General features: G+C 38.9%; 3 protein-coding genes across 5 annotated transcripts; 2 read left to right on the top strand and 1 right to left on the bottom strand.

Moving 5' to 3' along the window:
* Window positions 1-7,001: 7,001 nt before the first annotated feature.
* On the top strand, window positions 7,002-21,094 carry entpd6 (ectonucleoside triphosphate diphosphohydrolase 6). 2 transcript variants are annotated; one of them, XM_083897584.1, is made up of 14 exons: window positions 7,002-7,124; window positions 7,969-8,228; window positions 9,218-9,294; window positions 9,443-9,586; window positions 11,505-11,580; window positions 14,166-14,201; window positions 15,775-15,863; window positions 16,296-16,375; window positions 16,939-17,003; window positions 18,408-18,506; window positions 18,609-18,749; window positions 19,668-19,724; window positions 19,806-19,918; window positions 20,761-21,094. In XM_083897584.1, exons 2-14 carry the CDS (start codon window positions 8,006-8,008, stop codon window positions 20,842-20,844), a joined length of 1,284 nt encoding a protein of 427 aa, XP_083753710.1. In that variant the 5' UTR covers window positions 7,002-7,124; window positions 7,969-8,005; the 3' UTR covers window positions 20,845-21,094. The 2 variants fall into 2 exon arrangements, with proteins under 2 accessions (XP_083753710.1, XP_083753711.1); XM_083897585.1 differs by having other exon boundaries at window positions 7,068-7,150.
* Window positions 21,095-21,463: 369 nt separating this feature from the next.
* Window positions 21,464-24,603, bottom strand: LOC310933993 (barrier-to-autointegration factor-like). 2 transcript variants are annotated; one of them, XM_083897592.1, is made up of 3 exons: window positions 24,499-24,603; window positions 22,544-22,674; window positions 21,464-21,639 (listed from the first exon to the last, which is right to left on the bottom strand). In XM_083897592.1, exons 2-3 carry the CDS (start codon window positions 22,667-22,669, stop codon window positions 21,493-21,495), a joined length of 273 nt encoding a protein of 90 aa, XP_083753718.1. In that variant the 5' UTR covers window positions 22,670-22,674; window positions 24,499-24,603; the 3' UTR covers window positions 21,464-21,492. The 2 variants fall into 2 exon arrangements, with proteins under 2 accessions (XP_083753718.1, XP_083753717.1); XM_083897591.1 differs by lacking the exon at window positions 24,499-24,603 and adding an exon at window positions 23,253-23,319.
* pygb (phosphorylase, glycogen; brain) lies at window positions 24,529-37,063 on the top strand. The gene is made up of 20 exons (XM_083897580.1): window positions 24,529-24,842; window positions 26,278-26,379; window positions 26,463-26,541; window positions 26,643-26,746; window positions 27,470-27,601; window positions 27,684-27,795; window positions 27,918-28,000; window positions 29,633-29,776; window positions 29,869-29,961; window positions 30,677-30,823; window positions 31,759-31,922; window positions 32,023-32,137; window positions 32,231-32,332; window positions 32,428-32,575; window positions 32,659-32,717; window positions 33,172-33,313; window positions 34,418-34,625; window positions 35,892-36,026; window positions 36,112-36,178; window positions 36,258-37,063. Exons 1-20 carry the CDS (start codon window positions 24,597-24,599, stop codon window positions 36,420-36,422), a joined length of 2,547 nt encoding a protein of 848 aa, XP_083753706.1. The 5' UTR covers window positions 24,529-24,596; the 3' UTR covers window positions 36,423-37,063.
* The last annotated feature ends 20,437 nt before the right edge of the window (window positions 37,064-57,500 follow it).

Below are 57,500 nucleotides of genomic sequence, written 5' to 3'. Positions count from 1 at the left end.
GTGGAGTTGCTGCAAATAGAACAAGCTAACAGGCTGATGCTAATGCGAATATCAACCAATTTATAACAGTTTTGCCTTGATCACGACACGTTTGCAAACTTAAAAACTTGTGCGATGATTTTTGTTTGTTCTAAGTGGGCGGAGCCTAACTGCGATTCATTGTCTGTGACATTTGCCCTCAAAGAGAGAGTGTATGTGTGTGTATGTGTGTGTGTGTGTGTGTCAGCGGTGCGTTCAGGGACCGTCACGCGTTCACTCACAGTCAAATTAAGCAAATTGCGACAGAACGAGAAAACGTCCGTCCTCCTTCATCATTGTCATCATCATCATCATCATCATCGTATTCTGCTGCTGATCTCATTGTAGCCTCCAATCCAAGTTAGCAGGGATTATGTGCATGAAAGGCATTAAGAGGCGGATAACCCCGTTAATCTCGCCGCATGTTAATGAGTCTTGTCGTGGATTTTTGCTTAAATTAAAAGCAAATATCAACAGTCATTTGGCTGAAGGAGCGTGTGTGTGTGTGTGTGTGTGTGTGTGTGTGTGTGGCCTCAATCATGTGCATTAAGTGATTTGAGTGTAATCATGTGATTATGGAAAAAAGAAAAACAATAAACTGATCAGGAAATTAAGTTTCAACTTAACCTTTGACTCATTTGTGTCTTTGTTGGACAGTATTTTGTCTTTTAATTATATTGTATTATATGTTATATATATATATATATATATGTTCTTTTTTTCTTCTTTTGATGTTTGTCTCTTTTTTGTCTTAAAATTGTCTTTTTCTGTGTTCATTTTTACATTTGGTCTCTATTTCCTTCTCTTTATCGCTCATATTTGATACTTACGTAATTCTTGTCTTTTGTCCTCTTATTTAAAACGTTGTTTTGTCTCTTTTTGTCTCGTCCCTCGTGTGTCCTCTGCTGTCTCTCCTGACCTTTGACCTCTGTGTGTGGACGTTCAGCTTTGATTTGATTAAGTTTGTGTGAATCAGCTTTGTGCAGCAGATTGAAGCTTTAAGTTTTTCACTGCTCTGACTTTAGAGCTCACGGAGCTGAAATATGACAATAATCTGACAATATGTCGTCTGTAAATATGTCATGTAACCATGTGTAATCTAACAACACACACACACACACACACACACACACACACACACACACACACACACACACACACACACACACACACACACACACACACACATTCATTTGTTCATTTCAGTGAAACTCATTTTTGATCATTTAAATTCTTCAACTTAATGAAACAACTGTGTGTGTGTGTGTGTGTGTGTGCGTGCACGTGTGTGTGTGTGTGAACAAACATCTGGACTGAAGCTAAAGTCACGCAACGTTAGTAGCATCAACGCAAACTCAACATTTCCAGTGGTTAGCCTCGCTAAGCACAAAGACAAGGAGAAGTTAGAAGTCAGTAGCCTAGCTTAGCACAAAGACAGGAAGAATTTAGAAACCATTAGCCTAGCTTAGCACAAAGACAGGAAGAAGTCAGAAACCATTAGCCTAGCTTAGCAGATAGTCAGGGAGAAGTTAGAAATCATTAGCCTAGCTTAGCACAAAGACAAGGAGAAGTTAGAAATCAGTAGCCTAGCTTAGCACAAAGACAGGGAGAAGTTAGAAACCATTAGCCTAGCTAAGCACCAAGACAGGAAGAAGTTAGAAACCATTAGCCTAGCTTAGCACAAAGACAAGAGTGTGCAATCTCTTTGTCTCTTTTGGAACTAAGACTAGCAGGTGCTTTTAGCGCAAGGAGTGGAAGCGGGCGACAAGCATTTAGCCTTTAGCTTAGCCTTAGCATAAGCTAAACCATTAATCTACGCAAAGACAGAGAACTGGTAGAAACTGGTCACCTATGTGAGCACAGATGCAATATGTTAGCCTAGCTTAGCACAAAGATAAAAATCAGGTAGAAACAGTCACGTTAGCTTAGCACAGACAACAGGTGGAAACTTTAACCACTGTCAGAGTTTGACTCATGAGCGCCTCCAAGTGGTGGATGTGAGGAAAATCAGTTTTTCATGTTATATATCATTTTATCAACGTGGAGCTGATTCTGGTCTTTGTTTTTTCAACCGTTTAAGACTTGATCCTCGACCCAGATGAGTCCAGATGAGTCCATGTGAGTCCAGATGAGTCCAGATGAGTCCAGATGAGTCCAGGTGAGGGAGTCCAGGTTCAGGTTCTGGGTGATTTTCATGTCTTTTGTCCTCAGGGAGGACAGTGTCTCTATCTCATTTCCTGCTGATGCATCATAACAATCCAATTTTCATTTAGTATCAGTGTGTGAACCAGGGCTGAGGGGGCGGAGCCACTAAAACCTGAGGGGGAGGAGCCACTAAAACCACTTAGTTTCATTATATAAATCTGAGTGAAGCAAATATAATAAATATAATAACTTTAATAACTTTAATGGGATCATTTATTTGATGTGTTTGGACTTTTGAGGCTAATCTGACGGAAAAGGGAACTCACAGGAGGACAAAGAGGACAGAGAGGACAAAGAGGACAAAGAGGACAAGAGGACAGGGAGGACAGAGAAGACAAACAGGACAAAGAGGACAGAGAAGACAAGAGGACAGAGAGGACAGAGAGGACAGAGAAGACAAAGAGGACAAAGAGGACAGAGAAGACAAGAGGACAGAGAGGACAAAGAGGACAAGAGGACAGGGAGGACAGAGAAGACAAACAGGACAAAGAGGACAGAGAAGACAAGAGGACAGAGAGGACAGAGAAGACAAAGAGGACAAAGAGGACAGAGAAGACAAGAGGACAAAGAGGACAGAGAGGACAAAGAGGACAGAGAGGACATGGAGGACAGAGAGGACAGAGAGGAAAAAGAGGACAGGGAGGACGTCCCTATAATGAGAGATAAACTAGGGCTAGCCACTGTGGCTAGGGAAGTTTTTTAGCTTAGCATAAAGTAGGGGATGAGTGTTTTTATCTTAGCTTAGCTTAGCATAAAGACTGAGAGGAGGCAGTGACTGTTAGATGTTGTGATCTGGTTAAATTATAGCAGGTTAGCGTGGTTAGTGGCTGGTTAACTTATAGCAGGTTAGCGTGGTTAGTGGCTGGTTAACTTATAGCAGGTTAGCGTGGTTAGTGGCTGGTTAACTTATAGCGGGTTAGCATGGTTAGTGGATGGTTAACTTATAGCAGGTTAGCGTGGTTAGTGGCTGGTTAACTTCGAGTGGATTAGCGTGGTTAGTGGCTGGTTAACTTATAGCAGGTTAGCGTGGTTAGTGGCTGGTTAACTTATAGCAGGTTAGCGTGGTTAGTGGCTGGTTAACTTATAGCAGGTTAGCGTGGTTAGTGGCTGGTTAACTTATAGCGGGTTAGCATGGTTAGTGGATGGTTAACTTATAGCAGGTTAGCGTGGTTAGTGGCTGGTTAACTTCGAGTGGATTAGCGTGGTTAGTGGCTGGTTAACTTATAGCGGGTTAGCATGGTTAGTGGCTGGTTAACTTAGAGCGGGTTAGCATGGTTAGTGGCTGGTTAACTTATAGCGGGTTAGCGTGGTTAGTGGCTGGTTAACTTAGAGCGGGTTAGCATGCTTAGTGGCTGGTTAACTTATAGCAGGTTAGCGTGGTTAGTGGCTGGTTAACTTAGAGCAGGTTAGCGTGGTTTGTGGCTGGTTAACTTATAGCGGGTTAGCGTGGTTAGTGGCTGGTTAACTTATAGCGGGTTAGCATGGTGGGTAGTGGCTGGTTAACCTAGAGCGGGTTAGCGTGGTTAGTGGCTGGTTAACTTATAGCGGGTTAGCGTGGTTAGTGGCTGGTTAACTTATAGCGGGTTAGCATGGTGGGTAGTGGCTGGTTAACCTAGAGCGGGTTAGCGTGGTTAGTGGCTGGTTAACTTATAGCGTGTTAGCGTGGTTTCATGGCTGGTTAACTTATAGCAGGTTAGCGTGGTTAGTAGCTGGTTAACCTAGAGCGGGTTAGCGTGGTAAGTGGCTGGTTAACTTATAGCGGGTTAGCATGGTTTCATGGCTGGTTAACTTATAGCAGGTTAGCGTGGTTAGTGGCTGGTTGTGTGGACTCACCATCAGAGTTAATCCTTGACAGAACAATAATGAAAATAATAGACCCAAACCCTTAATCTGGCTGTTAGCGTAGCCGCGCTGGTCTAATCCCGATCTTATTCGTCTGCTGTGTTTAATCGACTTTGGGAGAATTAGTCATTCCTTATTACCGAGGTGGTTTTTACAGGACTTTCCTGGAAAATCCCACTCAACACACATTTTAATTTCACTGCTGCAGCTCAATCATGTTGAGGGACATGTAAATAATCCAATAACATTAATCATCATTTCTTTTCCTTTATTCCCTCCAGAAATAGACCAGCGGCGGATTGGACGCCGCCTTCACTCTCCGTTATTGGTTTTTAGAGGCTGATGGTTTTATAAAATGTCATCATGATCCCAATTACTCAGCAGCAACAGCACGAAAAAAAAAACAATTTACTCAAGGTTTAAAATCGTAATTTAATTCCCTTTATTTGTTTGGACTTAATATGATGTGTTTGTTGGATTGGACTCATTTTATGAAAGAGAAGACGCATGAAAACAGGATTTTATCCACTTAATAAAAGACTGTGAATAAAATCTACGTCAGTTTAAGTCTACGACATCTTAAGAACATGTTCACGTCTTTATTTCAGACTTTAACAACAGGAAACTGAAGTTTGTAAACCACTCACTCTCCCACACCAAAGCCCATAGAGTAAACCAGTGATTTTAACATCACAGCACACAGGAGTTCACAGGAGTTGTTGATCCACTGCTGCCTCGTGTGGTCACTCTGTGTCACTGCTGCCTCCATCACTAACTTACAATGACTGATTTTAGTGAATTCGGCTTTTTGAATATTTACTTTAGACTTAACTCAGTGACACAAAGTGACCACACGAGGCAGCAGAGGACCAGCAGCTCCTGTGTCCCTGTGAGCTAAAATCACTGGTTTTCTCTATGGCCTTTGGTGTGGGAGAGTGAGTGGTTTACAAACTTCAGTTTCCTGTTGTTAAAGTCTGTCTAACACTGAAGATAAAGACGTGATCATGTGTCATAGATGTAGTAGACCTCAACCGGCGAGTCTTTTGTTAAGTGAAATTCTCAGCAGCAGGGGGCGCTGACACTTCATCAAACCTCAACTTTCACGTTAAGATGAATCTCTGTTGATCTTTGAAAACAAACTCACAACATCAGTGATGTCCTGCTCCTCCAGCTGTGTGTGTGTGTGTGTGTGTGTGTGTGTGTGTGTGTGTGTGTGTGTGTGTGTGTGTGTGTGTGTGTGTGTGTGTGTGTGCAGCAGATTATTGCACAGATGATGAGACATAAATAAGACACAGTCTAATAAGGCAGCTCAGTCCAGATGTCTAATCCAGGCTGAAGATGAAAGTGGAATCTTCTATCAATTATGATCCTAACATGTTGAATTATATCCTCACAAATCCTGATGGATCACATGACCCAGATACAGCAGGAGCTCCGCCCCCTACAGGACAGGACAGGACAGGACAGGACAGGACAGGAGAGGACAGGAGAGGACAGGAGAGGACAGACCTGGAGACAGAAGACAAGTGTGGAGAGACATAAGACAACTGTAAAGGGACAAAAAACAACTGTAAAGAGACAAAATTAAACTGTAAAGAGACAAAAACAACTGTAAAGAGACAAAAGACAACTGTAAAGAGACAAAAACAACTGTAAAGAGACAAAAAACAACTGTAAAGAGACAAAAGACAACTGTAAAGAGACAAAAAACAACTGTAAAGAGACAAAAACAACTGTAAAGAGACAAAAAACAACTGTAAAGAGACAAAAACAACTGTAAAGAGACAAAATGTATGATTTAATGAAACTTGTGTCACACGTAAAGTTGTGGTGACAGAATGTAATTGACTGTGTGTGTGCGTGCGTGCGTGCGTGTGTGTGTGTGTGTGTGTGTGTAGATTAGGATTGACTCTGCTTTTGTTCTGATGAAAATAAAGAGCAGCACAAAGATTAACTGAACCATTAACTGATAAAAAGCTATTAGAGGCTTAAAGATTAAAGGACATATATGGAGCAGAGTGATGAAGAGGAGGAGGAGCAGAGTGATGAAGAGGAGGAGGAGGAGGAGGAGCAGAGTGATGAAGAGGAGGAGGAGGAGGAGGAGGAGGAGGAGGAGGAGGAGGAGTTGGAGGAGGAGGAGCAGATTGATGTAGAGGAGGAGGAGGAGGAGCAGAGTGATGAAGAGGAGGAGCAGATTGATGAAGAGGAGGAGGAGGAGAGTGATGAAGAGGAGGAGGAGCAGAGTGATGAAGAGGAGGAGGAGGAGGAGCAGAGTGATGAAGAGGAGGAGGAGCAGATTGATGAAGAGGAGGAGGAGGAGAATGATGAAGAAGAGGAGGAGGAGGAGGAGGAGGAGGAGGAGCAGAGTGATGTAGAGGAGGAGGAGGAGGAGCAGAGTGATGAAGAGGAGGAGGAGGAGGAGGAGCAGATTGATGAAGAGGAGGAGGAGGAGAGTGATGAAGAGGAGGAGGAGCAGAGTGATGAAGAGGAGGAGGAGGAGGAGAGTGATGAAGAGGAGGAGGAGGAGGAGCAGAGTGATGATGAGGTGGAGGAGGAGGTCACACTCCTACACCGAAACACTGAACTACTATTATTTACAATAACATATTTATTTATGTATTTACATAATATTTAATTATTATTTGACTATTAACGCAACAGTTTGTCATCTCGCGCACACGGTCACTCCTTCATGAATCACTGACGTCACCAGTCACAGGCGTTTGTGGGCGTGGAAACGAGAGCAGGAACTGTGGTTCTGCACATGCGCAGATGTTGATGAAACTCCGGCCACGTCGACCGGAACCCATGCCGGAACCTATGCCGGAACCTGAGAAACATTCAGAGGTGCGCGCCACCGCGCCGCCTTTTGGAGCTCACGCGCCCGGCGCGACACAGGATATGACGTCATTTCGGGAGCGCGCCCGGCACTCTGCGGCGAGTATAAACCGAGCGTCAACGTGCGGCGCGTGTTTACAGTGACGCTGTCGTCAGGACGCGGTTATTATTCAAGTGAATCGAGTTTTAAATGAACGACAGTTAACGGAGACGTTTACACGGTACGTCAACACACACACACACACAGGTGAGTTTAGCGTCTTCATGCTAACAGGCTAACCTCAGGGTTCTCCGGTGTTTCTCGCTTGTTATGCTAACTGTTATGCTAACTCCTAACAGGTCTTTTAAAGTTAGTTTCCGGTTATGTCTTCAGTGGCATTTGACACGAGTTTAAGTTGTCTTTTAAATTGTCCTCGTGCGTGTGTAACGTGTGTAACATGACTCCACACCTCATTTAAATATTCATCAATGTAACAACGAGGATAGTGTCCTGTGTCCTCAGACTCTTGTCTCCTGTGTCCTCAGACTCTTGTCTCCTGTGTCCTCAGACTCTTGTCTCCTTTGTCCTCAGACTCTTGTCTCCTGTGTCCTCAGACTCTTGTCTCCTTTGTCCTCAGACTGTTGTCTCCTTTGTCCTCAGACTCTTGTCTCATGTGTCCTCACTCTTGTCTCCTGTGTCCTCAGACTCTTGTCTCCTGTGTCCTCAGACTCTTGTCTCCTGTGTCCACAGACTTGTGTGTCCTCAGACTCTTGTGTCCTCAGACCCTTGTCTCCTGTGTCCTCAGACCCTTGTCTCCTGTGTCCTCAGACCCTTGTCTCCTGTGTCCTAAGACTCTTGTCTCCTGTGTCCTCAGACTCTTGTGTCATCAGACCCTTGTCTCCTGTGTCCTCAGACTCTTGTGTCATCAGACCCTTGTCTCCTGTGTCCTCAGACTCTTGTCTCGTGTGTCCTCAGACTTTTGACTCCTGTGTCCTCAGGCTCCTGTGTCCTCAGACTCCTGTGTCCTCAGACTCCTGTGTCCTCAGACTCCTGTGTCCTCAGACCCTTGTCTCCTGTGTCCTCAGACTTCTTCTCTTGTGGCTCCACACATAATGAGTGGTGATGAAGAAACCAAAGTTGGCCGTGGTCTTCCTCGTCGTGTGTTGTGTCCTCGTCTACCTCATGTACGTCAATCGTCACGACGCCCTGTCAAAGCTGCCCTTCATGCCCAGTCTGCGTCCTCACGTCTCTGATGCTGGGCGGGGCTTCCAGTATGGCGTCATGTTTGACGCCGGGAGCACCGGGACAAGAATCCACGTCTTCAAGTTCCAGGTCGATGACGGAGGTACAGAGGACATGGGGGACAGTTGAGACAGTAGGAGACAGTAGGGGACGGTAGGGGGGGAGGTAGGAGACTGTTGAAGACGATAGATGGTAGGAGACGGTTGAAGACGGTTGAAGACGGTAGGAGACGGTTGAAGACGATAGGAGATGGAAGGAGATGGTAGGAGAAGGTAGGAGAAGGTAGGAGAAGGTTGAAAATGGTAGGAGACGGTAGGAGACGGTTGAAGACGGTAGGACACGGTTGAAGACGGTAGGACACGGTTGAAGACGGTAGGAGACGGTTGAAGACGGTAGGAGACGGTTGAAAATGGTAGGAGACGGTTGAATATGGTAGGAGACGGTTGAAGACGGTTGAAGACGGTAGGAGACGGTTGAAGACGGTAGTAGATGGTAGGAGACGGTTGAAGACGGTAGGAGACGGTTGAAGACGGTAGGAGACGGTTGAAGACGGTTGAAAATGGTAGGAGACGGTTGAATATGGTAGGAGACGGTTGAAGACGGTAGGAGACGGTTGAAGACGGTAGTAGATGGTAGGAGACGGTTGAAGACGGTAGGAGACGGTTGAAGACGGTAGGAGACGGTTGAAGACGGTAGGAGACGGTTGAAGACGATAGGAGACGGTTGAAGACGAAAGATGGTAGGAGACAGTTGAAGACGGTAGGAGACGGTTGAAGATGGGACTCTCAGATTAAGGAGTCAGTTCCGTATATTTAAATTCTCCCTGTTCACCCAGATATTAATTATCAGCAGTGGGAGGAGCAGACAGGGTGGGGGCGGGGCCTCATTAGAGCGAATCAGAGGTGGCGCTCTGCCAAATCTCTTCATTATCGCATTTAGCTGCTAAGCTAAATCACAGGCTGAGTGCTGTTTTGGCTCCTTTGTTAGTGGCTGAGCTAACTGGGCTAATGTTAGCTCCTGATAGTTTAATGATGAGTTGTGTGTGTGTGTGTGTGTGTGTGTGTGTGTGTGTGTGTGTGTGTGTGTCAACAGAAACTCCAAAACTGTCTCATGAGACGTTCAAAGCCATCGAACCTGGACTGTCTGCATACGCTGATGATCCAGAGAAGGTTTGTCTCTCTGTCTCTTTGTCTCTTTGTCTCTCTGTCTCTTTGTCTCTTTGTCTCTCTCAGCCTCACTAACTGTGCCTCCTCTTCCTCCTCCTCCTCCTCGGTGTCCATCTCAATGCCCCGCCCCCCTCCCGTGTCACATGACCAGTGCACCTCAGGGATGGAGGAGCTGTTGGAAGTGGCCAAGTCCAGCGTCCCGTCCTCTGTTTGGAACGTGACCCCTGTGGTCCTGAAGGCCACGGCCGGGCTCCGCCTCCTTCCCGGAGACAAGGCCAAGGACCTGCTGGACAAGGTGAGACGCACCTGGACGGAGACACTGTGTGGGACATCTGGGACTTCTGTTTTGAAATAGATAAATAAATAAAATAAAAGGATAAAGGTCACATTGTTTGTTCAGCGATCAGCTGACACCTTTAGCTCCTCCTCCTCGTCCAAAGCTTTTAATCAGTAATAACAGGACTAGAGGTTTAATGTGAAGCTTTGCTCTGATCATCAGACTCTGGTTCTGATTCAAACACAGATTAGTTTTTATTCAAAACTAAATAAATCAAATAATCGGATTATATCAGAAAAATATCAAAAATAAACAACTCTAACACGACGTTAATGTCACAACTGTTTGTCTGTGAACCAGAATCCTTTTAGTTTGTGTACATGTGTTATTAACCAGGCTGTAAATCTCATTAAAAAGGGATAGTTCAGGTTTGTAGTTCATGTCTTTATCTCAGTGTTAAACTAAAGTTTATAAACCACTCACTCTCCCACACCAAAGTCCACAGAGAAAATTGAGAGTTGTTGAACTCTGAAGTATTTGTGTCGTCGTAGAGAATTAAGTTGTGCGACACCTGCAGAGCGGTTCATCAGGTCAGACTCGGGTGTGGTTACATGATATATTTATATATACAACCTGTGGCACATTCAGTGACTGTCTGTGCAACAAGAACAGGTTTGAGTCACTGAACAAAAGACTTCTGGATCAGTTTAAGTCTAAAATATCTTCAGAACACGTCTTTATTTCACTGTTCGACAGACCTTTGTAAACCACTCACTCTCCCACACCAAAGTCCATAAAAAAGATCAGTGATTTTAGCTGCAGGGACACATCCTCATAGTTGCCCTGAACAAGGATCCGTTGGAAATATTCGAAAATCTCTTAAGGAATAATTTTAATGAATTTTTTTTAAATCAGGAAATGATCCATGTGCCCTGATGCACTTTGACAGTGAGCTGAGTTTCTTCTCGAAAACAAAAAGTATCTCGGAATGACTTGAAATTTACCATCATAGTAGTCGGCATCACTCTGAACAAGGATCCGTTGAAAATATTTGCAAATGTCTTAAGGAATAGTTTTCATGAATTTTTGAAATTCAGGAAATGATCCATTTTCTCTGATGCACTTTGACAGTGAGCTGACTTTCTTCTCGAAAACGAAAAGTATCTCGGAACGACTTGAAATTTACCATCATAATAGTCGGCATCGCCCTGAACAAGGATCCGTTGGAAATATTTGCAAATCTCTTAAGGAATAATTTTAATGAATTTTTTTAAAATCAGGAAATGATCCATTTACCCTGATGCACTTTGACAGTGAGCTGACTTTCTTCTCAAAAACAAAAAGTATCTCGGAATGACTTGAAATTTACCATCATAATAGTCTGCATCGCCCTGAACATGGATGCGTTGAAAATATTCGCAAATCTCTTAAGGAATAATTTTAATGATTTTTTTGAAAATCATGAAATGATCCATTTGCCCTGATGCACTTTGACAGTGAGCTGAATTTCTTCTCGAAAACAAAAAGTATCTCGGAATGACTTGAAATTTACCATCATAATAGTCAGCATCACTCTGAACAAGGATCTGTTGAAAATATTTGCAAATGTCTTAAGGAATAATTTTCATGAATTTTTGAAAATCATGAAATTATCCATTAGCCCTGATGCACTTTGACAGTGATCTGACTTTCTTCTCAAAAACAAAAAGTATCTCGGAATGACTTGAAATTTACCATCATAATAGTCGGCCTCACCCTGAACAAGGATCTGTTGAAAATATTTGCAAACCTATTAAGAAATAATTTTAATGAATTTTTGAAATTCAGGAAATTATCCATTAGCCCTGATGCACTTTGACAGTGAGCTAGATTAGTTTTATTTATAGGCAGTTGTTTTTCTATTTGAAGTCATAACCACGTTCCTCTGCGTCTCCAGGTGAGGGCGATCTTTCACCAGTCTCCGTTTGTGTCCAGAGACGACGCCGTGTCCATCATGGACGGCACTGACGAAGGTAGGTGTTTTTGTTTTAATGGTTGTGACAGCGGCCCTGTGATGTCACCTGTGATGTCACCTGTGATGTCACCTGTGATGAGGCGTGATGAGGTTTCACCGACTCAAACCTCTGATTTCCCAAACGCCATAAAAGCCAATATGGCGGATTAGCGGTCAAATGAGACGGGAGGCGACCAGCGTCCCTCCTGTGATTTAGCCTCTGAGCTGCTGCTGTAGCTGCTCTGTGATTGGTCCATCTCCACACACACACGCAGATAATTAACTGGCCAAACCATGTCACGTCACCTTTGACCCCGGTGACTTTCTTGGTTCGTCAGAGACTGAACCTGAAAACATGAGACAGAAGATGTTTTTATGACTTTATATTTGAATTAAAATCTGTGTGTGTGTGCGTCTGCATCTGTGTGTCTCTGTGTGTGTGCGTGCGTGTCTCTCTCTCTGTGTGTGTCTCTGTCTGCGTGTGTGCGTCTTCAGTGTGTCTGTGTGTGTCTCTCTATCTCTGTGTGTGTGTGTGTGTGTGTCTGCGTGTGTGTGTCTTCGGTGTGTGTCTCTGTCTGCGTGTGTCTCTGTGTGTGTGCGTGTGTGTCTCTCTCTCTCTCTCTGTGTGTCTCTGTGTGTGTGCGTGCGTGTCTCTCTGTGTGTGTGTGTCTGCGTGTGTGTCTCTGTCTGCGTGTGTGTCTCTTCGGTGTGTGTCTGTGTGTGTGTGTGTGCGTGTGTGTCTCTATGTGTGTCTGCGTGTGTGTGTCTCTGTGTGTGTCTCTGTCTGCGTGTGTCTATGTGTGTGTGTCTCTCTCTGCGTGTGTGTGTGTGTGTCTCTATGTGTGTCTGCGTGTCTCCGGTGTGTGTCTCTGTCTGCGTGTGGGTGTCTTCGGTGTGTGTCTGTCTGCGTGTGTGTGTGTGACTTCGGTGTGTGTCTCCGTCTGCGTGTGTCTGTGTGTGTGTCGCTCTCTCTCTGCGTGTGTGTCGGCGTGTGTGTGTGTGTGTGTGTGTGTGCGTGTCTGCGTGTGTGTCTCTGCGTGTGTGTGTCTCTGTCTGTGTCTCTCTCTCTGTGTGTGTGTGTGTCTCCGTGTGTGCGTGTGTGTCTCTCTCTGCGTGTGTGTCTCTGCGTGTGTGTGTCTCTCTCTCTGTGTGTGTGTGTCTCTGTGTGTGTGTGTGTGTGTCTCTGTGTGTGTGTCTCTCTCTCTGTGTGTGTGTACACACGTGGCTCCTCCCCCTCCTGTGTTTGGACACGTGTCTCCTCCCACTGAACATAATCCAATCCTTTTTAAACTAGTTCATACAAGCAATTATGTCCATGTGGGATAATGTCCCACTTAATCTTAAAGAGGGAGGGACACGGGCCGATTAAACCCCGCCCCCTCCCCCCGCTGGTTGAGCCAGAAATGTCTTTTTAACCACGGCTGAATTAACTTCTTATCCTGCTCCACTTTTCCTCACTAATGGACTCGTGCGTCTTTCAGGAGGCTAACCGTTAGCTCCATCAGCCTCGTTAGCGCTCGCTCTCGTTCCCCGGGGTGCTTATCCGCCGCTGAGATTACGCCGCCAAGCGACTTATTGTAAATGCAGATTCTCTGAGTGGGCGCTAAGTGCCGGTGTTTAGCGCCGACCTTGTTTGTTTTTGTTTGAAAAAAGTGCGTCTTAGCGTTTTATGCTAAAGCTCCCGATGATACACTTTCTATCAAACCCTGTAATCATCTGCTGGTGCTCGCAGAGGTCAGAGGTCGCGGGTTAAAAGGCACTAATGCACGCCGCCACCGAGCTAACCTTCTGCCACGGACACTCGTGTGACTTTGATTTGACCCGAATGAGAAGGAACGTGTTGTTGTTTCAGCGAGTGATCGATAATCAATAATCACTGATGTTTTACCTTCACATTGAAACACGATCGGTTTAGCGCGGTAGCTAACGATCTGTGAGGTTTAGTGTGGCGGCTAACGATCTGTGAGGTTTAGCGCGGCAACTAGCGATCTGTGAGGTTTAGCGCGGCAACTAGCGATCTGTGAGGTTTAGCGCTGCAGCTAGCGATTGGTGAGGTTTAGCGCGGCAGCTAGAGATCAGTGAGGTTTAGCGCGACAGCTAGCGATCGGTGAGGTTTAGCGCGGCAACTAGCGATAGGTGAGATTTAGCATGGCAGCTAGTGATCGGTGTTGGTCAAACCTGGAAATGATTCGGTTTAAATGATTTCTTTGTTTTTATGGAGCAAAGAAACTGGAAAATATTCACATTTAAGAAGCTGAAAAATTACAGAAACTTGGTTTCATTATTAACACTATGTAGCGCCACCATCAGGTCAAATGTTAAATGTGTCGGTCACCATATAAAAACCCTGTTATTAAAGCAGTAGCTACTGTTGCTGTGACGTTAAAGTTAGCATTAGCAGCCGTTTACCCACCAATGACAAACTAACTACAACCCATTCTTTTCTTGCTTTAACAGAAGAAGCGAAAACTTTGTGTTTTTATTTGGCGCAGACTTTAAAGTCTTGTTTTTCAGAACGTTAGCATCTTGGCGCTAACGGCCACAGGTCGTCATGGTTACGCTGTGTGCTGTGGACTCATGTCTCCATGTCTTTTCTGTGTTCAGGGATCTCTGCGTGGATCACCATCAACTTCCTCACAGGTGAGAATCAAAAGGACGTCTCTCCTCACACCAAAGTCACTCACTCTCCTCACACCAAAGTCACTCACTCTCCCACACCAAAGTCCATAGAGTAAACCAATGATTTTAACATCACAGCACACAGTTCACAGGAATTGTTGATCCACTGCTGCCTCCATCACTAAGTTACAATGACTGATTTTAATGAATTTGGCTTTTAAAAGCGTAACTCAGTGACACAAAGTGACCACACGAGGCAGCAGAGGACCAGCAGCTGCTGTGTCCCTGTGAGCTAAAATCACTGGTTTTCTCTATGGGCTTTGGTGTGGGAGAGTGAGTGGTTTACGAACAGTGAAATAAAGACGTGTTCTGAAGATATTTTAGACCTAAACTGATGCAGAAGTCTTTTGTTCAGTGACTCAAACCTGTTCTTGTTGCACAGACAGTCGTTGTAAATATATCGTGTAACCACACCCGAGTCTGACCGGATGAACCGGTCTGCAGGTGTCGCACAACTTCATTTGTGCCTCACTACGACGACACAAATACTGTCTCGCAGTGAGATGAAGACGTAGATATCGTACGTTATCACAGGTTTAAACTGACGTGGGTTTTACGGCACGAGTTGTTTGTTAATGTGACTCAAACCTGACCGGATTAACCTGTGTGTGTTTGTGTGTGTGTGTGTGTGTGTGTGTGTGAAGGTGTGACGCAACAAAGTGTCCTCACTGTGTAACATCATGACCTGTGTGAGCGCACACACACACATTCTTGTACTTGCTGCATACTGAGGACCGGGTAAAAGTGCTGACAAAGTGAGGACCAGCATTTCCACTTTATAAAGCAACACAATTACAAATATCTGCTTCATGACTGAATGACATCTATTAAGAACTACTGGGTGCAGTACTATAAAAGGTCTGCAGGTGGAGCCCCAGAGCAAAAAGGGCTGGGAAACTTTTTCGTTTTTTTTTTTGGCCCAAAATTTGACCCAAAATGTTTGGCCCAAAATTTGACCCAAAATGTTTTGTCTAAAATTTGACCAAAATTTTTTTGTCTAAAATTTGACCAAAATTTTTTTGTCTAAAATTTGACCAAAATTTTTTGTCTAAAATTTGACCAAAATTTTTTGTCTAAAATTTGACCAAAATTTTTTTGTCTAAAATTTGACCAAAATGTTTGGTCTAAAATTTGACAAAGACCTCATACTATACTTCCAAATCCCAAATTTTTTTTTTTTTTTGACAAATTGAGTATAGCATGTTTTAGCAACCTAAGGAAGTGATTTCAATGAAAACAAAGTGAGGACCGGCCAAAATGTCCTCGCTCCGTAAAAATGACCTCACTTTGTTGGTTAAAAACCTTCACTGGTCCTCAGTATGCTGCAAGTACAAGAACACACACACACACAATAAACCAATTAGAATAATAATATTTCATATCTTTTATGCCTCTTTGTGTGTGTGAGTGTGTTTTGTTAAATCCAGATTAATGTGGATACAAGAAATAGTGATTACCTGTTATTGGATTATACTGCATCTCTCTCTCTTTCTGTTTTTATTAATCCCCCCCCCTCTCTCTCTCTCTCTCTCAGGTGGTCTTGACAGTGCTCGCTCGCCCACTGTGGGCATGTTGGATTTGGGCGGCGGCTCCACTCAGATCACCTTCAGCCCTCAGGACGAGGTGAGGCGAGCAGAGGGGGGCGGGGCTAACCCAGGTTCTCTCTCTCCAGAGTCAAACACACGAGTCTTAGAAACTCTAATCTGTGAATGTAACGATAATCCCACACAAACACCCTCAGAGATGTGAGAGTCCGGTTCTTATGTAGGTCAGGCTTTAAACGTGGTGACCACACATCACTGCACCACGTCTTCTGGACCTGTCATTGTGTGTGTGTGTGCGTGTGTGTGTCAGAGTGTGCGTGCGTGTGTGTGTGTCAGTGTGTGTGTGCGTGTGTCAGAGTATGTGCGTGCATGCTTGCTTGTGTGCGTGTGTCAGAGTGTGTGCGTGTGTGTTTGTCAGAGTGTGTGTGTGTGGGAGTGTGTGCATGTCAGAGTGTGTGTGTGAGTGTCAGTGTGTGTGTTGACAAACGCTGACTCGTGTTTCTTTGAGCAGGAAAGCATCCAGACCTCACCGATGGACTTGATCAGGTCCTTCCAGATGTTCAACAGAACACACACCGTCTACACTCACAGGTACACACACACACACACACACACACACACACACACACACCCCCACACAGTTTAACTCTTTGATATATCTATGTCACACGATCACGATAGAGTGAGTGACTTTGGTGTGGGAGAGTGAGTGACTTTGGTGTGGGAGAGTGAGTGACTTTGGTGTGAGAGAGAGAGTGAGTGACTTTGGTGTGGGAGAGTGAGCGACTTTGGAGTGAGAGAGTGAGTGGTTTACAAACCTCAGTTTAACTCTGAGATAAAGACTTTAACGTGTTCTTAAAACTATCGTAGACTAAAACTGACACCAAGTCTTTTGTTAAAGCTCTTTTATAATTGTTATTCTACTTATGGAGATTTTTATTATTGTTATTATTATTATCATTATTGTTATTATTATTATTATCATTATTATTATCATTATTATTATTATTATTGTCATTATTATTATTATTATTGTTCTAAATGACATTTGACAGGAACAGGAAGTGGATCTCTGCTTCAGATTTAAATGTTTAATTGATTCTGATCAGTTTTCATGTTTATTAACGTGTGTGTGTGTGTGTGTGTGTGCGCAGTTATCTGGGTCTGGGTCTAATGTCGGCTCGATTCGCCGTCTTAGGAGGCCTCACCAGTTCACTAGGTACGTACAAACCCCTCCCTGTTATTCTTGGTTTTTTATTTAATTTTCTTTATTTTTTCCTTTAAAAAAAAATTGCTTTCATCTCTGTTTTAACCCCTCCCCCTCCTCTCTCTCCCCCCCCCCCCGATAAATAAGCCATTATCTAATCTTTTAATAACAGCAGCAGTAAGATTAATTCCTTGTGCGGCAGCTGTTTGAGGAAGAAACATCAGCTACAACACACACACACACACACACATAAACGACAATGAAATAAAGAAAATAAACGGCTTCATTTATTTCCACAGGTTTTTTCTCCTTTATTTATTTATAAATCTATGACGTTATATAAAGTACATAATGTCATTTACTAACGGAGAAAATGTCTTTTTAAATAAATGTTATATTTGTGATAATGAAACGTGCAGAAAATGTAGGTCAAATACATTATTCACATTAAACTAATGATAGAATCAAATTACATTTCTGCGAATTAACAATGAATTTAATTTAAATCCAGTGTGTTTATAAAAGCAGGATATATTAATACTATTCTTGTGTATTTGTACATCACACATTATAAATTCTAATCCACACTAACGTAAACGACGTAAAAACTTTCTTTGATTTAAAATAAATGTTTTATTTCATTTTAATTTGTGTGATTTAATCTTTGAACAGTTACGTCTTAATCTTCACTGCGACAGAACTGCGTTTATTACACACGGTCGTTGCCAGAGTGTGAGCTACTGCCTCCCTGTGGGCCGTCACGGTACTGCAGGTGGCGCCATTAAAAACAGATTATTTTTAAATTAAGCTTCTAATAAAAACATCGTAGTCATGTGACATGTTTGTATTGTTTTATTAATGTTAATATCGTTATAATACTTTTCAGGATTTTCAGCTTTTTTTTTAACATATTCGGTTGAAAAAATTACCTTAAACAATGTTATATATCATATGTTTTAATGTTTTTAATTATTAAATTAATCTTCACTGCACAGTGTTAATAATACAGTCTATTTATTTACAACTATGAAATACAGTCCGTTGTTGTGAGCTACTGCCTCCCTGTGGGCCATCACTGTACTGCAGGTGCAGGTACCATAACTTGTTGATCATTTTGTATATTTTATATTATTCAAATACTGTTCTTTTTTTTTTTTTGATGAAATGAAAAAAACAGACAAAACTTGTTTATATTTAAAACACTGATCTGTAAATAAATATAGAATAAATAAAGTGTCACCGGGTTTCTTGTCCCTCACATGAGTTCCGTCTGTAGAAGATTGGGGAAGATTATTGACGTGACACCGACGTGAAAAAAAATTACAGCAAGACATTTTTAATCGTACATGAATAAATAATTCTTCTCTTGACCAATCAGAGAGCAGCTTCTAACTGTGACCTGTGTGTGTGCTGTAGGGGGCAGCACTGAGCTGGTCAGCCCCTGCCTGGCTCCAGAGTACTCGGGCAGTTGGAAACACGCCGACGTCGTCTACACTGTGAAAGGACAGAAGACGGGTGAGGTCCACGCCCACGCGGCGCTCTGATTGGCTACGCTTGAGTCACGTGTGTGCGTGTGTGTGACAGTAGGAACCTTGTGTGTGTGTGTGTGTGTTTCAGAGGAGTCTGTTTACAGCGCGTGCCTCGTCAAAGTGGGTGCGTTTGTTTACAAGAGGGTGATCAGAGTGTTAGAGGCTGCAGACGTGGACTTCTACGCCTTCTCCTACTACTACGACCGCGCTGTGGACCTACACATGATCGGTGAGGGTCAGGGGTCGGGGGGGGGGGGGTGTGTGTGAGTGAGTGAGTGAGAGGGAGAGAGAGTGTGTGTTTGTGTGTGTGAGAGGGAGAGAGAGAGTTTGTGTGTGTGTGTGTGAGGGAGAGAGAGAGAGTGTGTGTGTGAAAGAGTGTGTGTGAGTGAGGGAGAGAGAGAAAGTGTGCGTGTGTGGGGGGGAGAGAGTGAGTGAGAGAGTGAAAGAGTTTGTGTGTGTGTGAGGGAGAGAGTGTGTGTGAGTGAGAGTGTGTGAGAGAGAGAGAGAGGGTGTGTGGGTGTGAGTGAGTGTTTGGGTGTGTGTGTGAGAGTTAGAGAGAGTGTGTGAGTGAGAGTGTGTGAGAGAGAGAGAGGGTGTGTGGGTGTGAGTGAGTGTTTGGGTGTGTGTGTGAGAGTTAGAGAGAGTGAGTGGGTGTGAGTTAGAGAGAGTGTGTGTGTGTGAGTTAGAGAGAGTGAGTGTGTGTGTGTGTGTGTTAGAGTGAGTGTGTGTGTGTGTGTGTGAGTTAGAGAGAGTGTATGTGTGAGTTAGAGAGAGAGTGTGTGTGTGTGTGTGTGAGTGAGAGAGAGAGAGTGTGTGTGTGTGTGTGTTAGAGTGAGTGTGTGTGTGTGTGTGAGTTAGAGAGAGTGTATGTGTGAGTTAGAGAGAGTGTGTGTGTGTGAGTTAGAGAGTGTGTGTGTGTGTGTGTGAGTTAGAGAGAGTGTGTGTGAGTTCGAGAGAGAGTGTGTGTGAGTGAGTTAGAGAGAGTGTGTGGGTGTGAGAGAAAGAGAGTGTGTGTGTGTGTGTGAGTTAGAGAGTGTGTGTGTGTGAGTTAGAGAGAGTGTGTGTGTGAGTTCACTGTGGTCATGTGATCACATGAACTGATGACATCATCATCATCATCATCATCATCCTGTCTGTGTCTGTTCAGATGAGAAAGAAGGCGGAGTCATCAAAGTGAAGGATTACATCGATGCAGCTAAATCAGGTGAGACGATGCCCCCTGGTGTCTGAATGTAGAACTGCACCTGTAAAATGAGCCAGACTCATGTGACCTGTGTCTCTGCAGTGTGCAACGCTGAGTCCAGTCCACAACAGCAGGACCCGTTCTTGTGTCTGGACCTGGTCTACATCACAGTCCTGCTGCAGGAGCTGGGGTTACCTCCAGACAAGCAACTGAAGGTAAGAACCACCAGACCAGGACCTGGACCACACACAGACCAGGACCTGGACCTGGACCACACACACACACAGACCAGGACCTGGACCACACACACACACACACACAGACCATGACCTAGACCACACAGACCAGGACCTGAAACACACACACACACACACACACACACACACACACACACACACACACACACACACACACACACACACACACACACACACACACACACACACACACACACAGACCAGGACCTGAAACACACACACACACACACACACAGACCAGGACCTGAAACACACACACACAGACCAGAACCTGAACCTGGACCACACACACACACACAGACCAGGACCTGGACCACACACACACACACACACAGACCATGACCTAGACCACACAGACCAGGACCTGAAACACACACACACACACAAGGACCTGAAACACACACAGACCAGGACCTGAACCTGGTCCCAAATTTTCAAAAAGTCTGAATCTGTAAAAAATTATTTATTTATTTGTGTGTGTGTGTGTGTGTGTGTGTGTGTGTGTGTGTGTGTGTGTGTGTGTGTGTGTGTGTGTGTGTGTGTGTGTGTGTGTGTGTGTGTGTGTGTGTGTGTGTGTGTGTGTGTGTGTGTGTGTGTGTGTGTGTGTGTGTGTGTGTGTGTGTGTGTGTGTGTGTGTGTGTGTGTGTGTGTGTGTGTGTGTGTGTGTGTGTGTGTGTGTGTGTGTGTGTGTGTGTGTGTGTGTGTGTGTGTGTGTGTGTGTGTGTGTGTGTGTGTGTGTGTGTGTGTGTGTGTGTGTGTGTGTGTGTGTGTGTGTGTGTGTGTGTGTGTGTGTGTAACAGTTGGCCAGGACCATTAACAGTGTAGAGACCAGTTGGGCTCTCGGGGCCACGTTTCACTACATCGAGTCTCTGAAGACAAACTGATGACATCACACTGAGCCTCCATCGGTGGGCGGAGCCTGCAGAGCCGGCGCTTCCCGTTTCTGCGGCGTCACGGAAAACCTGACGATTGATGACATCACTCGTCGTTGGGATTAAACGCCTTTTTTGAAATGTTGACGTAATAATCAAAGATCACTTTCACTCTCTGTCCACACGGGGGCGCCGCTGATCACGTGACTGTCACAAGTCAAAGCCATGAAGTTACAAAAGTGATTGTTTACATTTTACCTGATTAAAGGGGGTGGCTTGTTGTTGTTGGGGGGGGCGGGACTTATATGCAAATATTTAACACTAAGACTGTGACCTTTGACCTCTGTCTTGAATCTGATTGTTGGGTTTGTGTCGACAGCGATTCTGATTGTTTCATTTAGTGCCAAATCTCAGTGAGAACTTTAAATAAAACATGATTGACACTCCACGTTATTGATGCCGATCCAGTATACTGCAGCCACCAGGGGGCGTCTTCCAGCCTTACGTCTGCTCCGGTGGTGAAATGGTGTAAAAGAAAAGATGCATTTTTTTTTTTTAACTCGCAAATTTTTTTTATTGACATAACCTTTGACCTTGTCGATCAATAAACAAACGGTAAATAAAAGGGGGCGTGGCCAGAACGGAACGGGAGGCGGGGTCTCAAAGGAAAGCGTCGCACCACTCCTTCAGGCACTGAGCGCAGGATCCTGCCTGACGACTGTTTGCTCCGCTCACGTCTTTGAGCCAATCGGTGAACATGTCGGTGTCTTTCTTCAGCAGCAGGAACTGACCCAGCACCACGTACGCCTGCACAGGAAAACACGGGGAATTACACGGAAAACATGGGAAAACACATGGAATTACACGCCAAACATGGGAAGACACGGGGAATTATACGCCAAAACACCGGGTATTACACCAGAAACATGGGAAAACACGTGCAATTACACGCCAAACATGGGAAAACACGGGGAATTACACTGAAAACATGGGAAAACACGTGGAATTACACGCCAAAACACGGGGAATTACACACCAAACATGGGAAACCGCGTGGAATTACACGCCAAAACACTGGGAATTACACGCCAAACATGGGAAAACACAGGGAATTACACGCCAAACATGGGAAAACACGGGGAATTACACGCCAAACATGGGAAAACAACGGCTGGCAGGTACGCTAATGCTACGCTAACACACGCAAATTACACGCTAGTACTGCTATAATAACATGCTAATATGCCAGTGATGCACTAGTAACCTGCCAACAACGTGTTAACAAAACAAAATAAACAAAAAATATGCTAGTAACACTTTAAAAACAAGCTAATAACAGCTAATACACAAATGACATGCTAATAGCATGATAACAATGAAGAATAAATCTTTAATAACACACAATTTCATGCTAATGCCACAACAGGCTAATAGCCAATTAGCTACCATCTACGAGGAAATCACATGACGACAGTGAAAATACGATGACGTCGAAAAAGACAAAAACACAAACGTGACACATCGTGAAAATGTAAACTATTAAAAAAGTATCTAAATAAAAACAAAACTTTGTGTAAACACACAAAATAAAAAAAATACGACAATGAAATTATATTTTTGGCTGCAATAAGCTCTGCTGCCTCCTGGTGGCGCTACACACTAAAGTCAATGTGCGTTTATTGAATAAATATTTAATTGTAAATTTGCTGACCTTATCAAAACCCTTGTCCTCCAGTTTTTTTCCCAGAATGCCTCCGATTCCCGACAGCGCCGACACAGACTTGTCGCCCATCGGCTCGCCGACAAAGTCGCGATGTTTCTGAGACGTGGTCGACATCGTTGCTGAGAACACGACAAACACAATCACAGACTGATTTTTACTGATGTGTGCATTGATTTGTGATCTCGATTATTTTATCACTCTCACTGCACCAAAGTCACTCACTCTCCCACACCAAAGTCCATAGAGTAAACCAGTGATTTTAACATCACAGAGACACAGGAGTTCACAGGAGTTGTTGATCCACTGATGCCTCCATCACTGAGTTATTAAAATTAAAATTCGGCTTAAAAAATAATAATAATTTAGACTGACTTCGGTGACACAAAGTGACCACACGAGGCAGCAGAGAACCAGCAGCTCCTGTGTCCCTGTGAGCTAAAATCCCTGATTTTCTGTATGGGCTTTGGTGTGGGAGAGTGAGTGGTTTACAAACGTCAGTTTCCTGTTGTTAAAGTCTGTCTCACAGTGAAATAAAGACGTGTTCGTGTTCTTAAAACATCGAGACAGCAGCAGGTCGCGGTTCTCTGGTGAGAACCTGATGAACCACATTTCACTGTCGTTCAAACTCAAACACGGAGCAGGTTTATTTTTTTTACCGCGAACGTCACAAACTTCGCGGAGACAAAGCTTCACTCACCTGACTTCACTGCGCCGCAAACCGCGCGAGAATCACGCAAAAAGGAGAAGAAAACAAAAAAAGAAAAACCAGCACCAAACTTTTTTTTTTGTTTTGTTTTTTTAATTTAAACTGGAGGCGTTTTATTCAACCCGGAAAACGACTTGACGTCCCGGGCGTGACGTCACGACGCAGAGAGTCAAAGATTGTTTGTAGTGAAGATGACTCACACGGTAAAAGATGTAACAGCAGCGACAGGAAGAAAGTAATAGAGGTCCCTAAAATGGATGACTCAAGTAAATGAGTCTTGATCCTCGGACATGTTGTTGTTGTTGTTGTTGTTGTTGTTGTTGTTGTTGTTGTTGTTGTTGTTGTTGTTGTTGTTGTTGTTGTTGTTTGTGCGAGCCAAAAACGCTTAGTCCGTTATCGACTGTGGTGTTGCTAACAACGGCTAACAGCGGTTAGCCCCGGACTGTTGTCGTTCATGTCTTTTTCCGCATTTTTTTCGAGTGGAGCTCGGCAGGGCCGGCCCAAGGCTGCTCAGGGCCCCGTGACCACTAGAGGGCCCCCAAGAGCAATTAACTTTAAAAAAAATAAAAAATTAAAAATATATTTTTTTCCATGTGTGAGTGATGATGATTCATATAACATCACATGTACATTCAATGTATATTTTATTTATAAACCATTTTTATTACCTTGTTTTCCAGGTGCCTCTGTTGATTTACATTATTATTTAAGTATTTGTTTGATATTTATTTGTTTGTTTTATTTAGTGCTGTGTTTTTTACATATAAAAGTAAAATCTTTATATTACAGGAGTGTATTTTGAAAACCCTCCCCAAAAGATTTTTAGATTTTCAGACCTTAGTATCTTAATATTGGTTTTATGTATTGATTCTCTGTATCGCCAGTAGGGGGAGTTGCTGATTTTGCCAAATATTAATTGAAAGATTTTTCTATAAGTTTGCAAATCTGAGTAGAATACCTTTAGTAATCATTATTATTGGCAGTAACAGAGGGCAAATTTTGCTTAAGGCCCCCGTGGAGGCTTTGGCCGGCCCTGGAACTCGGTCAACACGGAAATCTTCGACTTAAAAGTACTTTAATTTACGTGTGTGTGTACTCAGGAACAGCATCAGAGTGACACATCTTTACTGTTGAATTTCTGTGACGTTCCACTGGTAGCCCCGCCCTCACTCGTGTGCCCCGCCCACTCTCAAACTTCTCAGAGTGGGCGTGGTCGCGTGTTTTCCTCTCGTTTTACCGGTCAGGTGTGTCGCTGTTAGCGGGAGCTTCGCGTGGCTCAGGCCGCCCTCTGCGCTCCCTCCGCGGCCTTACTCCGTCCCCGACTCCTCGTAGAAAATGGCGGCTCCGCCGCGGAGTGACCTGGAGAAGCGGAAGCAGATCAGTGTTCGCGGCATCGCCGGCGTCGGAGACGTCGCGGAAGTAAAGCGGACTTTTAACCGACACCTGCACTTCACGCTGGTGAAGGACAGGAACGTCGCGACGCCCCGGGACTACTTCTTCGCCCTGGCCCACACCGTCCGGGACCACCTGGTGGGCCGCTGGATCCGGACCCAGCAGTACTACTGCGAGACGGACCCGAAGGTAGGAGCAGCAAGAGCCCGCAAACACCGCCTGCGCTCCGGCGTAGAGACCGCACGCCGAACTCCACTAACAAAACCTCCGATTTTCAAATGTCCCAAGTTATTTGCGAATTTGAAAAACTATAAAATACAAGTATCTTACTTTTTCGCGATGTTGAGAAACCAAACATTAATTCGGCATAAAGTAAAGCACTGAATGTGTTTTTGTTTTGGTAAATATTAAGTTTGAAAACTTCTCTGTGACTGTTGAAAGTCTCTGCGAGTATCAGTACTGACCAGATTAACTCATAATCTTCACAGATTATTTTACGGTCCAGTTTTTTGGATTATATGCCGATTTTTTCAGAGGTTCCCAACAATGTTAATAATAATAATAATAATAATAATAATAATAATAATAATAATAATAATAATTTATACGAGCCTTAATTATTTAGACACATGACAATTATCTAGCAAACGTTAAACAATTTCATGCTAATGCCACAGCAGGCTAAAAGCCAATTCACCACCATCTAAAACCACCAATAACCTGCTAATATTTTAATAATATGGTAATAATGCACAAATAACATGCTATGATGGACCAGCTAACGTTCCAATAAAAAGTTAATAACGTGCTAACCGACTAGTAGCACAGTTATAACAGCGTGTAGCACACAATAACACAGTAGTAACACACTTATAACAGGCTAACAACACACCAATAACATCCTAATAAAATGCAAACAGCTATAAAACAGTAATAATGCCATGTAACATGCTAATAACATAGCTGTGATTAGCATAACTGTACATAGCTACAACACTTCCGATTTTCAAAAGTCCCAAGTTATTTGCGAATTTAAAAAAAACATTGATTCGGCACAAAGTTAAGCATTGAATGTGTTTTTGTTTTTGAAAGTTTGAAAACTTTGACTTTGTGATTTTTTTCAGAGGTTTTCCAACAATGTTAATAATAATAATTTATACAAGCCTTAAGTATTTAGACACGTGACAATTATCTAGGAAACATTAAACAATGTCATGCTAATAGCCAATTCACCACCATCTAAGACCACCAATAACCTGCTAGTATTTTAATAATATGGTAATAATGCACAAATAACATGCTATAATGGACCAGCTAACGTGCCAATAAAAAATTAATAACATGCTAATAACGTGCTAACCGACTAGTAGCACAGTAATAACAGTGTGTAGCACACAATAACATGCTAATAACACAGTAGTAACACACTTATAACATGCTAACAGGCTAACAACACACCTATAACATCCTAATAAAATGCAAACGGCTATTAAACAGTAATAATGACATGTAGCATGCTAATAACAGCTATGTTATTAGCATGCTACATAGCTACAGGACAGGTGTGGTTTCAGGTGTGTTTAGATCAGCAGTGATGTGTCTCTTATGTCCTTTGTGTCCTCAGAGGGTTTATTATCTGTCTCTGGAGTTCTACATGGGTCGAGCTCTGCAGAACACCATGATTAACCTGGGCCTGCAGAACACCTGTGACGAGGCCATTTACCAGGTAAACAAACACAACCTCACTTCCTGCTTGTACAAGCATCTCACACCTGTCCTCTGTGTGTGTGTGTGTGTGTGTGTGTGTAGTTGGGTCTGGACATGGAGGAGCTGGAGGACATGGAGGAGGACGCCGGTCTTGGTAATGGAGGTCTGGGACGACTGGCAGGTAAACGGACGAGTCACATGAGTTTGTTAGCGATCGTTGATTTAAAATAACGATCCAGTGATGTCATCGTGGATGAAGCTCCGCCTCTTCCTCCCCCGCAGCCTGTTTCCTAGACTCCATGGCGACGCTCGGTCTCGCGGCGAACGGCTACGGGATCCGCTATGAGTTTGGCATCTTCAACCAGAAGATTAGCAACGGCTGGCAGGTTAGCACGCTAATGCTAATGCTAATGCTAATGCACACGCAATTTACACACGAGTACTGCTTTAATAACCTGCTAATAATAATAACCTGCCAACAGCACTTTAACAAAACAACAAATAATATGCTAATACACGCCAATAACATGCTAGTAACACTTTAAAAAACATGCTAACAGATAATACGCAAATGACATGCTAATAGCATGATAACAATGATGTTAAATATTCAATAAAATGCTAATATATTATATAATAATAACACACAATTTCACGCTAATTCCAAAACAGGCTAATAGCCAATTAGCTACCATCTAAAACCACCAATAACTTGCTAACATTTTAATAATATGGCAATAATACACAAATAATATGCTATAATGAACTAGCCAATGTGCAATTAAAAAGCAAATAACATACTAATAACATACTAGCCGACTAGCAACACTGTAATAAAAGTGTGTAACACACTTCTAACAGGCTAACAACACACTAATAATATCCTAATAAAATGCTAATGGATATAAAACAGTAATAATGCCATGTAGCATGCTAATAACATAGCTGTAATATAGTAATAACGGGCTAAAAACACACCTAAAACATGCTAATAACGCAGTAGTCCCATGAGTTTTAAATCATACACACCTGTAGTCCACTTAGACAGGTACCTACACCAGGTGTTAAGGAGGTGTGTGATTGGCCGATGTGTTGCTCCGCCCCCTCAGGTAGAGGAAGCAGATGATTGGCTGAGGTATGGAAACCCCTGGGAGAAGGCGCGGCCTGAGTACATGCTGCCCGTTCACTTCTACGGTCAGGTGGACATGACGGAGACGGGAGTGAAGTGGGTGGACACTCAGGTCAGAGGACAAATGTCCACACGAGACACGTGTCCCTGAACCTGTCCCTGAACCATGACTGTGTGTGTGTGTGTGTGCACAGGTGGTGTTAGCCATGCCCTATGACACACCTGTACCTGGTTACCGTAACAACACGGTGAACACCATGAGGCTGTGGTCGGCTAAAGCGCCCGACGACTTCAATCTGCAAAACTGTGAGTTTAACTGTGACATCACGTCCTGTCCACAGCTGTGACATCACGTCCTGTCCACAGCTGTGACTGTGTGCATCTGATCATACGTGTCCCCGTCTTTGTCCCTCTGTCTTTGTCCACAGTTAACACAGGAGGTTACATTGAAGCAGTCCTGGACAGGAACCTGGCAGAGAACATCTCCAGAGTCCTCTACCCAAACGACAACGTGAGCCTGTCTGTCTCTGTGTCCAACTGTCCCTCTGATGCCCCTCTGATGTCCGTCTGTCCCTCTGATGTCTGTCTGTCCCTCTGATGTCTGTCTGTCTCTCTGATGTCCCTCTGATGTCTGTCTGTCTCTCTGATGTCCCTCTGATGTCTGTCTGTCCCTCTGATGTCCCTATGATGTCTGTCTGTCTCTCTGATGTCCCTCTGATGTCTGTCTGTCTCTCTGATGTCCCTCTGTGTCTGTCTGTCCCTCTGGTGTCTGTCTGTCCCTCTGATGTCCCTATGATGTCTGTCTGTCTCTCTGATGTCCCTCTGATGTCTGTCTCTCTGATGTCTCTCTGATGTCCCTCTGTGTCTGTCTGTCCCTCTGATGTCCCTATGATGTCTGTCTGTCTCTCTGATGTCCCTCTGATGTCCCTCTGATGTCTGTCTCTCTGATGTCCCTCTGTGTCTGTCTGTCCCTCTGATGTCTGTCTGTCCCTCTGATGTCCCTATGATGTCTGTCTTTCTCTCTGATGTCCCTCTGATGTCTGTCTGTCTCTCTGATGTCCCTCTGATGTCTGTCTTTCTCTCTGATGTCCCTCTGATGTCTGTCTTTCTCTCTGATGTCCCTCTGATGTCTGTCTTTCTCTCTGATGTCCCTCTGATGTCTGTCTTTCTCTCTGATGTCCCTCTGTGTCTGTCTGTCCCTCTGATGTTTGTCTGTCTGTCTCTCTGATGTCCCTCTGATGTCTGTCTGTCTCTCTGATGTCCCTATGATGTCTGTCTTTCTCTCTGATGTCCCTCTGTGTCTGTCTGTCTCTCTGATGTCTCTCTGATGTCCCTCTGTGTCTGTCTGTCTCTCTGATGTCCCTATGATGTCTGTCTTTCTCTCTGATGTCCCTCTGATGTCTGTCTGTCTCTCTGATGTCTCTCTGATGTCCCTCTGTATCTGTCTGTCCCTCTGATGTCTGTCTTTCTCTCTGATGTCCCTCTGATGTCTGTCTGTCTCTCTGATGTCTCTCTGATGTCCCTCTGATGTCTGTCTGTCTGTCTCTCTGATGTCTCTCTGATGTCCCTCTGTGTCTGTCTGTCCCTCTGATGTCTGTCTGTCTCTCTGATGTCTCTCTGATGTCCCTCTGATGTCTGTCTTTGTCTCTGATGTCCCTCTGATGTCTGTCTTTCTCTCTGATGTCCCTCTGTGTCTGTCTGTCCCTCTGATGTCTGTCTTTCTCTCTGATGTCCCTCTGATGTCTGTCTGTCTCTCTGATGTCTCTCTGATGTCCCTCTGATGTCTGTCTGTCTGTCTCTCTGATGTCTCTCTGATGTCCCTCTGTGTCTGTCTGTCCCTCTGATGTCTGTCTGTCTCTCTGATGTCTCTCTGATGTCCCTCTGATGTCTGTCTTTGTCTCTGATGTCCCTCTGATGTCTGTCTTTCTCTCTGATGTCCCTCTGTGTCTGTCTGTCCCTCTGATGTCCCTCTGATGTCTGTCTTTCTCTCTGATGTCCCTCTGTGTCTGTCTGTCTCTCTGATGTCTCTCTGATGTCCCTCTGTGTCTGTCTGTCCCTCTGATGTCCCCCTGATGTCCCGTCTGTCCCTCTGATGTCCCTCTGATGTCTCTCTGATGTCCCTCTGTCCCTCTTATGTCCTCAGTTCTTTGAGGGGAAGGAGCTGCGTCTGAAGCAGGAATACTTCCTGGTGGCTGCGTCTCTGCAGGACATCGTCCGCAGGTTCAAGTCACCTAAGTTTGGCTGCAGAGACGCAGTGAGGACGTCCTTCGACGCGTTCCCCGACAAGGTGAGACGACAGAAGACGACAGAGGACGAGAGACGTGGACGTGGTTCTTCTGTTGTGGTGGAGACTCACTGTGTGCTCATGTCTGCCCTCAGGTGGCGATCCAGCTGAACGACACCCACCCGGCTCTGGCCGTCCCTGAGCTGATGAGGATCCTGGTGGACGTGGAGAAGGTGGACTGGGACAAGGTGAGGACAGGGACAGGGACAGTCTGAATCTGGACTAAAGCCCAATTTATACTCCTGCGTAAAGTGCTCTGCGTAGCTACACAGAGTCCTCTGCGTCGACGCAGAACCTGTCGAAGAGCCTCTGCGTCGTCTCCGGGTGCACGGAATATTTTTTAAGTGTCCGTCACTCCGTCAAGGGACTACGGTGCTCTGTGCCGGCTCTCAGTGCGCTCCGGGCGTCCTGACAGAGGCGGAGCTGATCCCCGCCGATAACGCCGCTGCCGAACTATAAATACGTCATATCTATACACACACAGCACATGTTTAGACTCTAAATGGCCAATTTCTCGCCTCAAATTATCTTAAAACTGCGTTCCGTGACACAGAAAAGTGAGAAACGGCCACTTTTTCAACAACAGCAGTCTTTCTCTCTCTTTCTTTCTCGGACGCCATTGCTCACTGTAGCCAGAAGCACAACAACCTTGCGCAGCGACCCCTACTGATCGGGCGGGAAATTGCAGCGAGTGTCCGTCACCACGACGCAGAAGTATAAATGCTCGAGGCGTCTCCGTGGTGACGCAGACGGATAACGCATACGCAGTCGGAGAAGTATAATGTGGCCTATAGTCTTCATCATCACACCTGTGTGTGTGTGTGTGTGTGTGTGTGTGTGTGTGTGTGTCTCTGTGTGTGTGTGTGTGTGTGTGTGTGTCTCTGTGTGTTTGTGTGTGTGCAGGCGTGGGACATCACGTGTCGTACGTGTGCGTACACTAACCACACAGTTCTTCCTGAGGCTCTGGAGACATGGACTGTTCTCATGTTTGAACGACTGCTGCCGAGACATCTGTCAATCATCTATGAGATCAACCAGAGACACCTGGACGTAAGAGACACACACACACACACACACACACACACACACACACACACACACACACTGAGACACAGACACACACACAGACACACACTCTCACACACACACACACACACACACACACACACACACACACACACACACACACACACACACACACACACTACTTGCTGCATACTGAGGACCAGCATTTCCACTTTATAAATCAACACAATTAAAAATATCTACTTCATGAACGACATCTACAAAGAACTACTGTTTGCAGTACCATAAAATGTCTGCAGGTGGAGCCCCAGAGCAAAAAGGGCTGGAAAACTTTTTCGATTTTATTTTATTTTTTTAATTTTTGGACCAACATTTTACAAAAACGTCATACTATACTACGTCAACCAAAATTTAAAAAAGAATTTGACAAAAAAAAATTGGTGCAAAATTTTACAAAAACGTCATACTATACTATGTCTTCCAAAATTTGAAAAAAAAATTTGACCCAAAATTTGAAAAAGAAAATTGACCCAAAATTTGAAACAATTTTTTTACCCAAAATTTGAAAAAAAAAATTTGACCCAAAATATTTCGTCCAACATTTGACAAAAACGTCATTCTATACTATGTCGTCCAAAATTTGAGAAAAAAATTTGACCCAAAATTTTTGGTCCAAAATTTGAAAAAATAAAATTTGGTCCAAAATTTGAAAACAAAAAATTGGTCCAAAATTTGAAAACAAAAATTATGGTCCAAAATTTGAGAAAAAGTTGAGTTGAGTAAATTGAGTATAGCATGTTATAGCAACCTAAGGAAGTGATTTCAATGAAAACAAAGTGAGGACCGGCCAAAATGTCCTCACTCCGTAAAAATGACCTCACTTTGTTGGTTAAAAACCCTCACTGGTCCTCAGTATGCTGCAAGTACAAGACCACTCTCTCTCTCTCTCTCTCTCTCAGAGAATCTCGTCCATGTTTCCCGGGGACACTGAGCGTCTCCGTCGTATGTCTCTGATTGAGGAGAGCGCCCCCAAGAGGATCAACATGGCTCTGCTGTGTGTGGTCGGGTCACACACTGTCAACGGTGTCGCAAAGATACACTCTGACATCATCAAGAACTCACTGTGAGTGTGAGTGTGAGTGTGTGTGTGTGTGTGTGTGTCTCAGTGTGTGTGTGAGTCCCGTGTTGCCTTCAGGTTTCGTCTAAAACGTTGTTTCTTTCAGGTTCAAAGACTTTTATGAAGTTGATCCTCAGAAGTTTCAGAATAAAACAAACGGTGTGACGCCTCGACGCTGGCTGCTGCTCTGTAACCCCGGCCTCGCTGAGGTCATCAAAGAGGTATGACATCACCACTGTGACATCACCACTGTGACATCACCACGTCAGGGCGATGACCTCTGACCTCTGACCTCTGACCTCTTTGTCCCTCAGAGGATCGGTGACGGTTTCCTTGGCGACCTGCAGCAGCTGAAGAAGATCCTGGAGTTTGTGGACGACGCCTCTTTCATTAGGGGCGTGGCCAAAGTCAAACAGGTACAAACGCAGCCGTCTCATTGGTCCTCGGCTCCCCTGACCTCCGACCTCCGCGCCCCTCCGTCTCACGCCTCCTCTCTCCCGTCTCTGAACAGGAGAACAAGCTCAAGTTCGCCACCTGGCTGCAGAAGGAGACGCTGCAGCGCGTGAACCCAGACTCCATGTTTGACGTCCAGGTGAAGAGGATCCACGAGTACAAGAGACAAGTTCTCAACGTCCTTCACGTCATCGCGCTCTACAACCGTGAGAGGCTCCGCCCACTCTGCGCCCACTCATGACTCACTGGCTCCGCCCCCTGCTGCTCACTCTGTGTCTTTGTCTTTCAGGACTGAAACTGGAGCCTGACGTGGACTTTGTTCCCAGGACAGTGATGATCGGAGGGAAGGTATGAACACATGAACACGTATGAACACATGAACACGCGTGAACACGTATGAACATGTGTGAACACATGAATACACGAACACGTGTGAACACATGAATACATGAACACGTGTGAACATGAACACATGAACTCATGAACACATGAACTCATGAACACGTCAACTCATGAACACGTCAACTCATGAACACATGAACTCATGAACACATGAACACGTCAACTCATGAACACGTCAACTCATGAACACATGAACTCATGAACATGTGAACACACAAACATATGAACACGTCAACTCATGAACATGTGAACACATGAACACATGAACACATGAACACATGAGGAACATGTGACCTGGAATAAGGTCGCAGAGGTTGTGGTTGTGTTCTGTCCCTCATTGTGTCTCATTGTCCCTCGTTGTCTCTCATTGTCCCTCGTTGTGTCTCTGTCTCACCTGTAGGCGGCGCCAGGTTACCACATGGCAAAGCTGATCATTAAACTGATCACTTCAGTTGGTCATGTGATCAATAATGATCCTGCTGTGGACGACAAACTCAAAGTGATTTACCTGGAAAACTACAGAGTGTCTCTGGCTGAGAAAGGTGTGTGTGTGTGTGTGTGTCTGTCTGTGTGTGTGTGTGTGTGTGTGTGTGTGTGTGTGTGTGTGTCTGTGTGTGTGTGTATGTGTGTGTGTCTGTGTGTCTGTGTGTGTGTGTGTGTGTTCTTGTACTTGCAGCATACTGAGGACTAATGAGGGCTTTTAACCAACAAAGTGAGGTCGTTTTTACGGAGTGAGGACATTTTGGCCGGTCCTCACTTTGTATTCATTAAAATCACTTCCTTAGCATGTTGCTATAACATGCTATACTGAATTTGTAAAAAAAATATTATTTCGGACGACATAGTATTGTATGACTTTTTTGTCAAATTTTAGACCAACATTTTTTTTCAATTTTTTTTTTCAAATGTTTTTTAAATCTTTTTTTTTTTAAAAGTTCAAATTTTTTTTTCAATTTTTTTTTCAATTTTTGGAAGACATAGTATAGTACGGCTTTTTTTTGTCAAATTTTGGACCAACATTTTTTTTTTTTTTTTTTTTCAAATGTTTTTTTTAAATGTTTTTTAAATGTTTTTTTTTTTTTTTAAGTTCAATTTTTTTTTCAATTTTTTATTCAAATTTTGGAAGACATAGTATAGTATGACTTTTTTTGTCAAATTTTGGACCAACATTTTTATTTATTTTTTTTCAAATGTTTTTTTCAAATGTTTTTTAAATGTTTTTTTTTTTTTTTTTTAAGTTCACATTTTTTTTCAAATTTTGGAAGTCCTCAGTGGTTGTCATGGTAACATTCCCTCATGTCCTCAGTGGTTGTCATGGTAACATTCCCTCATGTCCTCAGTGGTTGTCATGGTAACAGTCCCTCATGTCCTCAGTGGTTGTCATGGTAACAGACCGTCATGTCCTCAGTGGTTGTCATGGTAACAGTCTGTCATGTCCTCAGTGGTTGTCATGGTAACAGTCTATGATGTCCTCAGTGGTTGTCATGGTAACAGTCTGTGATGTCCTCAGTGGTTGTCATGGTAACAGACTGTCATGTCCTCAGTGGTTGTCATGGTAACAGACTGTCATGTCCTCAGTGGTTGTCATGGTAACAGACTGTCATGTCCTCAGTGGTTGTCATGGTAACAGTCCCTCATGTCCTCAGTGGTCCCGGCCGCTGACCTATCAGAGCAGATCTCCACAGCAGGAACAGAAGCTTCAGGAACAGGAAACATGAAGCTGATGATGAACGGAGCGTTGACCATCGGGACGATGGACGGAGCCACGGTGGAGATGGTGGACGAAGCCGGAGAGGACAACGTCTTTGTCTTTGGTCTGAGGCTGGAGGACGTGAAGGACGTGGACAGGAAGGGGTGAGGACCGCGTTTACCAGCTTTTTACCAAAACTTTTCACGTCTAAATGTACCATGACGTCGTAACACCTTTACGACTTTTTTATGTCTTAATGCGTTTTGTTGGTGTTTTTTTTTACATTTTTGCGATGATTTCGCGACCTTTTACTGCATTATTACGACTTTTACGAAAACTTTTAACGTCTAATTGTACGGCGTTGTTACGACGTTATGTATTTCATGACCTTTGACTTTTACGACTTTCTGACATCTTTATTTTCGTGACGTTTTTACGATTACGAAGATTGTTTGACTTCTTCAGTCATTTTTACGTTTTCTGAAGACGTAACATAAACATAATAATGCGAAAAAACAAAAAACATCACGTTTTTTTTTTATTATTGATGCATTTTTTTGCGTGTTTTACATTTGACCTGTTACGACTTCGGTTTTATTTTGCTTTTGACTTTTACGGAAACTTTTTTTTCACGTCTAATTGTACGATGATTTCATGACATTTGACTTTTACGACTTCCCGCCATTTTGATTTCATGACGTTATTACGATGATTGTTTGACTTCTTACGACATTTTCACTTCGGACGTTTTTACTTTACATAGACGTAATAATGCGATCAAATTGTTTCTTTTTTAGACGTTTTGTGAAGTTTTAGCATTTTTGAATTTTTTTTACGACCCTTTTACGGAAACTGTTGACGTCTAAATGTACGATGATTTCATGACCTTTTACTACATTATTACTACTTTTACGAAAACTTTTGACGTCCAATTGTACGATGATTTCATGACCTTTAACTTTTACGACTTTCTGACATCTTTATTTTTTCGTGACGTTTTTACGATTACGATGATTGTTTGACTTCTTTTTATTTTTACGTTTTCTGAAGACGTAACATAAACGTAATTATGCGAAAAAACAGAACACATCACAGTTTTTTTCACCTTTTTTCACAACGTTTTGTAAAGTTTTAAAAAAAAATTTTTTACCGAAACTTTTGACGTGTAATTGTACAAAGACGTTTTTGTATAATTTTTAATGCGTTTTTTTTTTGTTTACATATTTGAGATGATTTCATGACCTTTTACTACATTGTTACATTGTTTACTTTTGACTTTAACGTAACTTTTCCGAGTACATTTGACGTCTAAGTGTACGATGATTTTGTGACCTTTGACTTTTACGACTTTCTGACCTCTTATAACTTTGCATTTGACGCATTTTTTTCAAACCGAACGATCGTACGTCATTTTTCCCGATGAATCGCAGATACGACGCCAGAGAGTTCTACGAGCGTCTGCCCGAGCTGAAACTTGCGGTGGATCAGATCCAGAACGGCTTCTTCAGTCCCACAGAACCAGGACTCTTCAGAGACCTGGTCCACATGTTGATGAACCACGACAGGTAGAGACAGAGAACGTCCACCATCATGTCCTCACGTGTCCATCATGTCCTCACGTGTCCATCATGTCCCTCACGTCTCCTCCAGGTTTAAGGTTTTCGCGGACTTTGAGTCGTACGTACGATGTCAGGATCACGTCAGTGACCTCTACAAGGTGAGCTCACCTGTGATCAGCTCTTCTCTCTTTGATCTCGGATCAGTTTTTCATGGATCGGCTGTTTTTTTCCCTGCAGGATCCTAAAGAGTGGACGAGGAAGGTGATCCGAAACATCGCGGCGTCGGGAAAGTTCTCCAGCGACCGAACCATCGCTCAGTACGCCTCTGAGATCTGGGGGGTGGAGCCGTCCGGCGTGAAGATCCCGCCCCCCAACGAGCCGCCGCTCGAAGTTCGTAAGTGATCGGCGAGAGGAGCGAGAATCCGATCAAACGCTGACGCGCCTTCGTTCGCGTGAAGTCAGTCACCGACGGAGACTCGCAATCGACGGAGCGTTGATTTCTTTTAAAACAAACCTCATTCACGATGTTCAGCAGTGACATCACAGCTAAAGCTACGCGTCGTTAAAGGGACAGTTCAGGGTTTTAACGTGTGGCTGTGAGCGCCCCCTAGATATCTATATACGTCACATGATCACGTGATCATGTCACTTTATTTGTTTGTAAACCACTCACTCTCCCACACCAAAGTCCAGAGATACGTGAACGTTCTTAAAACATCACAGACTTCATGACACAAGTCTTTTGTTTTTGTGGCTAGAATAATTTTTCCCTGGTTCTCAGCAGCAGGGGGCGCTCTCAGCACTTCTTTGAAACACTTGAACTTTCCCTTTAAAGACACTTTTCTTTTGATTTTATGATGAATTACCTCATGTCAGTTTTAACTGTTCTTATCTTTGTCGTTTAAACCTTAAATCTGACGTCAATGTGACAATAGAGCAGGGGATTCTGCCGCTTAATTTCACAGGTGCATTATGGGAAATGAAGCCCAGTCAGAATCAGTGTCAATATCACGATGTACTGTTTGTCTCCACACACACACGACTGCAGCTGAAAATAAAGCTTTGAGCAAATCACTCACATGACGTCGTTTTTGTTTCATTTGTAACCAAAAAATCACCACAGATGTTTTTAAAAGAGGAAAATCTTTAGTTCACAATTCAAGTCATAACAGAATTTCAGCTATTGTTGCAATAAAAGAATCAAAATGATGATTTTTGAAATGGATTTTCTCCAACATTCACTGGAAAGGTGAGGAATGACTAAGTTTGCGGTTAATGTATGTGATGGAATTTTGAACCCCCGCAATTTTTTTTTTATCAATTTTTTTTTAAAATTTTGGTCGACATAGTAAAGTATGACGTTTTTGTCAAGTTTTGGACCAGAAATTTAGGGTCAAAGATTTTTTCAAACTTTGGGCGACATAGTATAGTATTATGTTTTTGTCAAATTTTGAACCAAAAATTTTTGTCAAAGATTTTTTTTTAATTTTGGACGACATAGTATAGTATGTCGTTTTTGTCAAATTTTGGACCATTTTCTTTTTTTCAAAAGATGGTCACATTATGGACGACATAGTATAGTAGGACATACTACATAGTATATTATTACGTTTATGTCATGTTTTGGACCAAAAAAACGTTTTTCAAAAAAATGGTTAGATTTTGGACGACATAGTATAGTATGTCGTTTTTGTCAATTTTGGACCAAATGTTTTTTTCAAAAAATGGTCACATTTTGGACAAGATAGTATAGTATGACGTACTACATAGTATAGTATGACATACTACATAGTATAGTATGACGTTATTGTCAAGTTTTGGACCAAATTTTTTTTTCAGAAAATTGTCAGATTTTGGACGACATAGTTTAGTTTGACGTACTACATAGTATAGTATGACGTTTTTGTCAAGTTTTGGACCAAAAAAAAGTTATTCAAAAAAATTGTCAGATTTTGGACGACATAGTATAGTATGTCGTTTTTGTCAAATTTTGGACCAAATGTTTTTTTCAAAAAATTGTCACATTTTGGACAAAATAGTTTAGTTTGACGTACTACATAGTATAGTTTGATGTTTTTGTCAAATTTTGGACCAAAAAATGTTTTCTCAAAAAAATTGTCAGATTTTGGACGACATAGTATAGTATGACGTACTACATAGTATAGTATGATGTACTACATAGTATAGTATGACGTTTTTGTCAAGTTTTGGACCAAAAAAATGTTTTCTCAAAAAAATTGTCAGATTTTGGACGACATAGTTTAGTTTGACGTACTACATAGTATAGTATGACGTACTACATAGTATAGTATGACGTTCTTGTCAAGTTTTGGACCAAAAAAAAGTTTTTCAAAAAAATTGTCAGATTTTGGACGACATAGTATAGTATGTTGTTTTTGTCAAATTTTGGACCAAATGTTTTTTTCAAAAAATGGTCACATTTTGGACGAGATAGTATAGTATGACGTACTACATAGTATAGTATGACGTACTACATAGTATAGTATGACTTACTACATAGTATAGTATGACGTTATTGTCAAGTTTTGGACCAAATTTTTTTTTCAAAAAACTGTCACATTTTGGACGAAATAGTTTAGTTTGACGTACTACATAGTATAGTATGATGTTTTTGTCAAGTTTTGGACCAAAAAAAAGTTTTTAAAAAAAATGGTCAGATTTTGGATGACATAGTAAAGTATGTTGTTTTTGTCAAATTTTGGACCAAATTTTTTTTTCAAAAAATGGTCACATTTTGGATGAGATAGTATAGTATGACGTACTACATAGTATAGTATGACGTACTACATAGTATAGTATGACGTTATTGTCAAGTTTTGGACCAAATTTTTTTTTCAAAAAATTGTCAGATTTTGGACGACATAGTATAGTATGTCGTTTTTGTCAAATTTTGGACCAAATTTTTATTTCAAAAAATTGTCAGATTTTGGACGACAGTTTAGTTTGACGTACTACATAGTATAGTATGACGTACTACATAGTATAGTATGACGTTTTTGTCAAGTTTTGGACCAAAAAAAAGTTTTTCAAAAAAATTGTCAGATTTTGGACGACATATATAGTATGTCGTTTTTGTCAAATTTTGGACCAAATCTTTTTTTTTCAAAAAACTGTCACATTTTGGACGAAATAGTTTAGTTTGACGTACTACATAGTATAGTATGATGTTTTTGTCAAGTTTTGGACCAAAAAAAAGTTTTTCAAAAAAATTGTCAGATTTTGGACGACATAGTATAGTATGTCGTTTTTGTCAAATTTTGGACCAAATTTTTTTTTCAAAAAATTGTCAGATTTTGGACGACATAGTATAGTATGACGTACTACATAGTGTAGTATGACGTACTACATAGTATAGTATGACGTTTTTGTCAAGTTTTAGACCAAAAAAATGTTTTCTCAAAAAAATTGTCAGATTTTGGACGACATAGTATAGTATGACGTACTACATAGTATAGTATGACGTACTACATAGTATAGTATGACGTACTATACTACATAGTATAGTATGACGTACTACATAGTATAGTATGACGTACTATACTACATAGTATAGTATGACGTACTACATAGTATAGTATGACGTTTTTGTCGAGTTTTAGACCAAAAAAATGTTTTCTCAAAAATATTGTCAGATTTTGGACGACATAGTATAGTATGACTTTTTTGTCAAATTTCGGAAGACATACTATACTAAGACTTTTTTGTCAAATTTTGGACCAATTTTTTTAATCACATTTTGGACGACATACTATACTATGACTTTTTTGTCAAATTTTGGACGACATATTATACTATGACGTTTGTGTCAAAAAGTGTTTGTTAGATTTTGGACGACATACTATACTATGACTTTTTTGTCAAATTTTGGACCAAATTTTTTTTAATCACATTTTGGACGACATACTATACTATGACTTTTGTGTCAAATTTTGGACCAAATTTTTTTTATCAAATTTTGGACGACATACTATACTATGACATTTGTGTCAAATTTTGGACCAAATTTTTTTTATCAAATTTTGGACCAAATTTTTGACCAAATTTTTTTAATCAAATTTTGGACGACATACTATACTATGACTTTTGTGTCAAATTTTGGACCAAATTTTTTTTATCAGATTTTGGACGACATACTATACTATGACATTTGTGTCAAATTTTGGACCAAATTTTTTTAATCAAATTTTGGACCAAATTTTTTTAATCAAATTTTGGACCAAATTTTTTTTATCAAATTTTGGACGACATACTATACTATGACATTTGTGTCAAATTTTGGACCAAATTTTTTTTAATACAATTTTGGACGACATACTATACTATGACTTTTGTGTCAAATTTTGGACCAATTTTTTTTTATCAAATTTTGGACGACATACTATACTATGACATTTGTGTCAAATTTTGGACCAAATTTTTTTAATCAAATTTTGGACCAAATTTTTTTTATCAAATTTTGGACCAAATTTTTTTAATCAAATTTTGGACGACATACTATACTATGACTTTTGTGTCAAATTTTGGACCAAATTTTTTTTATCAAATTTTGGACGACATACTATACTATGACATTTGTGTCAAATTTTGGACCAAATTTTTTAAATCAAATTTTGGACCAAATTTTTTTAATCAAATTTTGGACCAAATTTTTTTAATCAAATTTTGGACGACATACTATACTATGACATTTGTGTCAAATTTTGAACCAAAATTTTTTTTAATACAATTTTGGACGACATACTATACTATGACTTTTTTGTCAAACACTGGACCAAATTGTTTTTATACAATTTTGGACGACATACTATACTATGACTTTTGTGTCAAATTTTGGACCAAATTTTTTTAATACAATTTTGGACGACATACTATACTATGACATTTGTGTCAAATTTTGGACCAAATTTTTTTTATCAAATTTTGAACCAAATTTTTTTAATCAAATTTTGGACCAAATTTTTTTAATCAAATTTTGGATGACATACTATACTATGACATTTGTGTCAAATTTTGGACCAAATTTTTTTAATCAAATTTTGGACCAAATTTTTTTAATCAAATTTTGGACGACATTCTATACTATGACATTTGTGTCAAATTTTGGACCAAATTTTTTTAATCACATTTTGGACCACATTTTTTTAATCAAATTTTGGACGACATACTATACTACGACATTTGTGTCAAATTTTGGACCAAATTTTTTTAATACAATTTTGGACGACATACTATACTATCACTTTTTTGTCAAACTTTGGACCGAATTTTTTTAATCAAATTTTGGACGACATACTATACTATGACATTTGTGTCAAATTTTGGACCAAATTTTTTTAATCAAATTTTGGACCAAATTTTTTTAATCAAATTTTGGACGACATACTATACTATGACATTTGTGTCAAATTTTGGACCAAATTTTTTTAATACAATTTTGGACGACATACTATACTATGACTTTTTTGTCAAACTTTGGACCGAATTTTTTTAATCAAATTTTGGACGACATACTATACTGTGACATTTGTGTCAAATTTTGGACCAAATTTTTTTAATACAATTTTGGACGACATACTATACTATGACTTTTTGGTCAAACTTTGGACCAAATTTTTTTAAATCAAATTTTGGACGACATACTATACTATGACATTTGTGTCAAATTTTGGACCAAATTTTTTAAATAAAATTTTGGACGACATACTATACTATGACTTTTTTGTCAAACTTTGGACCAAATTGTTGTTATACAATTTTGGACGACATACTATACTATGACATTTGTGTCAAATTTTGGACCAAATTTTTTTTATCATATTTTGGACGACATACTATACTATGACTTTTTTGTCAAACTTTGGACCAAATTGTTTTTATACAATTTTGGACGACATACTATACTATGACTTTTTTGTCAAACTTTGGACCAAATTTTTTTAATCAAATTTTGGACGACATACTATACTATGACTTTTGTGTCAAATTTTGGTCCAAATTTTTTTTATACAATTTTGGACGACATACTATACTATGACTTTTTTGTCAAACTTTGGACCGAATTTTTTTAATCAAATTTTGGACGACATACTATACTGTGACATTTGTGTCAAATTTTGGACCAAATTTTTTTAATACAATTTTGGACGACATACTATACTATGACTTTTTTGTTAAACTTTGGACCAAATTGTTTTGTCACATTTTGGAGGACATACTATACTATGACTTTGTTGTCAAATTTTGGACCAAATTTTTATAATCAAATTTTGGACGACACACTATACTATGACTTTTTTGTCAAATTTTGGACCAAATTTTTTTAATCAAATTTTGGACGACATACTATACTATGACATTTGTGTCAAATTTTGGACCAAATTTTTTTAATAAAATTTTGGACGACATACTATACTATGACTTTTTTGTCAAACTTTGGACCAAATTTTTTTAATCAAATTTTGGACGACATACTATACTATGACTTTTTTGTCAAACTTTGGACCAAATTGTTTTTATACAATTTTGGACGACATGCTATACTATGACATTTGTGTCAAATTTTGGACCAAATTTTTTTTATCATATTTTGGACGACATACTATACTATGACTTTTTTGTCAAACTTTGGACCAAATTTTTTTAATCAAATTTTGGACGACATACTATACTATGACATTTGTGTCAAATTTTGGACCAAATTTTTTTAATCAAATTTTGGACGACATACTATACTATGACATTTGTGTCAAATTTTGGACCAAATTTTTTTAATCACATTTTGGACCACATTTTTTTAATCAAATTTTGGACGACATACTATACTACGACATTTGTGTCAAATTTTGGACCAAATTTTTTTAATACAATTTTGGACGACATACTATACTATGACTTTTTTGTCAAACTTTGGACCGAATTTTTTTAATCAAATTTTGGACGACATACTATACTATGACTTTTGTGTCAAATTTTGGACCAAATTTTTTTAATCAAATTTTGGACCAAATTTTTTTAATCAAATTTTGGACGACATACTTTACTATGACATTTGTGTCAAATTTTGGACCAAATTTTTTTAATACAATTTTGGACGACATACTATACTATGACTTTTTTGTCAAACTTTGGACCGAATTTTTTTAATCAAATTTTGGACGACATACTATACTGTGACATTTGTGTCAAATTTTGGACCAAATTTTTTTAATACAATTTTGGACGACATACTATACTATGACTTTTTGGTCAAACTTTGGACCAAATTTTTTTTAATCAAATTTTGGACGACATACTATACTATGACTTTTTTGTCAAACTTTGGTCCAAATTTTTTTTATACAATTTTGGACGACATACTATACTATGACTTTGTTGTCAAATTTTGGACCAAATTTTTATAATCAAATTTTGGACGACACACTATACTATGACTTTTTTGTCAAATTTTGGACCAAATTTTTTTAATCAAATTTTGGACGACATACTATACTATGACATTTGTGTCAAATTTTGGACCAAATTTTTTTAATACAATTTTGGACGACATACTATACTATGACTTTTTTGTCAAACTTTGGTCCAAATTTTTTTTATACAATTTTGGACGACATACTATACTATGACTTTGTTGTCAAATTTTGGACCAAATTTTTATAATCAAATTTTGGACGACACACTATACTATGACTTTTTTGTCAAATTTTGGACCAAATTTTTTTAATCAAATTTTGGACGACATACTATACTATGACATTTGTGTCAAATTTTGGACCAATTTTTTTTAATACAATTTTGGACGACATACTATACTATGACTTTTTTGTCAAACTTTGGACCGAATTTTTTTAATCAAATTTTGGACGACATACTATACTATGACATTTGTGTCAAATTTTGGAACAAATTTTTTTAATACAATTTTGGACGACATACTATACTATGACTTTTTGGTCAAACTTTGGACCAAATTTTTTTTAATCAAATTTTGGACGACATACTATACTATGACTTTTTTGTCAAACTTTGGTCCAAATTTTTTTTATACAATTTTGGACGACATACTATACTATGACTTTGTTGTCAAATTTTGGACCAAATTTTTATAATCAAATTTTGGACGACACACTATACTATGACTTTTTTGTCAAATTTTGGACCAAATTTTTTTAATAAAATTTTTGACGACATACTATACTATGACATTTGTGTCAAATTTTGGACCAAATTTTTTTAATACAATTTTGGACGACATACTATACTATGACTTTTTTGTCAAACTTTGGACCAAATTTTTTTTATACAATTTTGGACGACATACTATACTATGACTTTGTTGTCAAATTTTGGACCAAATTTTTATAATCAAATTTTGGACGACACACTATACTATGACTTTTTTGTCAAATTTTGGACCAAATTTTTTTAATCAAATTTTGGACGACATACTATACTATGACATTTGTGTCAAATTTTGGACCAATTTTTTTTAATACAATTTTGGACGACATACTATACTATGACTTTTTTGTCAAACTTTGGACCGAATTTTTTTAAACACATTTTGGACGACATACTATACTGTGACATTGTGTCAAATTTTGGACCAAATTTTTTTAACACAATTTTGGACGACATACTATACTATGACTTTTTGGTCAAACTTTGGACCAAATTTTTTTTAATCAAATTTTGGACGACATACTATACTATGACATTTGTGTCAAATTTTGGACCAAATTTTTTTAATACAATTTTGGACGACATACTATACTATGACTTTTTTGTCAAACTTTGGTCCAAATTTTTTTTATACAATTTTGGACGACATACTATACTATGACTTTGTTGTCAAATTTTGGACCAAATTTTTATAATCAAATTTTGGACGACACACTATACTATGACTTTTTTGTCAAATTTTGGACCAAATTTTTTTAATCAAATTTTGGACGACATACTATACTATGACATTTGTGTCAAATTTTGGACCAAATTTTTTTAATAAAATTTTGGACGACATACTATACTATGACTTTTTTGTCAAACTTTGGACCAAATTTTTTTAATCAAATTTTGGACGACATACTATACTATGACTTTTTTGTCAAACTTTGGACCAAATTGTTTTTATACAATTTTGGACGACATACTATACTATGACATTTGTGTCAAATTTTGGTCCAAATTTTTTTTATACAATTTTGGACGACATACTATACTATGACTTTTTTGTCAAATTTTGGTCCAAATTTTTTTTATACAATTTTGGACGACATACTATACTATGACTTTTTTGTCAAACTTTGGACCGAATTTTTTTAATCAAATTTTGGACGACATACTATACTGTGACATTTGTGTCAAATTTTGGACCAAATTTTTTTAATACAATTTTGGACGACATACTATACTATGACTTTTTTGTTAAACTTTGGACCAAATTGTTTTGTCACATTTTGGAGGACATACTATACTATGACTTTGTTGTCAAATTTTGGACCAAATTTTTATAATCAAATTTTGGACGACACACTATACTATGACTTTTTTGTCAAATTTTGGACCAAATTTTTTTAATCAAATTTTGGACGACATACTTTACTATGACATTTGTGTCAAATTTTGGACCAAATTTTTTTAATAAAATTTTGGACGACATACTATACTATGACTTTTTTGTCAAACTTTGGACCAAATTTTTTTAATCAAATTTTGGACGACATACTATACTATGACTTTTTTGTCAAACTTTGGACCAAATTGTTTTTATACAATTTTGGACGACATACTATACTATGACTTTGTTGTCAAATTTTGGACCAAATTTTTATAATCAAATTTTGGACGACACACTATACTATGACTTTTGTGTCAAATTTTGGACCAAATTTTTTTTATACAATTTTGGACGACATACTATACTATGACTTTGTTGTCAAATTTTGGACCAAATTTTTATAATCAAATTTTGGACGACACACTATACTATGACTTTTTTGTCAAATTTTGGACCAAATTTTTTTAATCAAATTTTGGACGACATACTATACTATGACATTTGTGTCAAATTTTGGACCAATTTTTTTTAATACAATTTTGGACGACATACTATACTATGACTTTTTTGTCAAACTTTGGACCGAATTTTTTTAAACACATTTTGGACGACATACTATACTGTGACATTTGTGTCAAATTTTGGACCAAATTTTTTTAATACAATTTTGGACGACATACTATACTATGACTTTTTGGTCAAACTTTGGACCAAATTTTTTTTAATCAAATTTTGGACGACATACTATACTATGACATTTGTGTCAAATTTTGGACCAAATTTTTTTAATAAAATTTTTGACGACATACTATACTATGACTTTTTTGTCAAACTTTGGTCCAAATTTTTTTTATACAATTTTGGACGACATACTATACTATGACTTTGTTGTCAAATTTTGGACCAAATTTTTATAATCAAATTTTGGACGACACACTATACTATGACTTTTTTGTCAAATTTTGGACCAAATTTTTTTAATCAAATTTTGGACGACATACTATACTATGACATTTGTGTCAAATTTTGGACCAAATTTTTTTAATAAAATTTTGGACGACATACTATACTATGACTTTTTTGTCAAACTTTGGACCAAATTTTTTTAATCAAATTTTGGACGACATACTATACTATGACTTTTTTGTCAAACTTTGGACCAAATTTTTTTATACAATTTTGGACGACATACTATACTATGACATTTGTGTCAAATTTTGGTCCAAATTTTTTTTATACAATTTTGGACGACATACTATACTATGACTTTTTTGTCAAATTTTGGTCCAAATTTTTTTTATACAATTTTGGACGACATACTATACTATGACTTTTTTGTCAAACTTTGGACCGAATTTTTTTAATCAAATTTTGGACGACATACTATACTGTGACATTTGTGTCAAATTTTGGACCAAATTTTTTTAATACAATTTTGGACGACATACTATACTATGACTTTTTTGTTAAACTTTGGACCAAATTGTTTTGTCACATTTTGGAGGACATACTATACTATGACTTTGTTGTCAAATTTTGGACCAAATTTTTATAATCAAATTTTGGACGACACACTATACTATGACTTTTTTGTCAAATTTTGGACCAAATTTTTTTAATCAAATTTTGGACGACATACTTTACTATGACATTTGTGTCAAATTTTGGACCAAATTTTTTTAATAAAATTTTGGACGACATACTATACTATGACTTTTTTGTCAAACTTTGGACCAAATTTTTTTAATCAAATTTTGGACGACATACTATACTATGACATTTGTGTCAAATTTTGGACCAAATTTTTTTTATCATATTTTGGACGACATACTATACTATGACTTTTTTGTCAAACTTTGGACCAAATTTTTTTAATCAAATTTTGGACGACATACTATACTATGACTTTTGTGTCAAATTTTGGACCAATTTTTTTTTATCAAATTTTGGACGACATACTATACTATGACATTTGTGTCAAATTTTGGACCAAATTTTTTTAATCAAATTTTGGACCAAATTTTTTTAATCAAATTTTGGACGACATACTTTACTATGACATTTGTGTCAAATTTTGGACCAAATTTTTTTTAATACAATTTTGGACGACATACTATACTATGACTTTTTTGTCAAACTTTGGACCGAATTTTTTTTTAATCAAATTTTGGACGACATACTATACTATGAAAATTGTGTCAAATTTTGGACCAAATTTTTTTAATCAAATTTTGGACGACATACTATACTATGACTTTTGTGTCAAATTTTGGACCAAATTTTTTTTATCAAATTTTGGACGACATACTATACTATGATATTTGTGTCAAATTTTGCACCAAATTTTTTTAATCAAATTTTGGACGACATACTATACTATGACATTTGTGTCAAATTTTGGACCAAATTTTTTTTTCAAAAAATTGTCAGATTTTGGACGACATAGTATAGTATGACATACTACATAGTGTAGTATGACGTACTACATAGTATAGTATGACGTTTTTGTCAAGTTTTAGACCAAAAAAATGTTTTCTCAAAAAAATTGTCAGATTTTGGACGACATAGTATAGTATGACGTACTACATAGTATAGTATGATGTACTACATAGTATAGTATGACGTTTTTGTCAAGTTTTGGACCAAAAAAATGTTTTCTCAAAAAAATTGTCAGATTTTGGACGACATAGTTTAGTTTGACGTACTACATAGTATAGTATGACGTACTACATAGTATAGTATGACGTTTTTGTCAAGTTTTGGACCAAAAAAAAGTTTTTAAAAAAAATTGTCAGATTTTGGACGACATAGTATAGTATGTTGTTTTTGTCAAATTTTGGACCAAATTTTTTTTTCAAAAAATTGTCAGATTTTGGACGACATAGTTTAGTTTGACGTACTACATAGTATAGTATGACGTACTACATAGTATAGTATGACGTACTACATAGTATAGTATGACGTTTTTGTCAAGTTTTGGACCAAAAAAAAGTTTTTCAAAAAAATTGTCAGATTTTGGACCAAATGTTTTTTTCAAAAAATGGTCACATTTTGGACGAGATAGTATAGTATGACGTACTACATAGTATAGAATGACATACTACATAGTATAGTATGACGTTATTGTCAAGTTTTGGACCAATTTCTTTATTCAAAGAATTGTCACATTATGGACGACATAGTATAGTAGGATGTACTACATAGTATATTATTACGTTTTTGTCAAGTTTTGGACCAAAAAAACGTTTTTCAAAAAAATGGTCAGATTTTGGACGACATAGTATAGTATGTCGTTTTTGTCAAATCTTGGACCATTTTTTTTTTTCAAAAAATGGTCACATTATGGACAACATACTGTAGTATGACGTACTACATAGTATATTATTACGTTTTTGTCATGTTTTGGACCAAAAAAACGTTTTTCAAAGCATAATTTGACTTTTCAACATCACACATCAATTTGACAAAGCAGGGAATTGAACCCACAACCTACGGCTTTGAATGCCAGCGTTTTGCCAATTGAGCCACTGTGACACCTTAGAGGTCTTGTCTATTTGTCAAATTGTGGATGGCGTAGTATAGTATGACGTTTTTGTCAAGTTTTGGACCAAAAAAAAGTTTTTCAAAAAAATTGTCAGATTTTGGACGACATAGTATAGTATGTCGTTTTTGTCAAATTTTGGACCAAATTTTTTTTTCAAAAAATTGTCAGATTTTGGACGACATAGTATAGTATGACGTACTACATAGTGTAGTATGACGTACTACATAGTATAGTATGACGTTTTTGTCAAGTTTTAGACCAAAAAAATGTTTTCTCAAAACAATTGTCAGATTTTGGACGACATAGTATAGTATGACGTACTACATAGTATAGTATGATGTACTACATAGTATAGTATGACGTTTTTGTCAAGTTTTGGACCAAAAAAATGTTTTCTCAAAAAAATTGTCAGATTTTGGACGACATAGTTTAGTTTGACGTACTACATAGTATAGTATGACGTTTTTGTCAAGTTTTGGACCAAAAAAAAGTTTTTCAAAAAAATTGTCAGATTTTGGACGACATAGTATAGTATGTTGTTTTTGTCAAATTTTGGACCAAATTTTTTTTTCAAAAAATTGTCAGATTTTGGACGACATAGTTTAGTTTGACGTACTACATAGTATAGTATGACGTACTACATAGTATAGTATGACGTACTACATAGTATAGTATGACGTTTTTGTCAAGTTTTGGACCAAAAAAAAGTTTTTCAAAAAAATTGTCAGATTTTGGACCAAATGTTTTTTTCAAAAAATGGTCACATTTTGGACGAGATAGTATAGTATGACGTACTACATAGTATAGTATGACATACTACATAGTATAGTATGACGTTATTGTCAAGTTTTGGACCAATTTCTTTATTCAAAGAATTGTCACATTATGGACGACATAGTATAGTAGGATGTACTACATAGTATATTATTACGTTTTTGTCAAGTTTTGGACCAAAAAAACATTTTTCAAAAAATGGTCACATTATGGACAACATACTGTAGTATGACGTACTACATAGTATATTATTACGTTTTTGTCATGTTTTGGACCAAAAAAACGTTTTTCAAAGCATAATTTGACTTTTCAACATCACACATCAATTTGACAAAGCAGGGAATTGAACCCACAACCTACGGCTTTGAATGCCAGCGTTTTGCCAATTGAGCCACTGTGACACCTTAGAGGTCTTGTCTATTTGTCACATTGTGGATGGCGTAGTATAGTATGACGTTTTTGTCAAGTTTTAGACCAAAAAAATGTTTTCTCAAAAAAATTGTCAGATTTTGGACGACATAGTATAGTATGACGTACTACATAGTATAGTATGATGTACTACATAGTATAGTATGACGTTTTTGTCAAGTTTTGGACCAAAAAATGTTTTCTCAAAAAAATTGTCAGATTTTGGACGACATAGTTTAGTTTGACGTACTACATAGTATAGTATGAAGTACTACATAGTATAGTATGACGTTTTTGTCAAGTTTTGGACCAAAAAAAAGTTTTTCAAAAAAATTGTCAGATTTTGGACGACATAGTATAGTATGTTGTTTTTGTCAAATTTTGGACCAAATTTTTTTTTCAAAAAATTGTCACATTTTGGACGAGATAGTATAGTATGACGTACTACATAGTATAGTATGACGTACTACATAGTATAGTATGACGTACTACATAGTATAGTATGTCGTTTTTGTCAAATTTTGGACCAATTTCTTTTTTCAAAGAATTGTCACATTATGGACGACATAGTATAGTAGGATGTACTACATAGTATAGTATGATGTTTTTGTCAAGTTTTGGACCAAAAAAAAGTTTTTCAAAAAAATTGTCAGATTTTGGACGACATAGTATAGTATGTTGTTTTTGTCAAATTTTGGACCAAATTTTTTTTTCCAAAAATTGTCAGATTTTGGACGACATAGTATAGTATGACGTACTACATAGTGTAGTATGATGTACTACATAGTATAGTATGACGTTATTGTCAAGTTTGGACCAATTTCTTTTTTCAAAGAATTGTCACATTATGGACGACATAGTATAGTAGGATGTACTACATAGTATATTATTACGTTTTTGTCAAGTTTTGGACCAAAAAAACGTTTTTCAAAAAAATGGTCAGATTTCGGACGACATAGTATATAGTATGTCGTTTTTGTCAAATTTTGGACCATTTTTTTTTTTTTCAAAAAATGGTCACATTATGGACAACATACTGTAGTATGACGTACTACATAGTATATTATTACGTTTTTGTCATGTTTTGGACCAAAAAAACGTTTTTCAAAGCATAATTTGACATTTCAACATCACACATCAATTTGACAAAGCAGGGAATTGAACCCACAACCTACGGCTTTGAATGCCATCGTTTTGCCAATTGAGCCACTGTGACACCTTAGAGGTCTTGTCTATTTGTCAGATTGTAGATGGCGTAGTATAGTATGACGTTTTTGTCAAGTTTTAGACCAAAAAAATGTTTTCTCAAAAAAATTGTCAGATTTTGGACGACATAGTATAGTATGACGTACTACATAGTATAGTATGACGTTTTTGTCAAGTTTTGGACCAAATGTTTTTTTCAATAAATGGTCACATTTTAGATGAGATAGTATAGTATGACGTACTACATAGTATAGTATGATGTACTACATAGTATAGTATGACATACTACATAGTATAGTATGACGTTATTGTCAAGTTTTGGACCAAATTTTTTTTTCAAAAAATTGTCCGATTTTGGACGACATAGTATAGTAGGATGTACTACATAGTATAGTAGGATGTACTTCATAGTATATTATTACGTTTTTGTCAAGTTTTGGACCAAAAAAACGTTTTTCAAAAAAATGGTCAGATTTTGGACGACATAGTATAGTATGTCGTTTTTGTCAAATTTTGGACCAAATCTTCTTTTTTCAAAAAACTGTCACATTTTGGACGAAATAGTTTAGTTTGACGTACTACATAGTATAGTATGATGTTTTTGTCAAGTTTTGGACCAAAAAAAAGTTTTTCAAAAAAATTGTCAGATTTTGGACGACATAGTATAGTATGTTGTTTTTGTCAAATTTTGGACCAAATTTTTTTTTCAAAAAATTGTCAGATTTTGGACGACATAGTATAGTATGACGTACTACATAGTGTAGTATGACGTACTACATAGTATAGTATGATGTACTACATAGTATAGTATGACGTTATTGTCAAGTTTTGGACCAATTTCTTTTTTCAAAGAATTGTCACATTATGGACGACATAGTATAGTAGGATGTACTACATAGTATATTATTACGTTTTTGTCAAGTTTTGGACCAAAAAAAGTTTTTCAAAAAAATGGTCAGATTTTGGACGACATAGTATAGTATGTCGTTTTTGTCAAATTTTGGACCATTTTTTTTTTTTTCAAAAAATGGTCACATTATGGACAACATACTGTAGTATGACGTACTACATAGTAAATTATTACGTTTTTGTCATGTTTTGGACCAAAAAAGTGGTGTTGTCTATTTGTCACATTGGGGACGGCGTAATATAGTATGACGTTTTTGTCTAGTTTTGGACCAAAAAAATAGTTTTTCAAAAACATTGTCAGATTTTGGACGACATAGTATAGTATGTTGTTTTTGTCCAATTTTGGACAAATTTTTTTTTTCAAAAAATGGTCACATTATGGACGACATAGTATAGTAGGACGTACTACATAGTATAGTATTACGTTTTTGTCATGTTTTGGACCAAAAAAACGTTTTTCAAATTTTTTTTCAGATTTTGGACGACATAGTATAGTAGGACGTACTACATAGTATATTATTACGTTTTTGTAAAGTTTTGGACCAAAAAAACGTTTTTCAAAAAAATTTCAGATTTTGGACGACATAGTATAGTATGTCATTTTGGATGAGTTAGTATAAGGTGTTTTTGTGTTTCTAAAGGTGAAGTTTGACCCTGTATCACTCCAGAATTCTACAGTAAAAGTACAACATACTACTTGTGCATGAGGTAAAACAGGTACTCTATTCAGTAAAACTGCATTCATAAAGTACTCATAAAAATGCTATATTTTATACCAATTCAAAGTTGGCAGATTAACCTCATTTGTGCTGCTAAAAGTGAAGTTTGAATCTGGATTACTCCAAAACCACACAGTAAAAGTACTTCATACTACTTGCCCATACAGTACAACAGGTACTCTATTCAGTAAAACTGAAATCATAAAGTACTAACAAAAATTGTGTACTTTATACCAATTCAAAGTTGGTAAATTAAGCTAATTTATGTTGCTTAAAGTGAAATTTGACCCTGTATTACTCCAAAAGTATACAGCAAAAGTACTTCATACTACTTGCGCATGAAGTACAACAGTTATTCTATTCAGTAAAGCTGAAGTCATAATGTACTCATAAAAAATGTGTACTTTATACCAATTCAAAGTTAGTAAATTAAGCTAATTTGTGTTGCTTAAAGTGAAATTTGACCCTGTATTACTCCAAAAGTATACAGTAAAAGTACTTCATACTACTTGCGCATGAAGTACAATAGTTATTCCATTCAGTTAAGCTGAAGTCATAAAGTACTAACAAAAATTGCGTACTTTATACCAAGTCAAATTTGGCCAATTAAGCTAATTCGTGTTGCTAAAAGTGAAGTTTGACCCTGGATTACTCCAAAAGTATACAATAAAAGTACTTCATACTACTTGTGCATGCAACAGGCACTCTATTCGGTAAAACTGAAATCATAAAGTAATAATAGGAATTATGGATTTTATATCAATTCAAAGATTATTCCATTTTTCTTATGTTAATTCCAATTAGTTTTCCTAATTTCCTAACAGCCCTATATGATCTTATGAAATCCTCGTCTTTGTGACGTCTTAATGTCTCCGTCGTCTCCTGTTGTGTCTCCTATTTTTCATGAGTGAAAAAACAAACATCTCCGTCTGTTTGTGTGTTATTTTCTGTATGCAACAGCAGATGGCGGTGTCTCCATGTGCTTCCTGTCCTCTCGTCTTCCATTTCCTCTCAGTGTGTTCTCCAGCGTCGCTGTTGCTTTGAAAATAAAAATAAAAATAAAAGACATTTCACAACAAACCCTTTCTTTCTCTCTCTCTGTCGTTCTTCCCTGAGGTGAAGATCACGACGACTCTGGAGTTTGTAAATCATATACTTATTTTTTTGAAACAAGTATAACAAGAGTTTTACTTGTAATTTGCAGCAAGACATTAATATAGAAAGTGAAAAAACAACCACACACACAACGTTTCACTCGAAGTTTTCAAATTGTGGGAAAAACAAGTGCCTGAATACGTCTGTCCGTCTATAAATAAATAGAAAACAGGAAACTATCTGAATAAAAAGTAAAGTAAAGATTTGTTTGTCAGATTTTGGACAAAATACTAAACTATGACTTTTTTGGTGTCATAGATTATTTTTTATTTCAAGTAAACTATCTGAAAAAAGTTGAAAAGATTCAACTTTATTGGGAAGAAAAAAATCTAAAAAATATATTTTTAAATTCTAAAAGAAAATTTGAAAAAAGAAAATGTCCAAAACCTTTTTTTTTATTATTCTATTTTTTCCTTTTGTGAAAAAAAGGTAAAAAAAAAAAAACTATTTTCTTTTTTCTAAAAATTTCAATTTTCTCAAAAGAATTTCAGGAAACTTTTTGAAAATAAATTCAGGAAACTTTTTGAAAAAAAAAAAAAAATACAGAATTTTTTCAAATTTTGGACTACATAGTATAGTATGGCGTTTTCCTCAAATTTTGGACCAACATACATTTTTCAAAAATTTGTCACATTTTGGACGACATAAAAGCATGCTTTTTTTTGGTAATTTTTTTTACTTTGTTACTTTGTATGAAAATTTGGAAAAAAAATATCTGCAGTGATAAAAGTTCTGTTAAACCAGGTTTATTTAAGACATCATTGAGTATTTAATACATGTGGTACAAGCTTAAATCACATTACTTATTTATTATTATTATTGTTTTAAATCACAGATTATGAGAGACATAAATTCTAAATGAGCTAAAACAGATCAAGGCGACAGGTTTCTGTCGTGATGACGCAGAGAAACCGTGGTTGGATTCAGTTTCGTGGACTTTCCCCGAGTTCAGACTGTGGTTAAAGAGTAGAAAACGTCCACTTCTGCTTTTCTCAGCTGCAAAACACGGGAATATTCAGCGTTTTACATCTTAAATCTAATGAAGCATAAAATACTACAATATTATAACGGAAAGATGAAAAGTTAGAGATATGAACCGTTTCTAAAGTGTTTTATGTTGTTTCATGAGGATTCTTGTTCTTGATACTCACAACAGCTTTTGTGTTTTGCCTTAATGTTGTCTTTAATTTAGTGTTTAAGTATTACGCTACACTCTACAACAGGGGTCACCAACCTTTTTGAGACAGAGAGCTACCTTAAGGGTAAAAAATAATATGGAGGGCTACCATATAATATTTTTTTGTTTGTTTACCATTTAAATGATTAATATTATGCATTCAACTGCATACATATTAATTCCAGTGCTTACTCCTAATGATTATCAGTTTGTATAAACAATATCAAAGATATTTTACTGAGCGATCATACGGATACATGCAAGTGAGGTGAAGTGAAGTGAGCCCGCGGGCACCGTATTGGCTGCCCGCGGGCTACCAGGTGCCCGCGGGCACCACGTTGGTGACCCCTGCTCTACAATATCTCTATTAAAACAAGAAATTGCAGTTTTTAAAACTACGACTGGACAGAAAACACACAAACGCATCACTTTACAGTTTCAGGGCCCTTTTCTACTCAATTAAAACACTTTTCTCAAAGAGCAAATCGAGCAAAAACTAGGTTAAAATGAACTCAAAAGGTTCGAATAATAAGCTGCGGTTCTCTACAAGCTGTTGTCGTGGTGCTATGGCTCCATCTTGTGGTGACTCCCGAGTATTGACAGACAGACTGTTCCATTATAAGAGTCTTTTACTGAGAGAAACAGCAGCAGCAGCATCTATAAACACACAAAGATAATTAAAAATACAATAAGATAGAAATGACCCAACAAGAAAACACCTTTTTTTATTTTTTTTTTTATTTGTGTATTTATTTTACAATACAACAAAGAAACAGAAAAAAAAAACACATTTTACCACAATTACTCACCTGTAAAAACATGTGTTTTTATAACAAAACGAGTGCGGTAACGTCACGCGTTGACGTTGGTCTCGCTCTCACGGTTTCAGCGACTAAGATCTTTCATCGTCCACATCCGCTTGTCCTTATGCATTTGTTATAGATTGTATATTTTTAGAGCTGGAATAACACAAACAGACTTGCGAGGACGAACGCACACACACACACACACACACACACACACACGCACACTGACAGACGGACGACTCCCACTGTTTCTGCTTCCTCTCCAGATCGGAATTGTTCCAAACATCCATGTTCTACATCACACAAAAATGTGATTTTTGATTGAAATCTTCCAGTGTTTTCTGAACTCCCGTCACATACTCGTCCCCGTAACTCGGTCCCAGAGGCACAGACGTGACCGAGGGGTCGTCGGGGTCAAGGGGAAACGCGGCCAATCAGAGACGTGCCGCTCCCTTCTTCCTGTCTCCGATGGTAAGCGCCCCCCCCAGAAAAGCATCGCAGGAACTGCACAAATCTGCCTCCCGTGGCTTCAAAGCATCAAAGAAAACACAGGAAGAGACGTTTTTGTTCGATTTACTCGCCTGAAAGTAAATACTGGACTGGATTGAACTGTAAAAAAAAAAAGGAATTGTGGTTGAATTCCTGAGCCAGGTGGGGCAAACAGTCCCACTCCCGGCCAACAGGGGGCAGACGCCGAGAGTGTAGGATGTTTACACGACCTAGAACTCAGCGGTTGCGTATGAGAACATCGTAACTGACGATAAAAACACAAAAAATACAGCTGGTTTCTTGCGTTTATACATAATATAATATCATTTGATGCCTTTTCTGCTCAATTATTCCCCTTAAAATTAAACCGATTAAGAGATTTAACTGAACAAAAGACTCACGTGATTAAAACATGCAGCTGCTTCAGTCTGTGAAGCGTTTAAAAATACGTCGTCTGCTTTATCTTGAGGTTAAACGAACTCTCTTCCGCCTCCACACCAAAGTCCGTAGAGAAAATCAAATTTTTTTTTAGCTCATGGGAACACAGCAGCTGCTGGTCCTCTGCTGCCTCGTGTGGTACGTTTGCGTCACTCGGGTAAACCTGTATGGTAATGAACGATTTCAAAAACGGAAGTTATAAAAATCACACGTTAGTTTACGATTAGAGTCAAGAGTGGATCAATAACTCCTGTGTGCTGTGATGTAAAATAAACGGT

Source organism: Microchirus variegatus, assembly GCF_963457635.1.
Source record: "Microchirus variegatus genome assembly, chromosome: 11".
Classification (NCBI taxonomy): Eukaryota; Metazoa; Chordata; class Actinopteri; order Pleuronectiformes; family Soleidae; genus Microchirus; species Microchirus variegatus.
Note: the sequence above shows the minus strand (reverse complement) of the source record. Positions and strands in the feature narration are given on the sequence as shown.

Excerpts from the sequence above, each read along its gene's own strand:
- entpd6 (XM_083897584.1), top strand. The coding sequence starts at position 8,006 with ATGAAGAAACCAAAGTTGGCCGTGGTCTTCCTCGTCGTGTGTTGTGTC. Across the intron at positions 11,581-14,165 it reads CATGGACGGCACTGACGAAG|GGATCTCTGCGTGGATCACC; the intron begins GTAGGTGTTTTT and ends TTCTGTGTTCAG. Across the intron at positions 19,725-19,805 it reads CATCGATGCAGCTAAATCAG|TGTGCAACGCTGAGTCCAGT; the intron begins GTGAGACGATGC and ends GTGTCTCTGCAG.
- LOC310933993 (XM_083897592.1), bottom strand. The coding sequence starts at position 22,669 with ATGTCGACCACGTCTCAGAAACATCGCGACTTTGTCGGCGAGCCGATG. Across the intron at positions 21,640-22,543 it reads AGGACAAGGGTTTTGATAAG|GCGTACGTGGTGCTGGGTCA; the intron begins GTCAGCAAATTT and ends TTTCCTGTGCAG.
- pygb (XM_083897580.1), top strand. The coding sequence starts at position 24,597 with ATGGCGGCTCCGCCGCGGAGTGACCTGGAGAAGCGGAAGCAGATCAGT. Across the intron at positions 32,138-32,230 it reads TCGCTGAGGTCATCAAAGAG|AGGATCGGTGACGGTTTCCT; the intron begins GTATGACATCAC and ends TTTGTCCCTCAG. Across the intron at positions 36,027-36,111 it reads ATGTTGATGAACCACGACAG|GTTTAAGGTTTTCGCGGACT; the intron begins GTAGAGACAGAG and ends CGTCTCCTCCAG.